Source organism: Hevea brasiliensis, chromosome 8 (assembly GCF_030052815.1).
Source record: "Hevea brasiliensis isolate MT/VB/25A 57/8 chromosome 8, ASM3005281v1, whole genome shotgun sequence".
NCBI classification, from domain to species: Eukaryota; Viridiplantae; Streptophyta; class Magnoliopsida; order Malpighiales; family Euphorbiaceae; genus Hevea; species Hevea brasiliensis.
The window spans coordinates 6,697,841-6,751,257 of NC_079500.1; the positions used below are offsets into that span (position 1 = coordinate 6,697,841).

At 29.9% G+C, this 53,417-nt stretch overlaps 7 protein-coding genes and 1 long non-coding RNA gene across 18 annotated transcripts; 1 reads left to right on the forward strand and 7 right to left on the reverse strand.

Moving 5' to 3' along the window:
- Nucleotides 1-7,880: 7,880 nt before the first annotated feature.
- On the forward strand, nucleotides 7,881-10,820 carry LOC110642441 (glyoxylase I 4). The gene is given in 3 exon segments (XM_058151116.1): nucleotides 7,881-8,141; nucleotides 10,124-10,452; nucleotides 10,455-10,820. Coding segments are annotated over 3 exon segments (699 nt in total). The 5' UTR covers nucleotides 7,881-7,944; the 3' UTR covers nucleotides 10,628-10,820.
- Nucleotides 10,458-19,442, reverse strand: LOC110642420 (ion channel DMI1). Of its 9 annotated transcripts, none has more exons than XM_058151112.1 (13): nucleotides 18,722-19,433; nucleotides 18,022-18,090; nucleotides 17,083-17,709; nucleotides 16,188-16,370; nucleotides 16,028-16,099; nucleotides 15,754-15,957; nucleotides 14,434-14,682; nucleotides 13,792-13,890; nucleotides 13,439-13,663; nucleotides 12,727-12,819; nucleotides 11,864-12,130; nucleotides 11,458-11,668; nucleotides 10,458-10,850 (listed from the first exon to the last, which is right to left on the reverse strand). In XM_058151112.1, the coding sequence occupies exons 1-13, from the start codon at nucleotides 19,283-19,285 to the stop codon at nucleotides 10,795-10,797; spliced, it is 2,919 nt and encodes a 972-aa protein (XP_058007095.1). In that variant the 5' UTR covers nucleotides 19,286-19,433; the 3' UTR covers nucleotides 10,458-10,794. The 9 variants fall into 9 exon arrangements, 8 of the variants coding, with proteins under 8 accessions (XP_058007095.1, XP_021650183.2, XP_058007096.1 ...); XM_021794491.2 differs by having other exon boundaries at nucleotides 16,040-16,099; nucleotides 18,722-19,431; XM_058151113.1 differs by having other exon boundaries at nucleotides 13,439-13,633; nucleotides 18,722-19,430.
- A 3,031-nt stretch (nucleotides 19,443-22,473) lies between these two features.
- LOC131182471 (uncharacterized) lies at nucleotides 22,474-23,499 on the reverse strand. The gene is made up of 2 exons (XR_009150784.1): nucleotides 23,409-23,499; nucleotides 22,474-22,753 (listed from the first exon to the last, which is right to left on the reverse strand). It is a non-coding gene; the product is annotated as an uncharacterized LOC131182471 (long non-coding RNA).
- A 283-nt stretch (nucleotides 23,500-23,782) lies between these two features.
- On the reverse strand, nucleotides 23,783-25,738 carry LOC110642690 (uncharacterized). Its single transcript, XM_058150618.1, has 3 exons — nucleotides 24,844-25,738; nucleotides 24,058-24,163; nucleotides 23,783-23,929 (listed from the first exon to the last, which is right to left on the reverse strand). Exons 1-3 carry the CDS (start codon nucleotides 25,224-25,226, stop codon nucleotides 23,783-23,785), a joined length of 636 nt encoding a protein of 211 aa, XP_058006601.1. The 5' UTR covers nucleotides 25,227-25,738.
- A 4,747-nt stretch (nucleotides 25,739-30,485) lies between these two features.
- LOC110642456 (protein DMP3) lies at nucleotides 30,486-31,514 on the reverse strand. The gene has a single exon (XM_021794539.2). The coding sequence runs from the start codon at nucleotides 31,327-31,329 to the stop codon at nucleotides 30,640-30,642; it is 690 nt and encodes a 229-aa protein (XP_021650231.2). The 5' UTR covers nucleotides 31,330-31,514; the 3' UTR covers nucleotides 30,486-30,639.
- A 3,488-nt stretch (nucleotides 31,515-35,002) lies between these two features.
- LOC110642657 (protein VACUOLELESS GAMETOPHYTES-like) lies at nucleotides 35,003-36,699 on the reverse strand. The gene is made up of 3 exons (XM_021794767.2): nucleotides 36,540-36,699; nucleotides 35,604-36,370; nucleotides 35,003-35,481 (listed from the first exon to the last, which is right to left on the reverse strand). The coding sequence occupies exons 1-3, from the start codon at nucleotides 36,697-36,699 to the stop codon at nucleotides 35,374-35,376; spliced, it is 1,035 nt and encodes a 344-aa protein (XP_021650459.1). The 3' UTR covers nucleotides 35,003-35,373.
- On the reverse strand, nucleotides 36,368-38,119 carry LOC110642667 (protein VACUOLELESS GAMETOPHYTES-like). The gene has a single exon (XM_058151117.1). It carries the CDS (start codon nucleotides 37,694-37,696, stop codon nucleotides 37,040-37,042), a length of 657 nt encoding a protein of 218 aa, XP_058007100.1. The 5' UTR covers nucleotides 37,697-38,119; the 3' UTR covers nucleotides 36,368-37,039.
- A 6,422-nt stretch (nucleotides 38,120-44,541) lies between these two features.
- On the reverse strand, nucleotides 44,542-49,039 carry LOC110642467 (uncharacterized). Of its 3 annotated transcripts, none has more exons than XM_058151119.1 (3): nucleotides 48,753-49,039; nucleotides 45,782-48,630; nucleotides 44,542-45,660 (listed from the first exon to the last, which is right to left on the reverse strand). In XM_058151119.1, exons 2-3 carry the CDS (start codon nucleotides 48,584-48,586, stop codon nucleotides 44,746-44,748), a joined length of 3,720 nt encoding a protein of 1,239 aa, XP_058007102.1. In that variant the 5' UTR covers nucleotides 48,587-48,630; nucleotides 48,753-49,039; the 3' UTR covers nucleotides 44,542-44,745. The 3 variants fall into 3 exon arrangements, with proteins under 3 accessions (XP_058007102.1, XP_058007101.1, XP_021650243.2); XM_058151118.1 differs by having other exon boundaries at nucleotides 45,782-48,669; XM_021794551.2 differs by having other exon boundaries at nucleotides 45,782-49,039.
- Nucleotides 49,040-53,417: the final 4,378 nt, after the last annotated feature.

The following is a 53,417-nucleotide window of genomic DNA, read 5'->3' on the forward strand; positions in this document are numbered from 1 at the left end:
AATTTTAAAATTTGAAAAATTATTTATTATTTTTAATTAAAAAGAGAAATTAAAGAATATGATAAAAATATTTAATATTAAATTATTATTTTAATATTTTATTATTTAAAAATATAAAATTAATATTTTAAGTATATTTAACCTTAATAAGAAAAATTTATCATTATTTAATTAAAATTTAATTTTAAATTTATTTAATATTTATTAAAAGTATAAAAGGTTATTTATTTATTTTTTAGACATCATAAATTGGAAATATCAAGTGGGAACATGTGGGATTATGGAGTGTTCATTCAAGTAATCCCACGTGCTAATTAATTGTTAATCACGCATAATAAGATTAAGAGCAAAGGATACTCAAATTTGATTAAATATTAATTAATTAATTAATTAATTAATTAGAATATTTAATGTGGCTAGTGCTTCTAACTTTTAAGAATGGAGTTCTTATTTTTTAATTCATTTTCAAATCACAGCTTAAGTCTATTATTGCAATTAGTTAATTTTGTTATGTTTGCCTAATTAATTTAGCAAAACGTTTTCTGAAAAATTAATTAATTATTTATTAATCCTTATTCCTCAATCAATTATTTAAATAAAATATGAAAATTTTAATCCATAATTGAGAATGTGATATCCAATGATTGATGAAAGCTTTTATTTACAATCGATTCACTGTGAATTTAAGATATAAGATATATGATGAGATTTACTTACTAAAATATATTTGTATCTTAAATCTATAATAGATCGAATTCAAATAAATTTTTTTTACATATTAAAGTATAAAAAGCTCTGTTGATCTTTCACCATTGTACTTATTGGGATGTTTAATTTAGTATATTTTTAATTTTTTGTATAAATTAATTCAAAATTTTAAATTTAAATTCAACTTAACCTGAAAATTAATATTTGTGGGTTAAATTCTTTAGTTTTTTGAATTAGATAAAAAAATTTAAGAAGTTTAATTTTTTATTTTTAAATTAAATTAAATTGAAAACTATAAGTTAATTTAAATAAAAAATTAAAAATAGATTAAATTCAACATTTTCGATATGTGCAAAGATGAAATAAGCATTATATTATTAATTAATTAATTAATTAATTAAAATATGAGCATTCAGTATGCAAAGTTGGTGGTTTAATTTCCTCGTAAGTCAAATGGGTTTGGGTCGATCTTGATAAGCCAAGGTGAAGTGGACACCAGACCGTAAACTTCATCAAATTATAGAAGTAATTAATAAGTGAAGGTGAATTTTAATAGAAGGAATATTTTATAAATAGAAGGGGAAATTGCTAAAAAAAACTATTTACTTAGGAAAATTACAAAAAAAAAATTTTAATCTTAAAATTTTTCAATTTTATCTTATATTTTAAAAATTACTAATTAAATTCTACACTTTTAAATATTACACAATTATACTCTATCGTTATTATATTTATTAAATGACTAATAGAGACGCCACGTCACTCTAATAATAAAGTAGTATTAAGTAATATTCAAAAGTATATAATTTAATTAGTAATTTTTAAAGTACACGGTTGAATTAAAAAATTGAAAATATAAAATCTTTTTGTAAATTTTTTATATTTATTAATTGTAAATATATTTTATATAAATTATTAAATAAAATATATAAATTTAAATATTTAAAATATTAATTAAATTTAAATATAATTATTTTAATAAATATTTTATACGTTACCATCTTTAATATAATATAAAGACAAAACAACAAATTTTCTTAACTATTTCTTATAAAATTACATATTATTAATAAAACTATATATAATAATAATAATAATAATAACAATAATAATTAAGTATAACAATAAAATTTTGAAATTATAAGATTTTTTAATAATTTTTTTATAATAAAAATATATTTTAATTTCATCATAAATTATAAATTTATTATATTAAAAAGTTAAATTGTAAAATATTGTAATAATTAAAAAACTAAAATAAAAAATAACGACACAAAATAAAGGATCTAGCAATTGATTACTCTCCAATAATCGCGAACCAAACGGCAGGCCATGATGTGCGCAAGTGAAATTTCATTGGCTTGGTAAGATGCGTTCCCCTCTTGACAAGTCAATGTCCATTAACGAATGATTGGCCCCATGAAAATTTCGAGACCCCACCTTCATCTTCTTTAGATTTTAAAATAGACTTCTTGGCTTGGGGCTTTTTTTTTTTTTTTTTTTTTTTTTAAGTTGGGGTCAGTTTTTTCAAAGTTAGCTATATAGGATTTTTAATAATTTTAGGTGAGGTTGCTGGTCTCAATACTATATATTATATACTTTTTATATTATTATTATTATTAACTTCGTAAATAAATGGTGGAATATTTAAATTTTTAATTTATAAAATAAATTATTTAAATTTTAATAGTTTAAATTCTATTTATTTTTTTAAAAATATTTTTATATTTTTTTTAACGTTTAGATCATTCAAAAAAATAACTTGTAAAGAAAAATATGACAATATATATTAAAATAAATACTAATTAAATATAATTTCTAAAGAAAGAGGCTCATCCTTCTATTTAGAAATTCTATTCCTTCACCCTCTTATCTTCATTCCTTTTTTTTTTTTTCCTTTGGATTTTGATAAATATATTCATTCCTTTTTTTTTTCCTTTGGATTTTGATAAATATAATTTATCATTTAATAAAATTTACATTTCAAAAAATTTATCCGACTAAAATTAAGGGGTAAATTTAAATAAATACTTATAATTTTTCGGTAAATTATATTTCATTAAGAATGATAATTTTAATTTTGATGAGATTTGCATTACTACGATCACTCTTATTGTATGAGACCTATATATTTAACAAATAAATTTATCATATATCTCGTATATTAAATCTATAATAAATGGAATTTAAAAAAAATATTCATTTAATTATGATTTATATATCCATAATGATATTGATTGCGTTTGAATAGCTTTATTTATTTAATATCTAATATTTTCTATAATAAAAATATTGATACTTTATATATTTTTGGTTATATTAAATCAAACTCAGTAATAAAATAAAAATTTAATTAATTCAACGAGGCAAGAGTATTTTTTTTTATAATGATTTTTTTTTATTGAAATTTGTATTTGAGATTTATCATCTTGAAAATAATTTTAATGTCTATCATTATTAAATTTAGACTGAACCGATCGGTTGCATTAATGTGTTAGACTTTAAATTAATTTAAATTTATTATTGAACAAGATAAGGATTTAATTTTATGATCAGACCAATCAATTTGTATGATAAAGTTGATTTGACCAGTCAATAGGAGCAAATAATTTTTAATATCAATAAGGAGAATTTTACTAAAAAATCATAAAATGTTTATAAAATCAAAACAAATTAAGCTAGTTTGGTAATATGTTTATTATTTTAAAAATATATATAACTTATTTTATAATAATATAATAAAATTTATAAAATATAAATATTTTTATTTTTAATATATATTTAATATTTTATAATATTAAAAAGATAATACCAATGAACTATGAAGCCAATTATACTAAAAAAAAAAGATAATCACACATTTATAAAAATTATTTTATGCTTTTATGTAAAATTTAAAAACATTACTAAAAATTATGAAAGTATAACTTAAGCTAAAAATATGATTTATAAATAATTAAAAATTGATTAATAATAATAATAATAATAATTAATTAATATGTATTTAATTAATTTTTTAATAATTAATTAATCCTCCATCAAATTATTATTTGAAAATATCACTTAACTGAGTACTTATCAAATATGACCCAACAAATTTACCAAACACTCCTCGGAATATGATAAGCAATGTGAACACAAGTGAGATTTGTTGAGGAAAGATGTATGATATCTTATCAAAAAAGAAAAAGGTAGTTGAGAAGAAGACAAGCACAGCACAGAACAGCCTTAAATTGTCCTTTTTCTGATAAGACACGCCATTTTTTTTGTCGGTGTGATTCCTAATTTATGAATTTAAAGGTTATAATTTCAATTTAATTCAATTAAAAATTATTTAAAAGTATTTTTATTGTAAATTTTCATTTTTAATAATAATTTTTTAATATAAAAATTATATTATAAAAGAATGATTTTCATATAAATATATTATAATTTCTCTTTAAATAAATTCAAACTCTCATTTTTCACGTGGAAGTGGGGTCCACATTTGCGGATTTTTTTCTTTCTTTGTGTCCACATTTGATGTGTGCGCCCACCCATGTGCGATGGTTCCATTTTGTTCCCAGCTGTCGAATGGGCATGGCTGATGTGGAAGCTGTACCTGTCCGTATTTTCTTTCCTTTTTTTTTTTCATAATTATTGTGACGTGGCTATTTTTTAACTCAAATTTTTAATTATTTTTAAAATGACGAGGCTGTTTTGTGACATGACGTGAAAGGCGTGAAGCGTGAACCACTCATTTTTTTCCAATCAAATAAAATTATTTTCAAAAATAATTAAAAAAACCCAAGGCTTTCTTTTAGTTAATATAAATATATTAAATTGTATTTTCAAGTTAGCCGTCACTAGAAGTCAAAATTGGGAGATCACAATTATGCAATACACTTAAATAATATTTAATTAAAATTTATTAATATTTATAAATATATTAATATTTTTTACACTTATTATAAGAAAGATGGACCACAGTATAATTTTATCCCTAATCAATCAAGTTTAATTTTATCTTAAAAATTAATTAATAAAAAAAATTTATCAAAATCTTAAATATGATGTAAATATTTTATCTCAAATTAATGTGAGATAATATTTATAATTAAAAATATTTTTCTAGCATCAATTTAATACGTTTAAAATAATGAATTTTAAAATGAAACAGAAAATTATTTTCTGTTTAATAAATAAAAGTGAGTTAAATATTTTTATTAATAATATCTTTCATATCGATTTAATGCATTTAGAATAAATAAATTTTTAAAATGTTATTAAGAAAAATAAAATTTTAATTAATTTTTTTATTAAGTAATATATATTTTTTAAGTTGCTATATAATACCTCTTTATTTCACTAGAAAAATATATTGCAAGCAAATAAATAAATAAATGCAATTCTAACCTAATAATTTGTCTTAAAAATATTGTTAGGTAATTGCAGCTGATCAGATGCCAACCAATTATAATAAAAAATGATAATTAGTACTTATATTAAATATAATATATTGAGTCAGTAATATTTATTGTATTGTCAATTAGATTTGGTGAAATATCACTTTCCAAAATCATATATTAGGTTTTTTAAAATGGCGTAATTTGAGTACTTAACAATTTAATCATTTTATTTAATTAACTTGAAATTTTAATTACTATATAAAAGCTTTAGGGTAAAATTTTAGACATTGACTTTCACATAAAATATTTTTTAAAAAGTATTTTTTGAAAAAAAATATATTTTTTTTTTATATTTTATAGAGTTTGAAGCACTTAAAAAGAATAAGTTAATTGAAAATATTTTTCTATTTAAAGGAAAAATTAATTTTTTTAAATACTTTTTCTTTCTTAACATTGCAACTAAATGATAAAAAAATAGAAAATATTTTTCATATATAAAGCTCTATTTATTTCGTGGAAAATGAAAAATATTTTTTATGAAAAAATATTTTCTAAAAAAATATTTTTCATAAAATATTTTCCGTTATTTAGTTGTAATATTAAATTTATTGCATGTATTTATATCATGTATGTATAAATATTTTCATATTTTAATAAAATTATCAAAGTCTAGAAAATAGAAAATAATTTAGTTTTCCCTTTGATTGAGAAAATATTTTTCGTTGATTCAATTTTCTGAGTGTCTCAAATACTAGAAAATACAAAAAATATTTTCTATAAAATAAAAGGAAACCTAAATTATTTTTCACGAAATAAATGGAAAGTTGAATACATTTTAATAGTAATTCACATATTAATTTTTAATGTTTATTAATTAAAATTGCACATAAATATATTGTATTTGATAAACATATTTTTAAAATCAATTTTCATTCATAACATTTTTTAAATTAATAATAAGTATCAGAATTTAAATTTATAATAATTCATTTGTAACATTAAAAATAAAATAAAAATGAAGGTAATAGTTTTATTAAAAAAAAATAAAGATTGTAATTAAAAGAAGAAAGGTGGAATCACATGTTTTGTAACATTTTAATCATGGTGATCTGCAAATGCTCAATGGGTTTTGTTTCACTGACCACAGCTCATGGTGAGCTATTACTTCTTTTATATATATATATATATATATATATATAATATTTGATGAAGGATGTGACAATGACAAATTTTAAATTCTATTAAAAAAAGTCATCACTTTCCTTAAAAAAGGGGTCAACCCTTCCATCATTCAATTTAAATATCATTTACTATATGCATTTATTGTGTACATCTACCTTATCAGAAATTGATAAATAATTCAAAATTATTGTGAATTTTTTCTAAAAATATAATAAAATCTATTATATATATATATATATATATATATATATATATATATATATATATATATAAGAATATAATTTTTAATTAGCTATAAGAAATTTCCTTGAAATATAGACTTGTTACAAGTGAACGTACAAAAAAAAAAAAACTCATAAATAACAAAAACAAATTTATGGACTAAATTTAATATTTTTTGATTTAAATAAAAAATTTTAAAATTTAAATTTTTAATTTTTGAATTAAATTTCTTAATTTAAAGTAAAAAATAAGAAGTTTAATTTTTTTATTTTCTTTATTTTTAGATTAAATTAAATTTAAATCGAACCTTTTGAATTAATTACAGAATAGTCGGTGAGCCATGCGTCATTACATATTGTATAAAAAAAAAGTCATAAAAAATTCCAATAAAATGATGTATTGAAAGTTAATTTCAAGTATTAATTGCATTTTGTTCTAAAGCTTTCATAATTAAATAAACCTAAATAATTATTCAGCCTCTTTATTATATTAACATTAATGATTTAATTTTTGCATTTTAAAAATATATAATTTAATTACTTATATTAAGTTTTATTAATTATTTGGTTTCTAAAAGTATTAATAATGATAAAAATTTATAGATGAAAATGTTTATAATGATAAAAATTTATGAACGAAATTTTTATCATTAATGCTAAAAATAGAGAAAAACAAATAAAATGACGAAAGTGTATGCTAAAATCAAAATTTAGAGATTAATTAATGAATTTTCTAAAATACAAGGATCAAGTCATTAATTCATTATAATACATGGACTAAATAATAATTTTTCTTAAAAAAAAAAGTCTTCAAATTAGTTTAAAATTAATGCTAATCATATCTTGTTTTAAATAGAGAATATTTTACTCATTCCTAATTCCAACTACAATTCCAAAGTAGAATTTAACATGATTTTCCATTTTCTTGCATGAATCAAATTCCTTGAGAGTAATGTTGTTTAATATTTGGGGAAACTTGAACATGGTTTTCCATTTTCTTGTTAAACCTAATTACTTGATGCTACTTCTTGTTAATTATTTAGAAGATATAGTCTTTAACTTAATAGTTTAGATAAATGGAAAACCACTCAACCTTCAAACTTGTGATGTGGACAAAATCAATATTGGAAATTTTTTTTTTTCTTTTAATTTTAATATAATATCTGTTTGGCGTTTAGTATTAAAATTAGAGAGTCAAAACTATTTAAAAAAAATTATTTTAAATGTTATTAAAAAAATAATAAAAGAGAGAGAGAAGAAAAAAAATGAAAAGAAAGAAATGAAAATCATGTGCACATATTGAAGAAGCAGTCTGGCGTGTAGTCTATGTGGGTGGATAAGATCATTGCCCTATAGCCTGCCTTTATAAAAGCTTCAGTTTGTGTGCATATTCATACAACTCTATTTGGTGAAAGGAGGAGACTTTTAGAGAGAGAGAGTAGGGGATGGGAAATGTAGGAGAAATTGAGGAAATAGAGAAGTGGGTTTCACCAGCTGCAGTCAAAAGATCAATGCCTATTCTGTCTTTAAACCATGTCTCATTTGTTTGCAAATCTGTTCCTGAATCTGTAAGGTTCTATGAGGATGTTTTAGGATTTGTACTCATCAAAAGACCTTCTTCCTTCAATTTTGAAGGAGCTTGGTATGCCCATTTCTTCTCTCTCTCTCTCTCTCTCTTGTTTTCTTCCTTAAATTGCAATTTTTTTCATTGTTTTAGTTAAAGGATTGTTGGGTATCCAGGATGCTTTGTCATTTTTTTTTTTGGTGATGCTTTTTGATTTTTGTTTCCCTTCAAACCCATTATTGAACATGGGGAATCATGAAATTTATACATTTTTTAGGCTAAAGAAAGCTTCATTTCTAGAGAGATTAGATTTGAACTTTCAATAAGTATAATGGTTCTTCAAGCTTTCTTCAATTGTCATTATACCATCCCAAAATGTTAGTCTTGGGAAGCTTTTCTAAATTTTAGAAGCATGAATATAACAATTGGATCATCTTGTTTGAGATCTGTGAAAAATTTTTGGTCAATTACAAAACCAAAATCCAAAAGGGATTTAAATGCTTTTGGCTTTTGCAAAAGAAACACTATAGTTCTTTGACTAAGCAGAATAATGATTTAGTCACTACTTCTGTAATTTTCAAAATAAAATAACATTTTAGTCTATTAATTTTAAACTTTTGAAAACTTGTGGCCAAAATTCTATTAAATGGTATGTAGGAATCTCAATAGAACTAAGAATGCATAGGCCCATTGCATTTCCTATGTGTTTTTGTGCCAAAAAGATACAATCAAAGCAATACATTGTTGATTTTTCTTGCCCAAGAAAGCATATATATAAATGTTGTTTTGGGGTGTAAATTATGCATTTCTATATTTATTGAGTTTACTTAACATTCACATGTACCATAAACATCAATTTAATAGAATTTTTCATTTTTTAATGATTGAAAGATTTGATAATATCATTTGAAATAATTTGGGACAACATTATAGTTTTTTAAATATTATACAAGAGAATTGAATGGAAACCCACACAATCATATAATTTTTTATTATTAGATTTCTATTTTTTCAAAATGATTTTTTTTTAAATTAAAAAAGAATTAAATTTTTTTTTACTTATTATAATTCTAAATATAAAAATTGATAAAAAAAAATAATTGAATTAAATTTTTTTATAAATTTTTAATTTTTAAATAGACTATATATATATTTTGAGAGTTGAAATTGAAATTACTTTATAACTTGTCTAATGAAATGATTTCTGTTTTACTCTAAAATTTTAATTAAATTGCTAAACTTTTAGGAGGCATGTGAATTTGAGAGATGCAATGAATTTGGAGCTTTTATGCTATTCCCTGTTTTTTTATATTATTTTTAGTAGATATTATGAAGTTTATTGGAGCTTGTATCTCTTTTCCTTCCCACAAACCCTCAATTAATTTTGCAATGAACATTTCATTTTTTTTTTCTTTAAATATTTTTGCTCAATCAATTTTGAGGGCAAATTTGGAAATGTAGGCAATTGTATACATGCTGGAGAACTGAATTGACCCCCACCAGACATTAATTATTATTTATTTATTGGTCCCACAAATGTGCATTATTGTAATAATGGTAGTATCACAATTTCAATTATTGCTTAGAAGGACCTCACTTTACATGACATTGATCTTTTTATACTACATGCATCTATTGAAAATTATGGTTTTTTATATTATCACTCATTTAAAAATTCAAATTTCCTGATGGGTATTTATTTGTATAATGTTTTACAATAATACAACTACTGTTTATAAGATATATAGGATTCATTAGACTAAGATTTTGATAATAAAAAACGTGCACACAGAACTGAACATTATTTTGCCATTTCTTTTTCTTAGCTCATGCCATGACCAACTACTGGGGTTAATAATTGGTATGCTGTCTCTTGGGTGATTATTGGTTGAATGAAGTGGCTTTCATTGAGATAATAGCCTCTCTTATTCACCAAGGTTTTCATGAAATTTTATATTTTCATGTTGATAGCAACTCTGCTTGGTCAAAATATTTGCTTAATAATTTGCATCGCCCTGCTTATGATAAAGAGCTTAAACACTGAAGTGGGTGCTTTGCAGGTTGTTCAACTATGGAGTTGGCATTCATTTGCTTGAATCAGATAAAGTCCCATCAAAGAAAGGTGCAATCAATCCAAAAGACAACCACACTTCCTTCCAATGTTCAGACATGGATCTTGTTGTTAAAAAACTAGAGGAGAAGAACATTGAGTATGTGACCGCAGTTGTAGAAGAGGGTGGCATTACAGTTGATCAGCTCTTCTTCCATGACCCAGATGGCTACATGGTTGAGATATGCAATTGTCATGTTCTCCCAGTTCTTCCTCTTTCATCATGCCCTCTCAAGCTACCTAAATCCAATGGGAACCTGACATCACCAACACACTATGGTATGTGTCTAAGTCATTTTTCTTTAAACACAATCTTTTGATCTCTGTCAAAAGTTGGATGGTTACATATTTGAATAATAATGCAGGGAATAGAAGCTGGGAGATGGCTTGCTCCGGAGTTGCTTCTCTGATGATGGAGAACTTGGCGGTGGACATGATGGACATTTCAATCTAACGAATTGGATTGGACGAGTGATCAACGCAAGTTTTGATTGAGTATTCTGAAAAAATTGTTGTGTATGCATTGTATAAAAATAAGTCGCTGGCTGGGGGACCGGGGGTGTTCAGCTTTGGGTTTTGGTTGTGAGGAGTTTCTCAAGTTCCATTGAAACAGTATGCTTCTTAAATTGGTTTGATTTTGTGGACAATCTCTCTCTCATCTTCTTTGCCATGCACTTCTGCAGTGTTATAAAAAAAAAAAAAAAAAAACTAAATATTGCATTATTAAATTAAAAAAAAAAACCAATTATGAGGGGAAAAGAAATAATTTGACAAAGAAATACGATGAAGTGGATTGCACTTTCAATCAAAACACTGCTGTCCTTTTCTAATATACTTTTAACCATCAAACCTGAAATGTTCTGTGTTACTCTAGAAACAAGTAATCTGAAGGTGCTCATAAGCATAGCTACAACAAAGAATTAGTCAGAAAAGATGAAAGGCATCAAAATAATGTTTGTAAACTAACAATTACAGAGTTGATGAGATAAAGTGCCTCAGGAACAGTGCCACTTCAACATAATCAGCTCATTTTTCAGTTCACAATGACTAACATGTTACAATTGTACAACAACATATTTGACAGAGCCAAATTTGAAAGGTTGTGACCTACAAGGAACTATCTCTGTCAGTCAAATATTTTCAGAATTAAAATTTTAAATTACATTTGGCCATGAGCCTATCAGGGAGCAAGGGGAAGAATTTGTGTGGAGTTGGAAAGAATATAAAGAAGAGAGTAATTAATGCAATGGCATCAGAAAGTAGCAGTTGTTTAGTGTCATTCACCTAAGGAGATGACAACAAAAACATCATCAAGTGACCATTTTCTTGGTTTTGACTTCTCAGGAGGGTTAATTATAGCATGATCTCTATTTGCAAGGCGATACCCAATCACAATTTCTTTTCTTTGACGTCCCCTAATCATTATTTCATAATAACAAAGCTCTTCTTGGTCAAATAGGTAAAATTCTGCAGGTTTAATACACATCTCATTCCCCTGCAAATAAAAATCAATTGAGCACACATGAATAGTTACTCACTGGATACTGAAACAGTATACTAGCTCATGTGCAAGATGTGGAAAAAAAAAAAAAAGACACAAACCTTAATAGATCAATGCCCCTATTATAGAATTCTAAAATACAAACAATCCATAGTAACGCTAAAGCATGGGATTAGGCATGAAAGGTACCTCCTCTGCAAAGAGTTCCTCTAGTACACGATTTATTTGCTTGTCTTCAGCCACCATTGCCAGAGCCATACTTACCAGTTCATTTGACAGCACATAGTCACTGATTCTGGACACTGAGACCAGGTTCCTAGTCCTAGAATCCAGGATTTCACTAATGATTATTGATTTGTCTGAAGCTTGCTGTATTTCACGGATCCAAGAGCTATGTGAGAAACCAGAAAACCGTAAAGATGTTGACTTTGTATCTCTAGAAGGGAGACGCTTTGACTGCAATCCATGGGGAACGAAGAGAAAGCTCTTATCAATAATCAGATTATTAAACACAAAAAGATCATAGAATTGCACTTTTGCCACTGTTATAGAGATGCCTGGGAAAACACATGCAAATTCTCTCCGTGCTCGCATTTCCAACGCAAATATCTTTCATTTACCGTAACACCTTATCTCCCCAAAATTAGGAGCAGAACATATATATTGCAAGTTACAGCACCAAGTCCCATCATCAGTTTCAACCTTCACATGCACATGACTGTACAATGAAAATGTCTCTCTCTTACATGATGTGCGTCACCATAATTTATCGTGAAAAATACCATCAATTAGCTGCTTGCTAATAAAAACTATCAACACCGGCCAAAATCTAAATCAATTATCACATATATACTGATGGAGTTTGCCATTTGAACTTGACAAGTAGCTAAATGAGGAACAGAAATTCACTAGGAGAACCATAATATTTTCAGATGCTCAAGTAAATGGTGTTACTAAATAAAAAAGGGAAGGGAAGAGAGAGCCGTCCAAAATAATATAGCAATTTAGCAGTCTGATATCCTAAAGCAAGGAGGCAGCAACAACAGTTTTACCTGTATATCTCGAATAAGAAGAAGGGTAGCAAGAGATCGTGAGTCAGAATGCACAACAGAGTCCTCTAACGACTCATCTGCAAGAATTAATATCTGTCCCTTAAGAGTTAGTAATAAGTAGTAAAAGTGAGCTCATAGAAGAAAATCTGAAATGTGCTTGTGTATGACAAGAAAAGTTTCATTTTAAATGCAAATGAGTTTCTGAAAAAGTTGTTGAGTAATCCTACAACAATAAATATTTTGGTTATTATTACTCAACACTACCAAAATACTTGACAGCTGTTAACGGACCCTTGCTTAGCAAAACAAACGCATAAATTATTCACACAGTAGTAGATCCACACTGTCAAGGGGAGCTTGTTTAGCTCTAAACCAAAATCAATGGTGAGCCCAATGCAATTTCCTGGGCAGTCTCCCTTCAATGTTCAAATTTTCTTCAGTTCTCCGCCTCTAAAGCAACCTTTCGCACCTAATGCTTCTTCTCCAGTCTCCACTATCAGTTTAGTGAGTCAATTGAGCTTCGTATCTAGTAAAGCTTATTTCCTTCCAAATCCTTCCTCTAACTTAACATGGGATTCAGTGACTTCTATTGAAGAGTCTTAATCTTTATATGGCAAGCTTATAAATCCTAGAATTGTTTGAGATCCTAAGTTGATGGTCTTCAATGTCAAGGTGAAACTGAAGTAAAAAGAAAGAAAGTGATGCCACTTACAGAATCAAAAGTTTCCAGAGGAAGATTCTCCAAATGCCGTCTGATGACTGCATTTCCCTCATAGTGGACAAGTTTTATGTTCTCCAATCCAGAAATATCAAGTCCACCATCAGTAAGCTTCTTTTCTCTTTCTTTTTCTGGGACCTCATTAAACATCCAGAGTTCTGAACCTGGAGCCAGTAATGCCTCTAGAACCTGAGAAATGACAGGACCAAAAAAAACAAGCTATAGCTCTGTAATATTTAACTAATTTCTTCTTTTGCAGTCATGTAAATTTCATCAATTAAGCCACCTAAAAATGCTTCTGAACAGAAAGGGGCTTGAGGGTAATATTAAAATTGTATACTGCATACCATTATCATGTCATCAATGTCACGACGCCAGCCACAGAACAGTATCTTCTCTGGATATTTTGGAGGATCAATCAGTTTTGGACAAGAACCTCCACGTACCTGGACTAAGGATAAGCACATGTAAGAAAAGATAACACAGCTGAAAAGGTTCTAACCTCTAACACGGAATTTAACATATCAGAGGACATGCAACTAGTTAGTGCATGTAATCTACTTGATTACAGTATAAATCATTTATGATTCTCCCTCTCTCTCTCTCTTTCTCTCTCTCTCTCTCTCTAATAGGAAGAAAAATAATAATAGAAACAAAGCTCAAGTATCTCTCCAAGAAAGAATAAAAACAGTTGCAATAATTCAAACAAAGCATAGACCATTAATTAGGAAAGGGAACTATATGTTATCAGCTTTAAATGGCGGCAAAAGAAAAGGACTAGCAGATATGTGTACTGCATGATGTGTAACGGGTATGTCATTTTTTTTTTATTATTGTTAATTTAAACTCAATATGATAAACTTATCTCTATAATTGTAAGCATTATTAAGACTTGAACTTCTCAACTTCCCAAGCTGCAAATCATTAATGCAGAATACATTTTATGCACAAAACCATCTTTCTGCTATATCAAATGTAAAATGGACAACCTTGGGAAGAGGAACTGGAGCATAAGTGTCATCATCCTCAGCTATGACAAGAATCTCATCCCCTTCTTTTAGAACATATTTATCATCGGGGTTTAAGTTAATCTTCCCACCTTCTGCAGCAACCTTAACCCCACAAGGAATTGCATCAGGAAATGAAATAAGCACATCTTCAAAATGCAGACCATCTAACTGAGGCCACCTTTTGATGTAAAATTCCGCATTCTCAAACCCTAATATATCTTCCCAAATCTGGTGAAAAGAAGGAAAACATTAAGTTACACTAAATTGCAGAAAAGGAAACAAGGGAAACTGAGTAACTACAATTGCTTAGAGATTGTCATCAAACCCAAAGGGTGTAACACTTGTAACTGAATGAATCAATAAACAAATAATTATAGATAGCATTAAATCTAGGTTGGCAATGGGAGGAAATTTTAACCTTGTAGCCAAATGATCACGAACAGAATTAGACAAGGATAAAAAATGCAGAGTGTTTATACATTAATACAACCATCAAAACTAAAACAGGTTTTTGCCCAATTTGCAATCAAATATAAAAAACTTAAAAAGGCCAAGCATGAGGACTGGCATTATTTGGGTAATGTCAAGAGTCCCACATCTAAAGATTACTAGGAATTCAAAGGGCTTATAAGGGTGGATGGCTAACTACCTAATTGGTTACTTTTTACATTTTAACAATGGTTAGTCCAAACTCAAGTAAGCCCAACTCACACTTCACGGACTCTTACCTTGACCCACTTATTCTCCTCCACCCATTCAATTCAAGTTTTTGATATGGTATTAGAGCAAATCTGGCCCTGTTCAATTCAAATGTCAAGGTTTCCGGTGTTGCCGCTGCGTCAATTCAAGGTTTCAAGGGAGGATTTCAAATTTCAAAGTGTCTCTCATCAACAAATTTTGATGAAGGGGCTTCCCAATTATATTAGGGCTCAAAGAGGCCAAAGCAAATGTTAGCATCATGGGGAAGCAGTGTCTTTAGATGAGGCACCTGTATTCTTAGATTATTCTAGTCTTTAACCTAGATTCAACTTCAACTAACAGCAGATCTATTATCAATATCGACTTTTCACTTTTAGTGATGCTTCATCACAAGGTAAGACAATGCTTTATGTGGATAAAAGTCAAGTATGATATTTAGAGTCTCATGTTCACAATGCCTATGAAGGCACATACTCTTTATGTGTAAAGAAGCAGATTGGAAAGGAAGGAGGGAGAATAGGCATAATCATTGTCCCCCATAAAACTGAAATACAATAAATACCACATTTTTCAAAAGTAACCAAAACTTGTCTGAATAACCTGTGCAAGGCCGGGTTGTAGAGCACATTGGATCATCAAACGTCCAATCACATCATGTGCAACAACTGTTTCAGTGAGTTCTCCTCCTACAAGCTTCACCAGAGGTTCATTGTCAAGATCACTCATCTCCACAACAACATGACCCTTCAAGCCCTCTTTAACTCCTGTTAGGCTAAGCACAACTCTTAAAGCACGTGCATCACTCTAGCAACAATAAAACAAATACTTCAAGAATGTTTCATCAGAGTATAAAAATCAAAGAATTAGATAGCACCTGGGAAAGAACCTGATCTGCATTTTCATCAGATGCTAATACAATGATAGCACGTGCCTTAGATACTGAAACCTAAGAATTAGGAAATACAAAAGTCAATCCACAACTAAGAGCCCTACAAAAGCTAAGCAAAAAATAAAATGAAAACCACTGAACATACTTTCTTTAAGTCAGCCACGATAAGAGGGCTGCCACTTCTGCATATAACAGATGTACCCATGAAATCAAATTCTAGCTTGGCAATATCCATCTCCATTTCCTCCTTGTCTCTTTCTGCAAGAACAACAACAACACCGCCACCAACACTCTTGTTTGCTATTGCTAGCTGCTTCAAAAGTGAACCCTACAACCAAAACACCGTCTTTTTATGCTCTTCATTAAAAAGCATCAGCACTATAACCCTAAGATTTGAACATTATTGCTCTTTTACAAAAGAGAATAAGGAGGAAACAAGAAAAAAAAAAAAATCACATTAGCTGCTAAGGTGCCAGTTTTGAGTGCATTTCAGGTTCATTTAGCAGTTCAAAGGCGAAATCAAAACAAAAAGAAACCTTCTATGGATTTAAGAAATGAAGTGAAATGACATGAGAATGTTATAAAAAGCCATAGCAACAAGTCTCACCTCAATATTTATACATCCTACAACAAACTACAGTGAAATCTATAACAAATTCCACAAATTCCACAAATATAAAGAGATATTAACAAAATCATATTTCCCTATGATCCATTCTATTAATGAAAATACAAAAAGGAATATAACATACAAAATCTCCTCTAACAACTGATCACAACAGCCAAACCACCCGGAGCGTTCCTTGACATTAATCCGCATCTGATAATCCATTACTCCTTAATTTGGAGTTGGCAATGCTATACGACATCTCATACAATTCCAAGAAGTTACAATACATCACTAGAGAAATTGGGCGCTAATCTAGCACACGATTTATCTATGACTTTTGGATTGTTGTGCATCCAAGATAGTAATAAAAAATTAGAACATGTTGAAAAACAAAAAGGCATCAAAGTTCAAAGTTTCCCAAGCGAATTACCAGTTTATCACTCCATCCAAGAATTAGTATATGGTCCTTTTCAATAACTTCACTCTTTCCTTTCCGCAGTGAATCTACTTTCTCTGAGATGGCATCTGAGACAAGTCCAAGCATCATAGCAAATATCAGCATGCCTCCTGAACTTATAGAGACTGAAACGATCCTTGGCCCAGTACCAACCCTATCTGCATGGTTTCCTGAGTCAGCTACAAATGTCCATGATAGCCAAAGGGCTTCAGAAAAGCTACCATCACTGACTGCATACAATGCCAAGCTGCCAAACACTATCAGAAATATGGTTGCAAAGAGTAGTGCAAGCAGCTTTGCATAAGGATAAACAGAGAAAAATACGTCCACCATATACGCAATCCTCTTCTTCAAGGGAACCTCCTCCTTCTTATTCTTTGTTCTTTTTGAGAGAGTCTTGATTTGTGGAAGGTAATCAAGATATTTGTAGAATACAAATGGCATAATGAGTGTGAATATCACAGTATACAAAGCGATAGTTCTACTGTCAGCATTTTGGAAGTAAAATGAGCTATAATCTTCATGTTGCAAAACTTCAATGCTGTTATTACCAACACCACCTTTGTTGCTACATGTTGTAAGAAGGTTAATAATCTCTTCCTGCAATTAAAAGACGATATTTATGAAAATATGGTCACAAACCACATATACCTGTGTTTAGTCATCATGCAGAGTGGCAGAGTAAGCAGAGTGAGTAAACACCCAACTCAGCTAAACAATCATATACACCTTTATCTATGCTCTTTTTCCCCATTATTTCTGAGTAACCTTCTAAGAGTTTCACCATTGGCATTTATTAGCTTTTCCCGTTTTAATTCTAATTTCTATAGCCACAACCAGAATAAGATTGTTTCAAGCTTTTGAACACAAATTTAATGCACCCTCTAAACTTTTGTAAATTATATAACGTACCTCTAGTTGTCTGACTTTACTCCGCAGGTGAATTGAATAAGATACAGATGATATACAAGAGAAAATGAGCTGCAACAGAAGATTAGCAACAAAATCATAAGCAATAGAACATATCAAAAAATACCAACTAAATCCATTTTCTACATTCAACCAATTCAATTCTTTTGACCCAACAGTTAATAATTCTTTTCCTTACATTCATTCATCAGCCCAAGAAAAGAAATGCTCAATTACTAAACACAACACTTTCTTTATTTTCTTTACTTATTTTTTGACCCATGGGGAAATAAATGGGAAAAGGAAATGGGTAAAGAAAATCTAAATTTTCATTTTTCTATGCCTTGAAAAGGTAAAAAAATAAAAACCGCTGAGACTGTAGCCAAAAGTAGAAAGGATTTTTTTGGTACATCAGAAAAGTAAACAAAAGTAATGTACTAATGAAAGAAATTGATAATATCATTTAAAAGAGAGATTAGAAAAAGAAAATCTTTTCCCATTTTCGGAACCAACAGTGTGAATATTCACAGTTATCTGTTTTTTTACTTTATTATTTAAATTTTAATTTCCTTTTCTCTGTAAGTCTCTTCTTCTATTTTCTCGGGAAACAAACAGAGACCAACATTATATATACCATCCAAACAAGGAGAAAAAAAAAAAGATAAAACAGAAAAACAGTAAAAAAAGAAATAGTTGAACGTACAAAATAAAAGACCAAAGCATGTCTCAATCTCCGACTGCTCCTTGAATCAGACCGAGTCACAGAACTCAGTGGAGTCACCAAAACTTGACTCGCCGCCGTTTTCACTTCCTTCTCTACCTTTAATTTCTCCCCTTTCACTTTCATCGAATTACTCGAGACACTTCCAGTCCCCTTCTTCTCCTCCACCACCTTATTATTACCACCACCACCACCACTACTACGCCGACCTTTCACTGTTACCCGATTCCCCGCCACGTGAGGTCCGAGAAAAGACGGGTACACCCAATCCCGACCAGAGAAGCTACTATCACTAATGCTACTACCACTACTATGAGCTGAAGACGCATCGTCGTTGCCGACGGAGACACGGAGATCGGGAAATGGAGAGCGGAGGGGAGGGGAAGGAGGGGAAGCAGAGATGTGGCGGACGGCGGGGAAAAGCGGGCCGGGAAAGTGAGTGGCATCGGAAATTGAGGTCTTGGATTTCTTTAGCAGCGGCGGTCTCTCTGCCTTCTTAGGGCTGGGATTTACAGCTATAGATGAAGCCGAAGGCGAGTCCTTCATTCCTCTTCTTCCTCTACAGAGAGATCTAATGAGAAGGAGCGAGTGCGTTTAGCTCGAAGCTAGAGAATAAGGAAACAAGGAGAGAGAGATAGAGATCTGTCAGTTTGATGATTGATTGTGATTGAGATTCAAAGGTGGGGTATGGGAGGATCTTTGCCGTCCGTGAATACTGTGTTGTAAAGGTAGGTCCCATGTGATGAAATAAACGGTGGTGATGAGAACGTGTGATCTTGTAACTGTGAGATCATTTCTTTTTTGCCGTTTTTCTATTTTTTTTAATTTCAGTTTTTTCAGTTGATATTTCCTTTGGTTGGGTTCGAAGGCGCTAAATTCCGGCGGTGGTGACTGGGATCCACGCCTGCAATATGCTTACGTGTAAATTGGAGTGCATACTGCAGAGTAGCCATGTGAATTTGTTCCCACCTTTTCCCTAATTTTTTTGGCTTTTTTTTTTAAATCGTGTTCACAAAATATTTTTATTTAAATAAATTATAAAAATATATATAGACTCGTTAAAAGGATGACTATAATTTAATTTCATATAATTTATAGTTTAATTTTTATATTTTTAAAATTAAATAATTTAATTTTTTAATTTTTATTATTATAACTTTATTAAATTACTATTAATTTTAATAAAAATACCAAATTGTCTTATTTTTAGATTTAATATAAAAATAATTTAATTTTTAAAATTTTATTCTCTTCATAATTTTGTTCTTGAAATTTTATTTTATTAATAATTTATTTTTATATTTTTAAAATATGATTCTCATTAAATTAAAAAAATTTTAAATTTAAATCATTAAAATATATATTAATTACATTAAGATACTCAAAATTTTAGTTAATTATAAAGCATATGTATTTTATAAATTAATTCTTAAATATTATAATTATTTATAAATAAGTCTTTATAACTTTAAAAAATTCTATTTATACCTTTATTATTTTAATAATATATAAATAATTATACATGTATATATCAATTTATAATATTTTTATATATTATATTTTATTATTATATATAAAAGAAAAAAAATATATGCATATAGATGTAAATTGTTATTAAAATAAAATTTTAAGAATTAATATTTTTTAATTTCAAAATAAAATTAAAAATATTTTGATATTTTTGTTAAAATTAAAGAGAATTAACTATAATTTTAATAGTATAAATTAATTTTTTAATAGAATTAACATGCAATGCAAGGACAGGATTATAAGGAAGAATCCCATTATAAAATTCCTTTTTTTTTCTCGGAATTGAGGTTTTACATTAAAAAAGAATTTAAAAAAAATATTAGTTTAAATAATATTATTGAAAATAATTAAAAATTATATTGTTATTATAAAATTTTATAATCAAAATATATTAAATTTATTTTTATATAAAATTTTAATTAATATTTTTAAAAAATAATTTTAATAGCAAAATCTACAACTTATTTGGATTAATGAAAAAGGACGGGAAGGAAAACAGGGGAAAATAAAGTGAGATGCCAATTTTTCTCTATGGATAAGCTTAAGAAAATAAGACAGAGAAATAAAATATTTAATATTATCCCCTGATTATTTTCTCCCCATTTTAAGAGAACGTGAATGAGAAAACATGAATAATATAGTTGGCAAGTGTACATTTCACCGTGAATTACATTTATACCCCTCCATTACGTATTTCATATCATCAATCTCAATCCATGTAATATAGACTTTTACTTCTCTACATTCCCTCACATTTTCCAATTTTGCACCTTGTTTCTTCGTTTTTGCTAATGCGACAATAAAAATCACCCTTCAACTTGAATTTAATTAATATTATCAAAATTTAAATTTATTTAAAATTTATTTTTAATTATTTAAATTTATTTCAAATTCGATTATTATTACTTAAAAAAATATAAATTTATTTAATTTTATATATTTTAATTAATATTTTATATAAAAAATTATTTTAATTAATAATTTATTTTTAAAAAATTTAACAATCTCATAAAATATTTAAATTATATTTTATATAAAATAAAATATAAAAAAATTATAGATATTATTATAAAATATATATTTTATATTTAATTAAGTATTTATGTTAACAGATTCAGGTAACAGATACCTAACATTTAAAATTCGAACCTGATCCGAACCCGCTACAGGTATTATTTTTCAAATCCGAACCCACTCTGAATCTGATTATATAATACACAAACCTATCCTATTAGAGTTCAATCAAATCGGATACCCATAAAAATCCGATCTGTTGCCATCCTTACACATTAAGTTTGTGGGGGATTTGGAAGCATAATTTAAAAACCAATAGCTTATATAGATACATGAATTTTTCTTATCTAAGCCTTATTCATTATAAATTTAAGTCACAAAATATATATAAAACTCATTTATTAAATATATGAGTCTCACGTAATATTATTTTGAGTTCATGATAAACTGAGTCTAGACAATAATTTTCCTACATACATATTCTTTTAAAATGATAAAAAATATAGTATAAATACAATTTTTAAAATAAAGGTAAAATAATAATTTTATTTTTATTTTTTTGCACTTTCTCTTTTTCTCAACAAGAGAAAATAAGTTTATTTTTTGAAATTTTTTTACCCACGTCAAAGCTTATAAACACTTAACTAATAAAAAATTATCTACATATATTTAAGTGGTACTTACCATAATTTTAACTAAATTGATAATTATTGATTAATTAAATATATATACTCGAATATAGATAAGAATTACTCTTTTTTACTTACCCGAACATGGAAAGGAAAAATAAAAGGGGGAAAAAAAAAATCCTCCTTTTATTTTCTTTCCCCTCTCATATTTATCCAAACAGAGAATAGTTCCAAGTCTGCAAATTCAAATTTCCACCAAGTCCACATTGAGGAAATCATGTTTCTGATGTGTAGTAGGCATTGGCCCAACAAGTTTTGGACCTATTAATTTGAAGTTGGCAATAAGGCAGTATTTTTATTTATTTATTTAGAACTCTGATTAAAATTGAATTTAAAATTGATGATTATAATATTATTTATTAATTAAAAAATTATTAATTACATATTATTTTAGAAAATATTTTTAAAATATTATAGATGTATAGTAGGAATATTTTATTTCTTTCATCCATAATAATTATATGAAATTTAAAATTAAAACTTTTAAAAACCGGTAAAAAATTAAAAATAATATATAAAGTATTATATAAGTTCAATTTGCACAAATATAAATTATAATTTGCTAGAATTAGTAATAAATACAAAATTATTTAAAATATTAGGCATTATTCTTAATTAAAGACCTTTGTTAGCAGATATAGGGAAGAACTAGTCTAAACGTGAAGGGAATGGTGAAAGAGAAATGCTATGATCTCCATTTGAGCCATCATCATCTGCTCTTGGCTTAGTTTCCTTATTATGTTCTGCCCTAGGAGTTGAATATGGAGATTTGCTCATTATCCTGCAAAATGTACACAAACCCATGTAAATACATAAGGATAATTTAACTAATTTCATGTAAATCTTCATTCATTCTAATATTAAGCTGGATTCTAATAATTATAACACTTAAGAAGAAAATAAAAATTACAAGAATCAATTAAAAAATTTTAAATTTAAAAGGATTATAAGTAAAGATAATAAATGGAGGGTCAATTGATTCGTTTTTATAAATTGAGCAATCTTAAATTTAAATTTTAAACCTTTTTTTGATGAAAAATACATTTTTATAATGAGAAATCAATCGATCATTCTCGACTTTTAATAATTTTCAAGTTTTTAGACTTCATTGAATATAACTATAAAAATATATTTTATTATATTTTTTATATATTGATCCCAGAAAAAAAGATTTTCTGAATCCGTCGTTGTAACATAGAATCATTTTCAAAATTCAAGGGCTAAGTATATATTTCTAACATAATTGATAGAAAAAACACAAGGGTGAAAATGAAAATTTTGTAAGCTTGAGGACTAACGATATTGATGAGTACACTTATGGATATATCTTCAAGCTAGTATCACAGTTAATGGTTTTCTGCTTAATTTACTAATTGATAATTTGATAAGCACTTATGAATTGGTATAGTAATAAAAATAATGAAGATGGAACATACCTGCGGCGACGTTTTTCAAGAAAATGTTGGAGTGATAGCTTCCTTGCAATTGGAAGATCTGGAATTTAAGGCAAATGGTATGAAGTTTATGCGAATGGACATAATAAATTTACCAACATGATTATAATATAAGTTTATCTGCCTTAATCTTCTACTAAACACTGAATTCAATCTTTTCCATATTTATTTTCATATTTCTCTCTGTATATATATATTCGGTTTGGATTCGGTTTTTATTATGTCAACTCAAAACTCAAATGGAAAATTCAGTTTATAATTATTTTCAAATCATAATCACTATTTAAATATATAAAACTATTAATTTCAATTTAAATTTATTTAAATTGATTGAGTTGGTCGGTTTGCCGGTTTCTTTATATATCCCTACCTGGTTGTAACTTGCTGACTGATGTTAAATTCGAACAATGAAGAGGTGATTTCTTGGTTTCTATTCTTGGTAGTTCTACAGCAACAGGTTTTGACATAGAGCTTTCACCAGCAAGCAGCATAATGGCTTGTGCCTATAATGATAATCAAAATTATCATTAATTTTCAATGTGCTAATTAATTAATTAATTATTAACAAAAGCTAATTAAAATTATTGGTCTCATAATTAATGAAAATAAGTAGAGGAGTTTAATTTGTCACCTTGTCAGCAGGAACATTGTCATACACATTGATAGCCCCTGCGTAGAATATTGTGAGTTGTGCTGCTGAAGACTTTCCATCGCATTCAGACTGCATCCCTTCATTCCTGCTTGTAAATTTGTTTATCACAAGCAAGCAAAGGTGCACAAAATACAGAGTATATTATTATTTACTAATGATTAATTTTTTTATCATAATAAATAAATATTTTTTTTAAATAATTATTTGATTTTCAAAATTAAAAATTTATAGCATAATTTTAGTTATAAAAAAGTCATCAATAGGAAAACACAATATTTATTATAAAGAATAACAATGAAAAACAACTTAAAACTGTTTTATAAACTTTAGTTAAATTTTAGAAAATTGGTTTCACAGTTCTTCGTTTGAAAAACTGACACACATGTGAATACAAAACTCTATTTTTTAATTTTTTTATAAAATATTTAAAAAAAATTAGAGAGAATAATATATCTTTAATTACTGAATCAAGCTAACTGATTGAAAAATATGTTTGATAAACACTTAATGAACAGTTAGTTGTTATAAGAATCAAAACATTTAATTTCTTGTACTATGAGGCAGACACTCGACTTAATTATGCATTAAAGGAGAATCTTTAGAATCCTCCATTCTTTTTCCTCATCGAGATATATATATAGTCACATAGATATCCAGATTTTAGGTATTTGATGGATGAATATATATATATATATATATATATATATATATATATATATATATATATATATATATATATATATATATATATATATATGTATATACCTAATTCCAGGAAGCAACTTCTGTTCAAGGAGAGAAGCTTGGCGAGGCATATGGCCACCGGATTTAGGAGGCGGTAGAGGGCGACCTGTAGCTGCATGCTTCTTCTTGATGACTTCTGATTCTTCCATAATGGTTTTTCCAACGATAGAGTTTTGAGTTTTGGAGCAAAGATATTTCCTAAACATGGAGAGGGTTTGAGACCTGCTGTCATCTGTTAACTGATGATGATGAAAACCCATTTTCTGCTGCTGGTCATGCTGCTTCTTTTTCAAGGCTGCTACTTTGTCCAAACAAGAAGCCATCACCTGTGGATTATTATCATTCTGATCATCTTCTACACCAATCAGTTCTTTCTCCTTTCTTGTCGGAGTTCTGCAAGGCATGTTCAAGAACTATAGCAGGTATATACTCTCCCTGCTTGAATCTATATATAAATATGCCAGAATTTCAAGAAATGGAAAATTAGAAACAAATAGACCAAGATTTGCAATTAAAAAGCAAAACTCAAGATCAACCCTGATGATCATCATGAACAAGTGATCAAGATTTACTGAAAAATGGGAAAATACTGATAAAGACAGTGAGAGATGTGCGCATATACATACCTGAAATAGCTAGTTGTTAGCGATTAAGAAGGAAGGAGTGAGTGTGTGAGTGAGTGTGCGTGTAATAAATGGAGATTATATATGGAGATCGATCGAGGGAGAAGTACTTGGGATTGACGCCTGGTTGATGAGCAGGCTTTCGATGGATTCTATATGTATATATCAAATGAGGTTAGTTCTTTAATTTTCCATGCCTCTTGGTTGGTTGCTAGATATAAATCCATGTGTCTATAATTGTGATCAAAAGGGCAACCGACGAAATAGTGTAATAGTGTTTGTACATAATAATAGAAAAACCTTATGGTTTGAGTATTTTTTATTAGGATTTTCTAGTTTGAATTTTATTAAGTATTACATGCTTATCATTCACCAACAGTATCTTTCGTATCTATTTTATTGTTTACAAAAAATTAATCATTTCATAGTTCATGACTGCCTCTTCTAACAATACATTTTTCAAGAATTGAACAAAAAATTGAATCTAGATTTTTCTTTTAATAGCGCAATAGACTTTACCGCTGCACTCAATACTTATTGATACTAATAATTGTCTTTTTAATTAAAATAATAGTATATTACATACACATATATATATATATATTCGTAGTTTTCTATTAACTGGGTATTTATGGGGTAATTACTTAAAAATATATTTTGTGCAACAACCCTTCTTATTTGATAGGAAAGAATCCCACGATTTTGAACCAATTTTACTTTAGGATCATAAATTCTATATTTGTCTATGAAGAGCATACCTAATTATATTAATATCTATAATTAATTTCTTCTGTATAATACTAATCGGTAGGACTTCATTGGTAAGTGTTACAAGACCTCCCACATTGACATCTATAATTATAAATATCTTGGTATAGATAAGAAATTACCTACAATGTCAGACTGATGAATATTTTGACAAGAACATGCATGATAAAGTGTTGTTTTCATTGTTGTCTCTGTTGTCATTCTCATAATTATAGAGTGATCATATATAAAAGAATGTTAAACACGAAATTTAATCATGTTTTTTAAATGTCCCATGATAATGGGGCCAACAAGAAAGCCACCCCAACAACCAACTCTCTCTTTAATCCACTATTATTAGGCAAACTAATCATAATTTATACACTGTTGTACTTGAAGATCATCCACAAGATATTCATGTCTGCCAGGGATTTCAATGCATAAATTGATTTGTGTTTTAGGGATTTGCCCTGTTAATCTCCAGTCTAATTTTAGTTCAATTTTTGTGGTTAGTGTTGAGAAGTTAATTTCTGAAATTAAACCTCACATTAAAAAAGTATAATTTTATAAGAATTTAATTTAATTAATTTTTTTTTAATTTTAGAGAGTCTCATATTTATAGTAAAAATTTTAATTATTTTTAAATTTAAAAAATAAAAAATTAAGTATAATTGTGTAAGAATTTAATTAATTTTTTTATAAATAATTTATTTCAAATAAAGTCAAAATGAATGTGTATTCTTAAACTTACTTTAAAATAATAGATTAATTAAATTGCATATAAAATTATTCTAAAAATTAATTTCATGGCTAATTATGTAACTTTTTTTTTCTTTAAATCATATATTTTTACTCTTTTATCATATAATTATAATTAACTATAAGAAGTGAAAATTACCTTACAATATAGGTCTTAATTATCATATTACAACCCATTTGACAAGGGATGGATCAAGTTTTAACAAGTATTCAACCTTATCAAACTCTAATAACACGGATTTGGATAATATGTAATCTGATGTGGGATGAGTTTGGATTTAAAGAATAATACGTTTGACGAGTTCAGATTTTTATATTTTCAATATCCGTTAATCAAATTCATTTATATATATATACACTTAATTAAATATAAAATATATATTTTTTTAATTAAATAAATTTTAATATTTTTAAATTAATAATAATTAAATTTGGAAAGTATTCAGATTTTAAGAATATTAATTACATTTAAATAGAATAATTTTAGTAGGTGTTCTACCCGTCATTCATTCATTAACTAATAATAATAATAATAATGAAAATGAAAATTTCAAATGAACTATAAAATAAGTAAATAAACAAATTTCACCTGTAATTAAGGAATTGAACTAGCTAAGCTAGTTTCAATGAAAATTATGGTGAGGACAATAAGAAAAGGACAAGAAAAAAAAAAAAAAGCTTAATTAGATATGTATAATATTTTTTAGGATGATGAATTCCATATGTCTTTTTGCAATTATATATAGTGGTTTTACCAAGCCACTAATAATAATAATAATAATAATAATAATAATAATAATAATAATAATAATAATAAAGATTTTATATGCTATTAGGAAGTTTGATGTCACATTCTAAGGAGATATTGTTGATTAAGCTGATTATTATTAGGATTAGGAGAGAGCAGTTTTCGATTTAAACTGAAAAATCGAACTGAATTGAGTTAATTCAGTTCAATCAATTTGATTCGATTTATAATTTTTAATAATTTTGGCTAATCCATTCAGTTCGATTATTTTTATAAAAAATTAAAAAAAATCAAACCGAACCGAATCGAAATTATATATATATATATCAAAGAAATCAAAGAAAATCGAACAGAATCCTAAGATTTTTGAGTTTTTATATCTATTTTTTTTTTATTTTTATGTTTTTATTATTTAGATTTAATATTGAAAATATGAAATTTTATAAATTTCTGTTAGATCGGTTTAAAACTGAACCAAACCGATATTTATTGATTTGGTTTGATTCGGTTTTCTCTTATTAATCGGTTTGGTTCAGTATTTAAAATTTTTTATTTTTAATTTTCAGTTTTATCAGTTCTATTCAGTTCGGAACCGAACCAACCTTTTGCACACCCCTAATTAGGACATACAATTCTCTTCTAAAATGATTTTGAATAGTTGTGTGTCAAATTCTTTCACAAGTTGAATTTAGTTAATATTTTTTAAAATTAAATTTATTTATTAGGAAATTTAAATTTTATTTTATATTATTGTATAAATTGCTATCAAAAAATAATATTTTAAAATATTTAGTAAAATTTTTTAAATTTAAAATATTTTAATTTTAAAAAATTCAATACAATAAAACAAGTTTTTTAATATTAAAAAATATATTTTTTTCAAAAATCAATTTTAAGTTAATTTTTTGACTTTCTAAGTATAATCTAAAACGAAATGTCAATAGACTTAAATTAAATTATAGTCTATCCTCTTTTCTAATTTTACTTCACTAATAATTTTATTAATAAGAGGAATTAAACTCAAAACACCTAAAAATTATCAAATGTAGCATTTTATGTACAAATTTTCTTATATTTAAATAATTATTAAAAAAATAAGCCGAATCTAATCCAATCTCTAACAAAATTTACCTAAGTATAAATACTCTATCCTAAATAATGTTGGACAACTAATTTTTTTTTTTGTTTTTATGAGAAATGATTTTGATGGGATATTCAGATTGTACTCATATAATCTGAAACTGAATGGAAATTCTTTAATTTTGAGAGTATCCACAACTAATAAGGGAATATGCAGTCTACTGAGGATCTTTAAGCTTTCATGCTCTGTTTGTTTTTTTGTATATTGGGTTGTGAATCTTTCTTCATCAATGGTTGGTTTTTAACATCTGAGTTTGGTTTAGATTGGATATTATGGGTTTGATTTCATAATTAATGGTTTGGTTTTTGAGCTGCACCTTTGCATATGGAGAAAACCCACAACAGATATTGGCCTCCACATTTTAACACTCCATAAGAAATTATTATCTTGGGCTTAAATTTTAATTAATCCATTAATTCTAATTACACTGTAAAGTTACTCTTAATATATATATATATATATATATATATATATATATATATATATATATATTTTATATTTATGCATTTTCTTATATTTTCATTTCTGTGCTACATATATAATATCTGTTTGTCATTACATTTGGAGGTTTTAAATTAATTTTCTGAATAAAAATTTTATTTTAGATACAGTTGAAAATATAAAATATTAAAATTAAATAATATAAAAAATATGAATAAAAATTACAAAAATAAAAATATTGAAGGGGTAAATAATATTTTTTAAAAAATATAATAAAATTTATAAAACAAATTTAATTTTTAAAATTTTAAGGAAAGAAAATAGTTTTTTTTTTTTAAATACATTAAAATTAGGGATAAAGTTTCCCGTCCATGCTCTATGTAGCTAACTCTATGTTTGTTGATTCATGAAAACAATTTGAACATTATAAATATACCTTAAATAGCTTGGCATACTCTTTAAAGTAAATTTACATAATGTGATTTTCAAAAATATTAAAATTTTTTATTGTATATTTAAATTAATTTATATAAATTAAATTTAACTAATTAATTAAAATCAATAATTAAATAATATAAAATTAACAAAAGCATTTTTTTAAGAAAATCAACAAAAGCATGCACTTATATTCATAATACAATTTTTTTTTAAACAAATCTCATGAGAAAAAAATTATTTATGAGAAAAAAATTAATTTAATTCTCACACAATTATATATTTTTTATATAATTTTTATTTATTTTAAAATAATTTTTTTAAAATTAAAAAGAATTAATTTTTTTTTATCTATTAGATTTTGAAACATGAAAATTGATTAAAAAAAGAAATTAATTAAATTAAATTATTGTAAAATTTTAATTTTTTAAAAGAGAACAAATGGAGTGATTGTCAAAATTTAAATTGCTAAAAAACGATTTATTGCGTTATAATCAGAAATGAGAAATTTAATGATTAAATTATTAATTTTTTTATTATAATTAACTTCAATTGAAACTCGAATTTCACATTAAATTATTAATTTTAATAATTCTAATCTAACGTGGGGCAGTATGGGCTTGGCAATACGGTCCAAAATTTAGGGTCTAACCAAGAAACTGAGTTAGCCTAACTTGACCCAACATTTAATTCAATTCAACGTCGTGGTTTCAAATTCAATTAGATCCACAAAAATAACAATAAAAGCCCATGAGACCAAGAGCAAGCATCCACAAAAGACACCCATCATTAAATATACCAATCAAAAGTCAGCAATGTCTACCTTGAAGCAACAGCTAATGGACCACAAATTCTAACTCATTAAGGAATCGAAAAAAACAGAGAAAGATACAAAGAAACAGAGGAGACAAATGGTTGATGAATTATTTGCCTGTAGTAACAGGGTAGCCAATCCCATGCCTTCGAGTTGGGAAAACAACAAACAACAAGCTACAGATGAGCCCAATCCCAATTGGAACAATATCCAAAACCTCTTGAGTCTCATGTTTAGGCATAGGATAGAAGCAACTCACCGCATTCTTGTCCCTCAAAGCCACAGCAACAAACACCAGCACAGATAAAACAGCATGAACCCCATCAATGAATCTAATCTTGTACTTGCTCAAATCTTTCAGGTCGAATAAACTTGCAGGATCTGGACAATCAAACAGAAAAATCCCTTTAAAAGTTGCAAAACCATAGTAGACTTGCCCATCTGATGACTTCACACTATCTGTAAATGAAGCAAGAAAGCAAGAAATTGCAAGAAGCACAAAAAGAAGGAGGGACAAAGGGCGTGTAGCAGAGTCACAGGCACCATTATTGGTAAAGATTGGGGTTAGAAGCTGAAAGGCTAAAAGGGTGCCTGTGGGAAGGAGATTGGCTAGGTTTGCTGTGCCTGTTAGGGTTTGTGAGATTGCCCTTTGTGATAGAGAAGGAGATGCTCGTGGAGATTTGGGGGTTTCAGGTTCATGGTCTCCCTTGGTGCTGGTGGAGCTTGAACTTGCTGTGCTTACCTCAGGTATGGATGCTTGCTTGGCGGATGTAGTTCCTGTTCTTGCTCTAAGAGACATAATTAATCTTGGGGATTTGCAAGATTATGATTTTTTTTTGGTTGGTGAATACAAGAGACTGAAAGCTATTATATAAAATGTCAATGGGATTAGGTTTTACTTGTCTTGAAAGGTTGTTGTTGCGATTTCCATGGACTTCCTGTCCTAAACATTTACTTTCAACTGGGGCGGTTGCCCAATCGGAGTTTTTGGTTCATTTATAATGAACCCCAATATTTTGAATTTAATTTAATTCGATTTAATTTGATTTTGATTAAATCCAACGATCTGTATATTTATTAAAAAAATAAAAAATATCATTTTAATTTGAAATTGAACTGTTGAATTTTGATCCAATTCAATCACAGTTGAAATCAATTACGGTCTTTATCAATTTTAATTCAATTTAAACAGGTCCGATTCTCATCTGATTTCAATTCTGATCGGCCCAAGTCGGATCTACTTTCAATTCTCAATCTTATTGACTATTTCAATGGCCATGCGGACGTACGCATATTTTAGTCTTATTTCCCATGCGTGACGGCAATGCCTATTCTAACGTACCAATAACAAATTAATTTTAACAATAAATTATAATTTAGTCCTCCAAGTTTAAGGAACATATAAGTAAGTCCTTAATATAAATTTAAGTAATAATTTAATTCTTAAATTTTAATTCTAATAATAAATCGGTCATTCTATTAAATTTAAGTTCAATTTACCGTTAATAAGGATTGAAATGACAAGATTGTCCCTTTTAATATATATATATATATATATATATATATATATATATATATATATACACAGGCGCGCACAGAAACTCCTTTAATTTTCTATTCTATCTGCTTTTAATGCCCAGAAACTCAAAATCAGAACTTTCAGAAGAAAATCAAAGAGAGTGGGGATTTGAAGAGAATCGGAATGAGAGATAGGAAAGAAACGCCTCAGACAAGGCTGCGTAGCAGTGGAAAAGCACTTGCTAATTTCTGTTCCATCATTCTTCAACAATTTGGTTATCGGCGATTACGCAGAAGAATCAATTTGTGTTCAAGGAAATTACAAAGACTATAGTTGTGCAAATTATATAGATGTTGAAAGACGATTTGGTTCTGCAAAAACTCGCGTTCTTCTTTGTTGAAGAGATATGAGAGATTGTCGTTTGTGGAGGGAAAGAGAGAGACTCATATCCGCCATTCATAAGGGCATTTTTGCCATTAAAAAAGTTTTGTTCAAACTTTTAGTTTGATTAGCTGTAAATTGAGCTTAAACTTAATACAAGAATCAACTTGTTAACAGAAATAAAATTTAATGATTAAATTGTTGTCTAAATTTATATTGGGGATTAATTTGTAGATTTTAATAAATTTTATGAACTTGACTCTAAATTCCCCTTAATTTAATGGTTAAAAATGATAATTGCATTTCTCAATTTAATAAATTCAAGTAAAATTTTTAATTTTAATTTATTTTATCTTAATTTAAAATTAGTGATGTATGACTAATAAGGTTATTAATCATAGTTGATGTTGTTTTCCACCTTTTTTTATAATAAATATTTTGTTTTTCAACAGTTTTCTAAATGAAAAATAACTTTTTGATTTCTAAAATTATCTCTCACTTTTTAATTTCTAAAATTAAGTAATTATTTAAAAAATTATTATTTATTATGATAAAAAAAATAAACATATTATTATAAAATAAATGAAAAATACATATTAAAAAATTTTTAAAAATAAGTTTTTTAAATATATCTTTAGAATGATTTTTTTTAATTATAAAAAATATGAATAATTTTTTTTCTATTTTTTAAATTAAAAAATCGTTTTTTGTTATTTGCAAGACGGTTTCTATATCTTTCCTTATATGAAACATATTATTATAAAATAAATGAAAAATACATATTAAAAAATTTTTAAAAATAAGTTTTTTAAATATATTTTTAGAATGATTTTTTTTAATTATAAAAAATATGAATAATTTTTTTTCTATTTTTTAAATTAAAAAAATTTTTTTTTGTTATTTGCAAGACTGTTTCTATATCTTTCCTTATTTTACATAAAAAATAAAAATTTTAATTTTCTTATAAAATGGAAAATGAGAAATAAAAAATTGATTTTCATAAGTAAACATACCCTATTTTCTTTAATTTTTTTTTTCTTCTACAGAAAATATTTCTTTGTCAAGTATGACTCGATGAATTAACATCTCTAATGATGCCATCCAGTTGTTTGAGAAATAAGTTTCCTAACCCATCAAGAGAAAATTGTGTTGTCATGTGAACTGGCCAGAGGGAAATTCGAGGTTTGCTTGTGGAAAATGGCTTTCTTCTTGGAGGCACCTAAGAATTTGTACCAGTGTTTCTGCATGTATATACAAAATTTCTTGAATATTAGCACAACAGGTTTAGTCTTGTTACGATAATAAATACAATTAGGTAGTTGAAATTAGGAAAATTTTCATTTAAACTCAATTTATCGTGCACTTAAAATACAAGATGTATAGATGTATAGTGAGATTCGCTTATATGGATCACACAGTTTTGAATCCATGAATTTAAGGGGCTAGAGATTGATGAGTTGTGTAAATTCACAGCTGAATTTATTTCATTACATTAGGTAAAAATACTCCAATTCAATCCATATCCATACCAAACATACACTCCAGAACTTAGTTTTTTTCTGGGACAATAAAAACAGAAAACAGAACACTACACACTGAAAAACCTGATACTAAATCCATTTATGATCATTTTTGCCAATCCCACCTGCAGGAAATTACCTGGACAGCCAACTACAAGACATCTATTTACATATCATAGCAAACCATCAGCTGCTGGCTTCCATTTTATTGCCAAAGGGACATTACAGAACTGCTTCTTTAAGCTGATTGTTGTAGATTTCTCATGTCTTTGATGAAACTCTCGTTGATCCTCAAGTGCTCTTAATTCTGCTGTCAGTTTATCCATCTCCTGAGAAATCTGTTCAATTTTTTGCTGTAGTTTAACAGGAAAGTCTTCCACAAACTTTCTAGCTTGAACCACAAAGTGAGCATGTGCCAAATGTTTCATGTGTTCAGAAATGAACTGAAATTTGAAGCCAGCATATTTCACCCATTTCAGACATGCAAACCATTCGCCGAGTTTTTTATCAGTGATATCCACAATTCTAGTTGCACGCATGTTCTCTATAACACCACATAGAAAATAAAAGATTAATGACTTTGCTTTTGGACTCAACATGGACCTAGCACAGATACCCTCATTCTTGGCATGCAAATCTTGAAAAGTGGGGATAAGCGTGCGAGGGATCAAGTAATCCTGGAAACTGATGAATTCCTCATGTTCCAGAATAAAATCTGGAATCTGATAGTCCAAAATGACAGAATTCAGCCTATCCATGAACCTTTCAAAGGCTTGCTCTGAATATGCAAAAGAATAAATATCTTCGCTCTTGCTTTCAAGTGAGGTAATATTTGTCCCTATTTCCTTTTGTATAGCTACTTCAATATCATCAAGTTGCTTCCGCTCAACAGCATCCAGGGAAACCAGCATATCATCCAACGATAGAACAGCCTCGCTTTCTACATATTTTAATTTGCTAGCATTGACTATTTCATTTTGCCCCATCTCTTCTTGATATGAACCTGCCTAACTCCACCTCAAAAACTAGCTCAGAGGTTTGCAAACCCATATATATAACACCCAAGACCTACTTGCAGAATCGATGTGGGACGCATCATTACCCACTCCTTTAGACTGAACGTCCTCTTGAAGTAACTGGGGTCATGACTCATTCACCCCGACCTCTCCCGAAGAAACGTCAGGGACCTTTGTATATGGCCCACTGACCCATACAGAGTGAGGCCTGATAGCATGTACAAAGGTTTCCTGACATTCTTCGGGAGAGATCAAGGCGAATGAGTCATGACCCGGTTACTTCACGAGGACGTTCAGTCTAAAGTGGTCGAGAATGATGCGTGCCACATCGGTTTTCTTGGGTGTTATATGTATGGGTTTGCAAACTTCCCCTTGTGAGCTAACTTTTGAGGTGGAGTTAGGCAGGCTTATATCACTTCTGCTGCCAGTTCTTTGCTAATCATCTTACTAGAGATGTACCTACCCACAATTCTCAATGCCACATCTCCACGCTTTCCTTTTAGTGATGCCATAACCTGATAAAAAACAAGTAATCAAGTCAAACACAGTGTGGGATAAACTTCCAGCTGCTGCAAATCATTGAGTAAATCAAAACCTAGACACAAGAAAATACGCGTGTGCATATATATAATCTTACCTCAGAAATTACACACTTTACTTCAGCAATCATCGGGCAACCTTCTGCACAATAGTAAACACAAAGTCTTGGATCCCTTCGTCTCTCACAAACATCGCAATAAAAATCATCATCGTCATCATCATCCTCAACATATTGATCCTTGAGTGTAAGGGTATCTATGTGACATTTATGTTTAACGGTACAGGGCAATGGACCACACAGAAGGTGGAGACTGAAATTGCACTCCAGACAACGAAATGCAGGAGAGTCTTTGCAAAAAGTTTTGCGAAAGTTGCATTCCAGTTTGTCGTGTATTTTCTCCCCAACAGTAAGACGGTGATTGTGACCAGGATATTCTATTGTGGGCTTTAGTAAAGCACACTCAACATCCAGTTGGAGATTGCATTTGTTACAGCAAAAGGCAAAGTCACAGCAGTCCTTATGACATAAGCGGCACCTTGCCTTTCTTGATCTTTTACTAATTACTCGTCCTCCTTCCTTTGAATTTTGAGAAGCCAAGGTGAGAGAGTGAGACAAGTGAGAGATGTTTCTGATCTTTTGTGGTAATTCAGCACATGATTTGGGTAAAAACAAGTTGCATCTGCTGCAACCATATGTAGGACCCAAGCAAGGAGTTCCGCATACACTGCAGGGAACCTCAACAACTTCCTTCCCACAAAGTATGAGTGGATAATCATGGAGGAAATGTTGGATCTTCTCAAAAGCCCCAGATTGTATTGTAGGCAGCAAGGAACATTCAAGACACAGATGGAACTGACATTTGCCTCAATCCTGAACAGTTTTTGTCGCATGCACCACACTCATAGGATGGGGTCGTGAGCAAGATTAGAGAGCATGAACGAGGGCATGAATGACAGAAATGTTGATCAATCTTTTGAGGTAACATGTCCATGCAAGATTTATGGAAGCAAAGTTGGCAATCATCACACCAACAGCAGCAGGCAGAATCTACGCAGAGCTTTCCACATATTTTACAAGAAGGAGATTCAAAAAAATATTCTGTCCTCATTTCGAACAGTATCAAAGGATGATGGTGACTAAAATGTTGAACCCGGTCTACATCATCAGATTCATCATCTTCATCTATTATCATTTTAGACATTCTAGAACATTTAATACAGAGTTTGAAACGGCAACTGCCGCAGCGGAAATACACGCCTGAACAGTCTCTCCAACAAGTATCTCATTTATAAGATGGAGTTGAGAGCAAAATGAGGGAACATGGATGAAAAAAGAGTTGAATCTCTTGATATAAAGTCTCCATGCAAGATTTATGGAGGTAAAAGCTACATCCTCCACAACCATAACTAGATATCCAGCATGACTTTCCACAAATTCCACAAGAAACTTCACGCTCTTCCATTGTTTCACAAAGCATCAGAGGATGCCGGTGACTAAAATGTTTAATTTGCTTTTCTTCAGATTCTGTCCCGCTACTCGAGAAAACATTCAATACACAGTTCAAAATAACACTTACCACACCGGAATATCAAACCTTGGGTCTTTTTTTGACAAGCATCACAAGAATAAGAACAGCTTGTGAGCAAAACGAGTTGGCATGGATGAAAGAAGACTCGAGTCTTTTGAGGTACCATATGCATGCAAGATTTGTGAAGATAAAAGTTGCACTGTGAGCAATTATATGCAGTTTCTGAGCAGAGCTTTCCACATATTTGGCACAGAGCTTCATTATCTCCCATCGTAGCAAGAAATTTCAAAGGATGCCGATGACTATAATGTTGAATCTGATCTCCATCGCCTTCTGATATCATGGTGGGATGTCGAGCACAGTCAACGTCCAAATCAAAGTCGCACTTTTTACAACGGTAGCCAAGAGTGCCTGAGTGGTGGCTATAACAACCATTACACACATAAAATCCAATTGTAAGGAAAAGAGTACAAGGGTGAAAAAAATGTTGCATTTCTTGCGGAAGTTTAGCACAATATTTGTGGAGAAAAAATTCACAACCAAGACAGCCATAGGTCTGACCCGACAATGAGTTCCCACATCCAGAGCAGTCGAGATCGTCAAAATCTGAATTCTCATAAAGCTTCAGGGTGTGCTCGTGAAGGAAATGTTGAATCTCCATTTCACGAATAAAATGTTCAATTTGCTTTCCTTCAGATTTTGATGCACTACTCAACAGAAAACATTTAACACACAGTTGAAAATAACACTTACCACAGCGGAAGGTCAAGCCTGAGGAGTCCTTTTCACAAGCATCACAATAATAAGAAGGGGTTGTGAGCAAAACGAGTTGGCATGGATGAAAGAAGACTTCAATCTTTTGAGGTAAATATCCATGCAAGATTTATGAAGATAAAAGTTGCACTGTCGGCAATTATATACAGTATCTGAGCAGAGCTTTTCACATATTTGTCACAGAACTTCATTATCTCCCATCTGTGCAAGAAATTTCAAAGGATGCCGATGACTATAATGTTGAATCTGATCTTCATCAGATTCTGATATCATGGTGGGATGTCGAGCACAGTGATCAGATTCTGATATCATGGTGGGATGTCGAGCACAGTCAACGTCCAAATCAAAGTAGCACCTTTTACAACGGTATCCAAAAGTGCGTGAGTGGTTGCTATAACAGGCATTGCACACATAAGATCCAATTCTAAGGAAAAGAGTACAAGGGTGGAAAAAATGTGGATTTCCTGCGGAAGCTTAGCACAAGATTTGTGGAGAAAAAATTCACAACCAACACAGCCATAGCTCTGAACCGACAATGAGTTCCCACATCCAGAGCAGTCGAGATCGTCAAAATCTGAATTCTCATAAAACTTCAGGGGATGGTTGTGAAGGAATGATTCTATGTCAACTCCACGCTGATTAATGTTATTAAAATTTAAATTCATTTTAAATTCAATTAAAATATATTATCAATTATTTAAATTTATTCTAAATTTAATTACTATTACTTAAAAAAATTATCCAATTGCAATTTTTTATAATTATCTTCTATTATAAACCTAACAACTCCGATATAAATTATGCATAACTTGCAATCACAACAGTACTAATACATCGGATCATCAGAACTTTAAAATTAAATGCACTTACGTAAGAGGTGACCTTTTGAGAAGTTTTCATGTTGCATCCTTATTTTTCACTCTTTTTATAATTTTTAATTTAAAAAAAAAATTAAATCATACAATAAAAAAATTTATTATTTCTAATATGTATGAAAATGACATACCAAAAAAAAACCGTAATATAGGAAAAAAAAATTTTGATGCCAGGTTATGGGCTGCCTAGTTACAACATTTATCAATAATTTTAATGATTTAAATTATATAAATTAATATTTTAATAACATAAAATTTATTTATTCAAAATTATCAATTTATAAAAATATAATTTTTTTAATTTATTAAATATCATGTGAATATAAAAAAACTTTGAAATCAATTGTTGAAAGTCGCCAGGAAATTTTATGTATTTAAATTAAAAATCGTGAAGTTTTGTAATATAAATTAAAATTTAAATAATTTATTATTTCATATTTTTAAATTAAGGTATTATTTATATAATTTATCATTTATTTTGGTGGGGTGGGAGCGTTTCATTTATTAGCTAGTTGCAGGTGATTAGGTGTCAAAATGGTTTTTTTTTTTTAAGCTGGAGGTTGATTACAAGGTGTACCATAAAAGAGTTTATTGAAGATTCTATAGAATTCTGATACGAGTGATTATTAGTAAAAATAAAAGATAAAAGAAATAATAATTTTATTAAAATAAATTAAAATATAATTATTAAAATAAAATAATTAATAAAATTGAATGATTATTGAGTAAATTTGCATAGAAAATAGAACCTATGGATTTGTGCAACAGTGTTTCTGCATGAATATACAAAATTTCTTGAATAGTATCACTATAGGTTTAGTCTTGCCATGATACACCTTGTAATTTGAAATCAAAAATTTAAACTTGAAATTTTCTTTTCTATTTTTTTAAAAATGTTGATTATTACATACGCAGAGGCATGCTAATTACTAGTTAAGCCCTCAATCTAATCAATTAAATTGAGAACTTTACATCTAGAAAGTAGAAGGCTAATTAAACTGAAATCTCATAGTTATGATTTCCATCATTTGTATAATCCCAAGTTTATTTTTTTGTTTATGATTTCCATCATTTGTATAATCCCAAGTTTATTTTTTTATTTTATAATTTACAAATCTAATTTTTTTTTATTTCAAATTATTTGTATAATCTAATTTTTTTTATTCTAAATGTATGATGTAACTCATTTATTAAATGTATAAGTTCCTCCTACATGTTTGTATTATTCGTAATACACTATGTTTAGACAAAAATCTCCATGAAATATGATTGAATATAAACACAACAAATTAATTTGTTAGCATAATTACAGCAATTAACATGATTATAGGAGATTTGTGTAGCATAATTGTAGCAATTATTATTCTTGTCCAAATTAGTTCATATTCTCATATATAAATAGATGTAATATCTCTGTAAATAAGACACAGACAAATATACAATCCTTTCCTTCATTACTTGTATTCTTTCTTCTATCATGGTATCAGAGTCACAAAGCTTTTATTTCTAGTTTCTGGGGTCTCTCTGCTCTCTCTACAACCTGTTCTGGTTCATTCTTTCATACCTATTATTATACCATTTTTTTTTTCTCCTCATCTTGTTATGAATGGAAAAATCTGATATTTCAAAACCTATTGCAACAGTTCTGACTGGTTCCAACTATAATCTTTGGGTTCAAGGAATGAAAAGTTTTTTGATAGGTCGCAAGCTTTGGCGTATTGTTACCGGAGATATCACTACGCCGACAAGAGAAAACGATGAAACTGATGCAAAATTTACTGACCGTCTTGAGGATTGGAATAGTAAAAATCATCAGATCATCACCTGGTTTCGCAATACCTCTGTCTCGTCCATCCACATCCAATTTGTTAATTATGACTCTGCAAAAGAAATCAGGGATTTTTTGGTTAATCGATATCAGACCACTGGACTTACCCACTATTATCAGTTGTGGACTACTCTTCATAATCTGAAACAAGAAGCAGGTCAATCTGTGAATGATTTTCTTGCCCAGGTCCAACCTATTTGGAATCAAATATCTCAGGCCAAAATCAGTGAAGATCATCTTCATCTCATTCAAGTTCTAATGGCTCTTCGATCAGAATATGAGGCCGTTCGAACATCCCTGCTATATCGAAATCCACTCCCATCATTGGAAACTGCTATTCAAGAGATTATTTTTGAAGAGACTTGTCTCAGTTTGGATAAAACTCCTCAATTTGAAGCTGCTCTTGCAACTACTCGATCCTCACATCAGAAATCTGGCAATCAACTCTGTAAGAATTGTAATCAAATTGGTAATGCTTTTGTATATTGTCCTACTATAGAATGCAAATATTGTCATGGTTACGGTAATATTCTTGAACATTGTCCCACACGTCCTCCAAGACCAAAAGGAGGGCATTCTAAATTCAAGAATGTCTCAAAGCCTGGATCTTCCTCTCACATCGCTTTGTCGCTCATCGAGGGCTCTCCGCCATCACCATGAGTGATCTTGAGGCACTATTCAAATAGGTTATCTCTTCTAATTCTCCTGCTGTCATGTCTGCCACTCCGGGTAATTCTTACTGGCTTTTTGACTCTGCATGTTGTAATCATATGACCACTAATCTTAAATTCTTGTCTTTTGCAAAACCTGTATCTTCCTTACCACCAATCCATACTGCAAATGGTACTAAAATGAACATCACACATACTGGTCATGTGTCTACCTCAAATCTTCATCTCCCTGACACCTATTATATCCCTAATTTGGCACTCAATCTTATTTCTGTTGGTCAGTTGTGTGAAAAAGGACTAAATGTTATTTTTTCTCACCATGGTGTCCAGGTACAGAATCCACAAACGGGACAGATTCTTGGGGAGGGTCGCAGAGTGAGTCGATTATTTGAGCTTACATCTTTACATCTTCCTCAGAGATTTGTGTCTGCAGCTATAATCCCTAATTCCTCCATTCACCAATGGCATCTTCGTCTTGGTCATGCTTTTACCAGTAAAATTCAACCTTTAATTTCTCGTGGATTATTAGGATCTACTAAGTTTGAGTCATTTAATTGTTTAAATTGTCAGCTTGCAAAACAACCTGCATTATCTTTTTCTCATAATAATACTACTTCAGACACTCCTTTTGGTTTAATTCATTCTGACATTTGGGGTCCTTCTCCTATTTCTTCAATAAATGGTTTTCGTTATTTTGTAATATTTATTGATGATTATTCTCGGTTTACTTGGATATATTTTTTGAAACATCGATCTGAGTTATCACAAATTTACATCACATTTGCAAAAATGATTAAAACTCAGTTCTCTTGTGACATTAAAATTCTTCGAACAGACAATGCCATGGAATATTGGGATTCTTCTTTACTTTAGTTTCTTAGTCAACAAGGCACCGTTGTTTAACGTTCTTGTCCTCACACCTCTCAACAGAATGGGCGAGCCAAACGCAAGCATCGCCATGTTCTTGATTCTGTACGTACTCTTCTTCTTTCTGCCTCATGTCTAGAAAAATTTTGGGAAGAAGCAGCTCTTCATGCTGTTTATATTATTAATCGTCTTCCTACCTTGGTTCTTCATAATTTATCTCCTTTTGAAAAGTTGTTTGGACAACCTCCTGACTATTCCATCCTTAAACCTTTTGGATGTGTTTCTTTTGTTCTTTTACAACCTCATGAACATACCAAATTAGAACCCCGTGCTCGTCTATGTTGTTTTCTTGGTTATGGCATTGAACACAAAGGGTATCGTTGTTGGGATCCTGTTTCTAATAAGTTACGCATCTCTCGTCATGTTACCTTTTGGGAAAATACTATGTTCTCCTCTCTTTCCAAATTTCATCCCTCTGTCAATACTGACTCTCTATTTTTCACTGACTCCTCCAAAGAGCTGTTTCCAAGTCCTGATCCAGGTGATTGTGATGTGCTCAATATTAGCCCAACTACACCTGCCCCTGTTGAATCAGCACCAGTTGTTGATCCAGTACCTGCGCCTGCATCTCCTCCTAGCACTACTCTTCGTCGTTCTACCCGTGTAAGAGAAACTCCTCATTATCTTTCTGATTTTCACTGTTACTCTACTATTGCAACCCTTTATGAGCCTCGTTCTTATCGTGAGGCAAGTACTGACCCTCTTTGGCAGCAAGCTATGACTGATGAACTTCAGGCTTTAGAGAAAACTCATACTTGGGATTTAGTTGATCTTCCACCAAACAAGACCCCTATTGGTTGCAAATGGATTTACAAAATCAAGACCCGTTCTGATGGAACTATTGAACGCTATAAAGCTCGCTTAATAGCCAAAGGGTACACTCAAGAGTATGGTATTGACTATGAAGAAACTTTTGCTCCAGTGGCCCGATTAACATCTATTCGCAGTCTCTTAGCTATTGCTGCAGTTCGTAAATGGAAACTTTTCCAGATGGATGTCAAAAATGCTTTTCTTCATGGTGATTTAACAGAAGAGGTTTATATGCATCCTCCTCCTGGTTATCATTCTCCTCATAAGGTTTGCAAACTTCGACGAGCCTTATATGGATTAAAACAAGCTCCCAGGGTCTGGTTTGCCAAATTTAGTTCCACTCTTGCTCAACTTGGTTTTCTCTCTAGTCCACATGATTCTGCATTATTCACTCAACCGATGCGGTGGTATTGTTCTTCTGTTGCTTTATGTTGATGATATAATAATAACAGGAGATGATTCATCTGGTATTTTAGAGTTACAACATTATCTCAATCAACATTTTGAAATGAAATACCTGGGTTCTCTCAGCTATTTTTTAGGTCCTGAAGTTTCTCAAAATTCTGATGGCTATTATCTATCTCAAGCCAAGTATGCATCCGACTTACTTTCTCGAGCAGGCATCACTGATAGCAAAATAGTATCAACCCCATTGGAGCTCAATTGCAAACTTACACCTCTTGATGGCACTCCTCTTGATGATCCTACTTTATATCGACAGCTTGTCGGGAGTCTTATTTATCTCACAGTTACTCGACCTGACATTTCATATGCTGTTCATCTGGTCAACTAGTTTATGTCTGCTCCTCGCTCAACTCATTTCTCTGCAGTACTTCGAATCCTTCGTTATATCAAAGGCACTCTTTTTCATGGTTTGCACTTTTCCGCTACCTCCTCCCTAGTATTATCTGGCTACTCACGATCTTGATTGGGTGGTGATCGGCGGATCGTCGCTCTACAACTGGTTATTGTTTCTTCTTGGGTAATTCTCTTATCTCTTGGCGTAGCAAAAAGCAAACTGTTGTTGCACGTTCTAGCACAGAATCTGAATATCGTGCTCTTGCTGATGCTACATCTGAATTACTTTGGTTACGGTGGTTATTAACTGATTTGGGTGTCACTCATTCTTCTGCCACAATGCTTCATTGCAATAATAGAAGTGCCATACAGATTTCTCATAATGATGTATTTCATGAGCGTACCAAACACATCGAAATTGATTGTCATTTTGTATGTCATCATGTTGCTCATGGCACCATATGTTTTATTCCTGTATCCTCTGTCAACCAAACCGCTGATATATTCACCAAAACGCATCCTCCCGCTCGCTTTCAGGATCTCTTAAGCAAACTCAAGTTGGCACCAGTGCTACCACCTTGAGTTTGAGGGAGGGTGTTAGCATAATTACAGCAATTAGCATGATTATAGGAGATTTGTGTAGCATAATTACAGCAATTAGTATGATTATAGGAGATTTGTGTAGCATAATTATAGCAATTATTATTCTTGTCCAAATTAGTTCATATTCTCATGTATAAATAGATGTAATATCTCTGTAAATAAGACACAGACAAATACACAATCCTTTCCTTCATTACTTGTATTCTTTCTTCTAACATAATTAAATATAAACTGAATTTATTTCATTGCATTAGGTAAAAATGCTCCAATTCTATCCATATCCATACCAAACAGAAAACACAAAATATAAAACAGAACACTACACACTGAAAAACCTATTCCTAAGACCATTTATGATCATTCCTACCAAACCCAACTGCAGGAAATTACCTGGACAGCCAACGGCAAGACATCTATTTATGTGTCATAGCAACCCATCAGCCGCAGGCTTCCATTTTATTGCTGAAGGGACATCACAGTGCTGCTTCGTTAAGCTGCTTCTTATAGATTTCTCCTGTCTTTGATAGAACTCTTGTTGATCCTCAAGTTCTCTTAATTTTACTTTCAGTTTATCGATCTCCTGAGAAATCTGTGCAATTTCTTGCTTTAGTTGAACAGGAAAGTCTTCCACACGCTTTCTAGCCTGAACCACAAAGTGAGCATGTGCCAAGTATTTCATATGTTCAAAAATGAACTGAAATTTGAAGCCAGCATATTTCACCCATTTCAGACATGCAAACCATTCGCCGAGTTTTTGATCAGTGATATCCACAATTCTAGTTGCACGCATGTTCTCTATAACACCACATAGAAAATAAAAGATTAACGACTTTGCTTTTGGACTTAACATGGACCCAGCACAGATATCCTCATTCTTGCTAAGCAAATCTTGAAAGGTGGGGATAAGTGTGCGAGGGATCAAGTAATCCTGGAAAGTGATGAATTCTTCATGTTCCAGAATAAAATCTGGAATCTGATAGTCCAAAATGACAGAATCCAGCCTATCCATGAATCTTTTGAAGGCTTCCTCTGAATATGCAAAAGAAGAAGTATATTCGCTGCTGCTTTCAAGTGAGGTAATATTTGTTTCTATTCCCTTTCGTATAGCTTCTTCAATATCATCAAGTTGCTTTCGCTCAGCAGCCTCCAGGGAAACCAGTATATCATCAAATAGAACAGCCATGCTTTCTATATATTTTGATTTGCTAGCATCCTTAACTATTTCATTTTGCTCCGTCTCTTCTATTGCCAGTTCTTTGCTAATCATCTTACTAGAGATGTACCTACCCACAATTCTCAATTCCACATTTCCCCGCTTTCCTTTTAGTGATGCCATAACCTAGATAAACAACAAGTAATCAAGTCAAACACAGTGCGGGATAAGCTTCCAGCTATCGCAAATCTATGAGGAAATCAAAACCTATACACAAGAAAATATGTGCGCGTATATATAATCTTACCTCAGAAATTACACATTTTACTTCAGCAATCATTGGGCAACCTTCTGAACAATAGTAAACGCAAAGTTTTGGATCCCTTTGTCTCTCGCAAACATCGCAATAAAAATCATCATCTTCGTCGTCATCCTCAACATATTGATCCTTGAGTGTAAGGGTATCTATGTGACATTTATGTTTAATGGTACAGGGCAATGGGCCACACAGAAGGTGAAGACTGAAATTGCATTCCAGACAACGAAATGCAGCAGAGTCTTTGCAACAAGTTTTGCAAAAGTTGCATTTGAGTTCATCATGTATTTTCTCCACAACAGTAAGAAGGTGATTGTGACCAGGATATTCTATTCGGGGCTTTAGTAAAGCACACTCAACATCCAGCTGGAAATCGCATTTGTTACAGCGAAAGGCAAAGTCACAACAGTCCCTGAGACATAAGCGGCACCTTGCCTTTCTTGATTTTTCACTCGTTACTCGTCTTTCCTTTGAATTTAGAGAAGCCAAGGTGAGAGAGTGAGACAAATGAGAGTTTCTGATAGTTTGTGGTAATTCAGCACATGATTTGTGTAAAATCAAGTTGCATCGGCTGCAACCATATGTAGAACCAAAGCAAGGAGCTCCGCATGCATTGCAGGGAACCTCAACAACTTTCTTCTCACTAAGTATGAGTGGATGCTCATGGAGGAAATGCTGGATCTTCTCAAAAGCCCCAGGTTTTATTCTTGGCAGCAAGGAACATTCAAGACACAGATGGAACTGACACTTGCCACAGCGAAAGGTCAATTGTGAACAGTTTTTTTCGCATGCATCACACTTGTAGGATGGGGTTGTGAGCAAAATTAGAGAGCATGAATGAAAGAAATGTTGATCAATCTTTCGGGGTAACCTGTCCATGCAAGATTTATGGAAGCAAAGTTTGCAGCGAAAACAGAAAAAGCAGGTAGCATCTGAGAAGGGCTTTCCACATATTTTACAGGTAGATTCAAAATAATTTTCCGATGTCATCTTGACCAGAATCAAAGGATGATGGTGACTAAAATGTTCAACCCGCTGCCACTCTACAACTTCGAATTCTACATCATCTTCATCATCCTCATAATCTTTATCTATTATTTTACACATTCTGGAACATGCAATACAGAGTTTGAAACGACACGAGCAACAGCGGAAGTACACACCTGAACGGTCTATCCCACAAGCATCACATGTATAAGATGGAGTTGAGAGCGAAATGAGGGAACAGGGATGAAAGAAGAGTTGAATCTCCTTCTCTAAAGTCTCCATGCAAAATTTATGTAGGTAAAAGTTACATCCTTGACAACCATAAGTAGGTGCCGAGCATAACTTTGTACAAATTCCACAAGAAACTTCATGCTCTTCCATTGTTTCAAAGTGCATAAGAGGATGCCAGTGACTAAAATGTTGAATTTGCTTTTCTCCAGTTTTTGTTGCACTACTCAAGAGAAAACATTTAACACAGAGTTGAAAATAACACTTACCACAGCGGAAAGTCAAGCCTGAGGAGTCCTTTTCACAAGCATCACAATAATAAGAAGGGGTTGTGAGCAAAACGAGTTGGCATGGATGAAAGAAGACTTGAAGCTTTTGAGGTAACATATCCTTGCAAGATTTGTGAATATAAAAGTTGCACGGTCGGCAATTATACACATTATCTGAGCAGACCTTTTCACATATTTGGCACAAAACTTCATCTCCCATCTTAGCAAGAAACTTCAAAGGATGCCGATGACTATAATGTTGAATCTGATCTTCATCACCTTCTGATTTCATGGTGGAAAGTCGAGCACAGTCAACGTCCAAATCAAAGTCGCACCTTTTACAACGGTAGCCAAAAGTGCGTGAGTGGTTGCTATAACAAGCATTGCACACATAAGATCCAATTCTAAGGAAAAGTGTACAAGGGTGAAAAAAATGTTGGATTTCCCGCGGAAGCTTAGCACAAGATTTGTGGAGAAAAAATTCACAACCAACACAGCCATAGGTCTGAACCGACAATGAGTTCCCACATCCAGAGCAGTCGAGATCGTCAAAATCTGAATTCTTATAAAGCTTCAGGGTGTGCTCGTGAAGGAAATGTTGAATCTCCATTTCACGCATAAAATGTTCAATTTGCTTTCCTTCAGATTTTGATGCACTACTCGAGCGAAAACATTTAACACACAGTTGAAAATAGCACTTACCACAGCGGAAGGTCAAGCCTGAGGAGTCCTTTTCACAAGCATCACAATAATAAGAAGGGGTTGTGAGCAAAACGAGTTGGCATGGATGAAAGAAGACTTGAAGCTTTTGAGGTAACATATCCTTGCAAGACTTGTGAATATAAAAGTTGCACGGTCGGCAATTATACACATTATCTGAGCAGACCTTTTCACATATTTGGCACAAAACTTCATCTCCCATCTTAGCAAGAAACTTCAAAGGATGCCGATGACTATAATGTTGAATCTGATCTTCATCACCTTCTGATTTCATGGTGGAAAGTCGAGCACAGTCAACGTCCAAATCAAAGTCGCACCTTTTACAACGGTAGCCAAAAGTGCGTGAGTGGTTGCTATAACAAGCATTGCACACATAAGATCCAATTCTAAGGAAAAGTGTACAAGGGTGAAAAAAATGTTGGATTTCCCGCGGAAGTTTAGCACAAGATTTGTGGAGAAAAAATTCACAACCAACACAGCCATAGGTCTGAACCGACAATGAGTTCCCACATCCAGAGCAGTCGAGATCGTCAAAATCTGAATTCTCATAAAACTTCAGGGGATGGTTGTGAAGGAAATGTTGAATCTCCATTGCTCTTCGATTCTAATCCCAAGTAAGAACCAAGTTTCTTCCCGCTGCAACTAGCCCCAAATCAGCACAACCCAAATGGATAACTGGCTCAGTGCACAGGAACCAAAGAAGTCGTCTAAATTTCATTGACTTGGTAGAAAAATGAGGCTAAGGAAAAAAGTCGAACCTGATTCAGTCGGACTTGGATCACTTGAAACAGAATCCAGACTCAGAGACACCAGTTCTCCCAAAGCACTAACAGTACCTCTCACAATCACTTTTTCAAAGCACTCGCAGAACTCAGCACAAAATTAATTTATTTGCTTTAGGCCCCATAGTTAGAATTCGATTCAACATCCAAAAAACCCAAGTATTTTTGGTAACGTTGTTGAGGGTGATCGGAAAGCGGCCGACTTTTTCTCTATTTGGTGATTTGCGTCAACGAAGCTTGAATAAACTGAGCCTACATTAGACTTTATATTTGAAGTTTCAGCTTTATTTATTCATTTACTTATTTATTTTTCGATTTTCAATGGTCTTTTAACCCTTTTTTTTTAACCCTTTAATCATTCATTACCGACAAATTATTGAGTCCCCAAGTGTTAACTTCATTCACAATTATTTAGAACCATCTTTCATATTTTAATAATAATTAATTTATTATATCATAATATTAATTATCCAACTACAATTTTTTATAATTATCTCACATGTATGCAAACGACGTTCAAAACAATAATAATATTGGAAAAAAAAGTTTTCTCTAAAAAATAAAAATTTAACACAATAATAAGCAAATTTTACAAGTAAATAGCTCATCCATCACACATGTAAGCAATTTGTGCCGCACTGTATATAAGACTTTGATAAATATTTTCTTTTTAAGTTAGTAAATTAGATTAATTCATTTTCTTTATACAGTATAAGAGTTTAATAGATATATTTACATATAAATTTTATATTGTATGTTGAGTATAAAAGATTATATTATCTTAAATTTAATTTATTTTTTTTTTCTATATCAGCAGTACATTTATGAATACCAAACATACAATTTTAAATGAATTTTATTAATTAATAGAAACAATTTTTCCTATTGTACTCGGCACTTGATGATTCTATGGTGCAGCTTGTACATAAACAGAGTCAGGAGAAGATGGCGTTGTTGAAGGACATCAATTAGCTTCTGGGTCGCCTTTCTTTCCTCAGGGGGAGTGCGTGGTGTCGTGGAGCAAAAATTGGCTCATCTAAAGAGGCTGATTGGGTTTAAGGTGGGTTTTGTTTTGGCGGAGTGGGGCACGTTTCATTTGTTAGCTGGTTGGAGGTGATTAGGTGTCTAAATGGTTTGAGTTTGAGCTGGAGCTTGATACGCTGCCTGTTATCAAGTGCCCGTTTTGACTCAGGTTACAGCTTGAGTTTGAGTCTGTGTGTTAAGTATTCGATTCAAATCGAATTGAATTAAATTATTAAAATTAAATTAATTAATTTATTATATTTTAAAATACAATTAAATCAAATTAAAATAAATAAAAAATCAAATCGAATTGAATTATTCAATTTTTATTTCGTTCGGTTTGAGCTAATCAATTTGTAAGTTTTAATATTTTTTTTATTTAAATTTGATTTTCAAGTTATTTGATATGATTTTAATCTTGATTTGAATCTAATAACCATTAATGAATGAAATTAAATAATTTATATATATAATTACATGTAATTCATAAATTCTCTATAAAAATAAATTAATTTAAAAATCAATAAACTAATTTAGTTCATTTTGGTTCAATCAATTTGCTCTCTCTAAAATCAAACAGAATCAAAATAACCAAAATTCTTAAAATGTAAAATTGAATCATCTTAAAAATTAAATCAAATTACTAAATCAAATTACTAAATTAAAACTATTCGATTTGATTTATCCTATTCAAATCAAACAATACTCACCCCTAATTTTTTTTTTTTCTGGGCTTTGTTGTTTACGGCTTAGCCAGGTTCTAGCTTATTATGGGCGTTGATTGTGTGCTACTCTTTTATTTATCAATGAAATACTATTTTTGAAAAAAAAAATTGCCAATTGGAAATTTGAGGTTCGTCTGTAGAAAATAGAGAGAAATTTTACCAATAATTACTCAAGTTTACTAATCGTTTCATTTTAGTAATTTTATTTTAATTTATTCAATAAGATATTTTTTTTTTAATTTTTTTATTAGCAATTTCTCATACCAGAATTCAATAAAATTTCTAATAAAATTTTTATGTGATGTGTCTTACGTGACTTTAAATCATAAAAGATTTATATATTTACCATAACATATTAAAATTTATTTCTTTCTTTAATATTTTTATATAATAAATCATGTAAGACACACTATATAGAAATTTTACTAAATATTTTATTAAATTATAGTTTGAGTGACTGTTAATTAAAAAAATAAAAAATATAGGTAATTTTATTAAAATAAATTAAAATATAATAACTAAAATCAAATAATTAACAAAATTGAGTGATTACCGGGCAAATTTAATTTAGAAAATAGCTCTCCGTGGAGGAACATATGGATTTGTGTAACAGTGTTTCTACATGTATATACAAAATTTCTTGAATATTAGCACTATAGGTTTAGTCTTGCCATGCTAATAAATATACCTTGTAATTGAAATAAAAATTCAAACTTAGAAATTTCATTTTCTATTTTAAAAAATATTGATTGTTAAGTGCTTATTTAATATTGTGTTTGAATAGTTGAAACTGCTTTTCTAAATAAAAATACTATTTGAAATGCTATTAAAAAAAATAGTTTATAAAAAATTATTTTTTTATTTTAATATTTTTATGAATAAAACTTATAAATTTAATTTTAAATTATTTTTTAATAATTTTTAATTAATATATTTTAAAAAATAATTTTATTAATATCAATTCTATCAGCAATATCAAATAAGCCCTATATACACAGAGGCATGCTAGTTAAGCCCTAAATGTAATCAATTAAATTGAGAACTTTACACCTAGAAAGTAGAAGTCTAATTAAACTGAAATCTCATAGCTATGCTGTCCATTATTTGCATAATCCCAAGTTTTTTTTTTCTTAATTTGTATGACCAGTATTTTTATTGCCTTTGAGCTGATAGAATCATCATAGAGTCAAATATGTCATCATTGCTCTCAGGTTCCCATAATTTATTTTATGCGATTGAGATGCTGACACTATTTACAATAAGCATATTGCGAGTGTATGAAAATATTATAGATTTTATAATATTTCAGCAAGTTTAATTCAATAAAATTTTTATAGAATGGATTTTGTTTCAACTTAATTATGTGATTTGATTTAAAATAAATTTATTCAGCTGGCTTATAGCATAACATATCGGCATATTTAAATACAAAAACTTTATTTATTCTATTTATTCTCTCTTTATTATTTATTTATATACTTACTAAGTTTGTAATCACCCCTTTCAACTTACCAGTTTTGTAGGTAATATAAGGTGATTTGTTGACGTCAGTTGATGATTTTATAACCAATTGGCAAGACTCTACGATTCTGGAAAACAAAGGAAGGACGAGTTTCCAGTAGGGAGAAGGGTGTTACAAAAAAATTCTAATAGGGTTAAAATAAAAATTTATATATATTTCATTATTGTAACAAAGTAATAAATTTTAATAATTAATTAAAAATCAGCCTTTATAACACTTTTAATTCAATCCAAATCATATATATAACAGAATGATACATAAAATTTAATACATAAATGTTAAATTTTAAATTAAAACCTCCTAAATAATTGTGTAAATAACTTAAAATCGGTTTAAAGGTAAATTGTTGACCTGACAAATCTAGGTGGCATAAAAAAAATCTCTCCCTCTCTCTCTCTCTCTCTCTCTCTCTCTATTTTCTTTCCTTCTCTTGTATGCATAGCAACTTCTTCATCCTCATGGTCGTGGCTTTTCTTCGCTTGTCTTTTTTGAGTATTTTAGATATTATTCTCTTTTTAATAGTAGAAGTGTCTGCGTCGTTCAAGGTGGTGGAGTAAGCATAGGATTTTAGGAGTTCTCACCATTTAATGGTGGGTTTTAGTTTTGAGATAGAAATATTATTTGATGGAGAAAGAATGGACTTTTTATGGGTTTTAGATTATTAAAATTAATGGGATTTATGAAGAACTGAGTTGAGTTTTGGTTTAGAAGCGGATTGGTTGAATTCAAATTCATTTCTTTTATGTTGCCTAAGTTTCTTGAATTCAAATCAATTCTTCTTTTTGCTTTCATTTCTTTAGTTTTCCTCCCTAGTTTTCTAAATTGAAAGGTTATAGAATTTTGTGTGCATTTATTTTCCCAAAGAACTTTGTATATTTGAGATATATGGTCTATCAATTTTAGAATTTGTTAAGGAAAATAAAATGATAAATTTGAATTTCCATTATAAATATCAGGTGAAAGCCTTAACTGATGATGAAGAAGAGGCCAAGAGATAAAGAATTGAAAGAATTTCATATGAGAGTTTTACCAGACAACGAAGAAGCTGGGAGAATAGCTTTGTCTAAAGATAAAGAAATTGAGAGGACAATCACCCAAGAGAAATAAAATAGAGATAAAAGTGAGAGAGTGTGGTTATACAAGTTGAAGGAGAGATAACCAAGGGAAAAGAATTTTTAATCCTACTTGGACATGCCACGTCGCCGTTTGACCTTTATTATTATTGTAATTTGGAGTGTTTTAAGTTAAATTTTAAAATTTATATACCATATTGTTATAACTTTAAAATTCACGGATGAAATTTACACCTATTATTATTATTATTATTATTATTATTATTATTTTAACTGCAATATAACTATTATTAACTGG

Bases quoted from the DNA above. Each gene is read 5' to 3' on its own strand.
- LOC110642420 (XM_058151112.1), bottom strand. From the start codon at position 19,285: ATGAAGGACTCGCCTTCGGCTTCATCTATAGCTGTAAATCCCAGCCCT. The intron at 17,710-18,021 runs GTACGTTATATA...TTTTAATTGCAG, and splicing joins GTAAAGTCAGACAACTAGAG to GAAGAGATTATTAACCTTCT. The intron at 12,131-12,726 runs GTAAAACTGTTG...CATGGATTGCAG, and splicing joins TTCTTATTCGAGATATACAG to TCAAAGCGTCTCCCTTCTAG.
- LOC110642690 (XM_058150618.1), bottom strand. From the start codon at position 25,226: ATGCCTTGCAGAACTCCGACAAGAAAGGAGAAAGAACTGATTGGTGTA. The intron at 24,164-24,843 runs GTATATACATAT...ATTTACAAGCAG, and splicing joins AAGTTGCTTCCTGGAATTAG to GAATGAAGGGATGCAGTCTG. The intron at 23,930-24,057 runs GTGACAAATTAA...TTATCATTATAG, and splicing joins ACAATGTTCCTGCTGACAAG to GCACAAGCCATTATGCTGCT.
- LOC110642456 (XM_021794539.2), bottom strand. From the start codon at position 31,329: ATGTCTCTTAGAGCAAGAACAGGAACTACATCCGCCAAGCAAGCATCC.
- LOC110642657 (XM_021794767.2), bottom strand. From the start codon at position 36,699: ATGATAATAGATGAAGATGATGAATCTGATGATGTAGACCGGGTTCAA. The intron at 36,371-36,539 runs GTTGGTGTGATG...TTCAGGATTGAG, and splicing joins CGTAGATTCTGCCTGCTGCT to GCAAATGTCAGTTCCATCTG. The intron at 35,482-35,603 runs GTAAGATTATAT...GTTTTTTATCAG, and splicing joins TAAAGTGTGTAATTTCTGAG to GTTATGGCATCACTAAAAGG.
- LOC110642667 (XM_058151117.1), bottom strand. From the start codon at position 37,696: ATGGAGATTCAACATTTCCTTCACGAGCACACCCTGAAGCTTTATGAG.
- LOC110642467 (XM_058151119.1), bottom strand. From the start codon at position 48,586: ATGGAGATTCAACATTTCCTTCACAACCATCCCCTGAAGTTTTATGAG. The intron at 45,661-45,781 runs GTAAGATTATAT...TTGTTTATCTAG, and splicing joins TAAAATGTGTAATTTCTGAG to GTTATGGCATCACTAAAAGG.